This window comes from Coptis chinensis, chromosome 2 (genome assembly GCF_015680905.1).
Source record: "Coptis chinensis isolate HL-2020 chromosome 2, ASM1568090v1, whole genome shotgun sequence".
Classification (NCBI taxonomy): domain Eukaryota; kingdom Viridiplantae; phylum Streptophyta; class Magnoliopsida; order Ranunculales; family Ranunculaceae; genus Coptis; species Coptis chinensis.
Genome location: NC_141457.1, coordinates 87,882,863 through 87,954,951, shown reverse-complemented (window position 1 = coordinate 87,954,951; position 72,089 = coordinate 87,882,863). Strand labels below are relative to the sequence as shown.

Sequence of the window (72,089 nt, the reverse complement as noted above, 5' to 3'; positions counted from 1 at the left end):
TGCGGAAAAGATAGGTGAAATGAGAGTTCTAGATTGAGATGAATAGATGCACAAGAGAAAAACATTTCAAAAAATTATAAAACAAAGAAACTAGCATCTTAATATATTATTTCCTAAGAGAGGCCAAAACAGATATGAAACCGTCCATAACAAAAATATAATCAGACCTTCATACAATAGCTACAAAAGCTTCATAGAAAATCCAAAATAAATCAAAAGGGTCTAGAGATACCTGAAGAGGAAGAAGGAAGAGGAGATTAGTTTGTAGAGAAATGGGCTCGAGAAGTATTAGGAGGGCAAACAAATTGAAACGGTCGAGAAGTAAATGTAAACTTTTGAAGCAAGTGTAATGTGCCGTGATTTCTTCTCTTCTGATAGGCGTTGAAAATCAAATGGTTTAGTGGGCTCTTAATTGACGTGACTTACAAAAAAAAACCCCTTTCCAATTTACTTTGTTTTAATTTTATATATTAAATGCTATTTATGAGCTATTTTGTGATCTCTGGATTTGCATGGACATAAAACAAATTAATTAGAACACAAAAACGTCCCATGTATGTATGCAATGAACACAATTTTTTTTTTGTAGTCCCAATACTTAGGGTTTAGGATTTTTAGCCTACTAAATTTTATTAATTCAAATATTACTTACTTAGGCATCCAATGTATAACCAATGTATGCATTGAACACAAATTCTTTTTAATTAATTGAAATATTGATTATATTAGGCATCCAATGTATGCATTGAATTTGTATTTAAAAACCCTCTCTATACAAATCCCTACGCACATCTAACTCAGATCCCCATGAAATCCCCATCACTCTTTGTCTTGCCATTTTGTTTTATTATAATAGACTAGAATTTAACCCGTGGTGATGCCATTGGATTGTCATTAGAGGTAAATTTAGCGAAATAAATGCATGTCTAAATTTATCATTTTACACTAATTTTTTTGCAAGAAACAATTGCTTACACAAAGACCTTAGCAACTCATGCGCAACATTGTTAGCTTTCTACATTTTGTATGTTGCTCCTATTTTATGCATGCTCAATTTTTTAACTAATCTCAAATTTTGTTTTGAACAAAGTATAGACTTAACATGGGGGCTCTCATTTAGAGCGCATTGCTTCCCAAATATATGAAGCAATTACTCCATTATCAATCACGTATTTCCATACAAAGCAAAATTATAACAGAAAAAAGGCAAAGAATACAAAAAATTTGACATATATTTAACAACAAAAGAATAAATTAAATTATAAAAGAAACTCCTATTTTGAGAAGGGGTCTATATAACATTCGCTGGTTACTCCAGTGGTTGAACTTTGTATGAGAAGCAACATACTCTCATAACTCCAAGCGACTACCTAAGTCATTACATTATCCCTGAGTTTTGAAGGCGACCAAATTCTTTTAGCTATTGTAGAGTTTTGAGGCCATGCCATTATTTTTAACAGTGTGTACGTTTTTAAGGTTCTTAGATGTGCTTTTTAGTCGGAAAGGAGACAACTATTGGAAGAAAATGGATGAATAGAACTCAAGATCTACTCCATTGAATGAGGAGTACACTCATCTTTTTGAAGAACAACACCATCTATATATTATTTTCTGGAGATGAACTAACTAATAGACCCTTGCTGCTTGGGAAGAAAGAACCTTTTGCTTTATAGAGAAAGGGAGAGAAGACGGAGAAGCCACGAAGAGATTAACAAAAGTCAATCTCCTTTTAACTACGTTTTCGAGTGATTAGTAATAGTTTAAGAAAAAATAAAACTCATAAAATATAAATTGACTTTAATACCCATAATTACGACTAGATTATCTCACCGTTAGATTTCTCAAAATTACTTTCTCTTGGACCGTTTAATATAAATGCATAAAAAACCAAGCTGCTTTATTATATAGTCTAGAATTACCCGTGGTGATGCCACTCAATTGTTATTATGGGTGAATTTATTAAATTAAATGTATGTTTAAACACACCATGCATTTTACACCAATTTGGCATGGAAACAAATAGAGCTTAGGGTTAACGAATATTACCCCCCCAATACACAAAAAAAATAAATACGGTCAACCCAAGTTGACTTTTTTTTTTGTGTACTTAGGGGGTAGACCCTAATTTCCCCATCTAGTAAGGGGGAAATTCTAATTGGCTCATCCAGTTTTTGGGGGGTTAATACTAGTTAACCTTATAGCTTAATTCTAATTATTTGTTTAATTTTTTCCAAAAAAATTCACCTCCTTCAATCATGTTCTACAAACTTTTAAGTGTTATATACAAATTAATACAAATGTGGCCAATTCCCAAACAATCTCTTGTAGTATTCATCGTTAATCATCCAATGTAGAGATCCATTAAAGATTACAGGAGCTCTATTAAAAAGTGGAGGATGAGTGTGACAACCCCGGGAATCAGTGTTAGTACGGAGGATTTGAAGAATCCACTTTCTTCATATATAAAAAATAATTCTATACTGCTTAGAGTTTGGGTGGAAGAAAAACCAACATATGCACAATAGTGTGATAGTTGATAAGAGTCCAAAACTGTAGTTTCAGCCCCTTAATAGTATTATATTTAGGCCAATTATGTTTATAATAGATAAGAGTTAGTAATGTTTATGTGTTTTTGTGTATTTTAGGTTTTGGAATCAATTATGTGAAGAAATACGTCACTTTTGCAAGAGAAAGGAGTCAAATTGCTTGCTAGAGAAATTATATGATTAAAGCCCAAGTTTCAAAGAGAAAAAACCTTTTTAAAGCCTAGTCAAAGCTGAAAAGTCAAAGTCAGCGCGGATAGAAAAAAAGCAGAAAAGTCAACAGAACTTCCGCAGGCCGTATCTTTGGACTCAGACCTTGGAATTGGGCCTATTATATGTCAAAACAACCGGCTCGTATTTTAGCCTTCTAATGGTCCAAGCCTTGACCCAATCAGAGTAGTAAAAGTAGACAAAAAAGATGTTGCAGTAAATTTACGCAGAGAAACCCTTTTTAGACGTAAGTAATTAGGTTTTAGGTTTGATTTAGTGGCCCAAAACACAACTCCAAAGCCCATGCACAAAATTGTAAACCTAACCCTCTCTTATATAAAGAGGGTTAAAGCTAAACAAAACTTAGCTACTCTCCTCTTTAGGGTTCTGTCTCTCTCTCTCTCTCTCTCTCCATCCCATTAGTTAGAATAATTTAGCTCTCTCTCCCCTTTCTTTAGTTTAATATAGTTTAAGTAATTAGGGTTTATAATTGTAGCCTCTATAAAACCTCCAATAAAATACCATTAAGTTATTATTATTATTCAATTCAATTGCTTCTCCTTCTATTATGTCTTAGCAAACTACTGTAAAAATTTCAAATTTTTTGGAGCGTGCACGTGCCCTATTATACCTATATTGGAGCGCGCCCGCACCCTAACCTCCAGTAACCTAAGTTTGTGTTTTTCTTTAGTTTTCTTTTACAGTGTGCACGTGCCTTAGTTACCTTATATTTGAGCGCGCATGTGCCCTCTGAAGTAAGCCCAATTTACAGGTTAGTTATGGGTCATATTTTAGTGTGAAATATTTGCTGGTCCGGTATTCCACGCTTCTACAGGACACTAAGATTCATATTGAAGACGTTATTCATAAGTGTAGCAAGGAGGCATTCAGGTTCTCCTTCTTTCACTCCTCGTTTCTTCTATCAGAGGATTCTATTTCTAGTAATAATCAGACTAATTTTTGCATGCTCATTAGGAATTGCCTATTAGACTTAAAACTTACATGAGATTAAGATCTCGTACACATACACCTACCATATTAGTTTCTCGTAGACGCAGAAATAATCGCCTATCTAGAAATTTATAGTTAGTATTTTTTGTATATTAACTAACATATAATATATCTTTAAAACCAATATGGCTTATTAATATGTAGACCAACAATCATGTGGTTATTATGCAAACCTTTCACCATGTTCATACTGTGGTAATCCTTACCATTGGGCTTCTCAGTGCTCATCATACCAAGAGTTTGGGCCTACTATAGGATATAATAATAATTATGAGCCTCAATTTTCAAATTTTTATAGTAACTTATACAATCAAGAGTTTTCTAGCCATCCAAATAATACATGGAGTCAACCAGTGTCGTATACTTCTAGTTCCATGATGAGTGTGTACAACGAACCAAACACTTTTCTGTACACAATTTGTTCAAATCCAGACCACACCGCCCATTCATGTCCCATATTTATTCACCCTCAACCTAACCCATCACAGTTCGAAATCAACCAGAGTCACTCAAACGCCATATCCCAAGAAGAACTCATATCATATACATTCGCCAATAACTATGACTATCAAGCACCATACCAACCAGAACCACACAACCAAGCTTCCCCTCCGCTAACAACATTTGATGAAATAATGGCCCAAAATGAAATAATACTTCAGAACCTAAAGATGCTAAGCTCACTTACACCAGACATTTCCACCATACCATAAATTACCCACCCATCTAGTTCGCCACCCTTCCTAGACTGAATTTCCCAAACTATGCTTCTGAACCTAGCCCAAATGATTTCCATGATCGCTTCACCTAACACCAAACTTTTAATCTTGCCAGAGATCGACACACAAGTAGAACAACCTATTCCCACAACCAAACCATTCGACCTAGTTGAGACCTACCCTAAATTTCATAAATCATTACCTACCCATGACCCTCCCATTAACCATTGTATTGACTCTACACATTACCTAGATGAAGAAATTCTTGAAAACGACTCTTTAGGTTTTGTTTTAGAACCTTATATTGTTTTAGAGGACGAGAGTGAGGAAATAGATATTAACAATTATGATCTAAGACATGAACAAGTTAATGTGTAAGAATTAAAGGAAATAACTTCTTTAGCGCAATGTGAATCTCAATTTAGTTTGGCAAATGAGGAAATAATAGATGAATTTCTTAAGGATGAAACCAATGACCATAACCTTGTGGATTCAGCCAAGCAAGATGTAGAATTCTTAAGAGCGTGTAAGGATCCACCAACTGATGAACCACCAACCAACCACCATCCACCTGAGTTAGAACCTCCTAAAATCCAACCATCTACCACAACTACGCCATCCATTCACCCACTATTTCAGAGAAACCTCGAATTTGCACTTGAGCCAATTGCCTCAGAGACCCTCTATAATTTTTTTAACCCTCACGGTGAAGAGTTTTTGCCTAGCACACAATCCCATGAGTACACCATTCCTGTAGTTGAGAGCCAAGCTTTGACCGAGTGTAGTGAAAAACCTAGTTTGTCTTATTTTCCCTCATCTGAGCCTCATGAAAGACATTAGGATCCATACTTCATTCCTTTCTCACCTAAAGTATCACTAATTCATCTTTTGGGTTATTTTAACTCTTTAAAACAACTACAACATGATGGTTTGCATATATTCTTTGATTGGTTGTATAAGTTTTCATTCATTCTTCTACATGATTGCTTCCAATTATATAACTTCATTCTGTTTGGGGGTGCATTTAGTATTATGTTTTTATGGCTAGACCCCCAACTCTTTTGACTATTAGTTTATAGTTGATCACGCATCATCCATTTTTTTGCCACCTCAGAGTCTTGCTTGTTTGGGGGTGTGCACAGTCTAAGAGAATCTGACTTAAAATGGACATTAAGTCTAAGGGAATCTGGCTTTAAAAGACCCATATAATTTTTTTTATAAAATACCACCTTAATGGAGTATAGGCCACAAAAATTTTCAAACTTAAAAAGAGTTTTCAAATTTTGTTGGCATATTTTGGTATTTCATTTCAAATCTTTTTTCCACCCTTTGCTTGTTGTGTTTACTCCAGTAGAATTTGTGTTAGTTAGTACGTAATAGTTTAATTGTGCTTCATGTTATCATATTATCTTTATAATATTAATGTTACAGGTAATGCCAATTTTTACCACATTTCTATGGTAAATTCTTTCATTATCACTTTACACTTTGAGGACAAAGCATTCGATTGTTTGGGGGTAGGATAGAAATATTTGCAAAAATTAGGCACTTTTAGGATGTAAATTACGCACTTTTCTTTATAAAATGTTAAAAATCATAAAAATTACTTAGTTATATAATTTAATTGTACTATTGAATTGTTTCATGAACCCCCTTCTCCTAAATTGTTTGGGGTGGTATAGAAATACGTTGTAAATGTTTAAGCACATATTAGGTTGTATATTACATATTATCTGTCTTATAAAAATTAGAAAATGGTATTGTTCCCTTCTCCATGATGATATTAGTATAGAAATCTCACGTAGTACTTGAATTAGGATTTAATTTTTGAAACTTAGATTAATTTTTTTTGCATGCAAGTAGGGATATATTATAAATAAATAAAAGAATATTACATCAAAAGAGTTAGAGTTACATATCTGGCTCTTAAAGCCAATCCTTAATGATAGGACTATCAAAAGACTGGGCCCAAGTCAGGCCTTGAAGTTCGCCAAAAGCAGTCTCCTGTGCATAGTCTTGATTGCGCCCTTGTTTGCTTAAGAGGCTTCTCCAACTTGTGTTTCTCTCCAATCCTTAGCTAAAACGGTAGTAAGTCCTATAAGGGATCTCTAAGCTTTTGATAAAACATGGTCTGGTAGAGCTCCACTGTAACGCCCGTATTTTTAAAATACGTTTTTATTTATTTATTAATTAATTAAATAATTTATTTAAAAAAAAAATTGGTTGGATTGGACTCGGGACATGTGGGCCTGGTTTTCGGGCCCGAGTCTGTTTTGGGCTTGGGTTTCGGACCCAAGTATATAAACACATTGTTCTGGAAAATAGGGTTCAGAGAAAAATAAAATATTAAAAATGGAGGCAGAGCTAGAAACGCGTTGGCTAGAGCGTTGGAGCGCGACGGCTCGGACTACGAGGGATTCGCCGAAAGTATTCCATACTGGTGAGTAGCTATTTTGCTATTTCACCGGATTATAGTTTTCCGTGTACCGGCGTATACTGTTAAAAGTTTCTGTTTATGTTTTCGGTTCATTTTTACATTATTATTGTTCGTACTGTGGTTGTTAAAAATATATTGGATTTGAACTGTTGCGCTTATTGGGCTATTTGATGTTGAACTGTCGAAGCTTCGACAGAGCATCAATGGCAGCCCCTGTCCGTATGCGTGTTACTAGGATACTGTGGGGGGCTAAGTGATTTCTATGGGTGGCTAGTCTGTGGTTAGCATAGAGCTGTTGGAAGCTCCCAAGAGGCGGTAATGGCGCTGAACGCCGTTACTGTGTTACTGAAGGTTTTGGTTTTTGGGTTTTATTTTTGTGTTTGAACTGCGTTTTGGTATTGTGAGTGGGGGTTTGAACTGTCGGTGGCAGTGGGGAGTTTGGGCGTTGATTGAAACTTCAAGGACGCGAGAATGGCGGTGGCCGAACCGGTGGTTGGGCTGTTTTGTTTTTGGTTTAATTGGGTGTGTTGTTTTGCTTTGTTGGGTTGAGGTTAAGTTGTTATGTCGGATTTAAATGTTGGAGAGTTGGGTGGGCTGTCGATTGGAAGCTTGAAACAAGCTTTAATGGTGGCCGAATTTTATCTAGATCTAGTTTGGAGGTAGGAGATGGAGTTAGCAAATCGAGGTGGAGCTTTCATTAAAGTTATAGGGTTTGTGATTTGGGTTAAAACCGCCTAGTTAAAAATGGGTGGTGTGTGGAGGAGTGGTGGCCGGATTTTTGGTGGCTGGAGGAAGAAGATGCACTGTAGCTGTGGTTGGGCCTTGGGCCGAATCCACTTGCTATATGGGCCGACCTTGTTTTGTTTGCTTAGGCCGAGTTCAGTTTTTGGGGCCTTGGTAATTAGTTGGGCCCGATTATGTTCTACAGTGTTGGGCCAGTTCATTTCTATTTCGTTTGGGCCCTTTTCCTATTAGTTGTTAACTTGTTATGGGCCAGTTCTAATTTTTGTAATTGTGGGCCGGTTTTCTCTTATTTTGTGGACCTGTTTAGTTTAAAGTTTTGGGCCGAATCCAAATTATGTTTTGGGCCAGTGCAGTATAAGTTTTTGGGCCAGTTTATAATAATGCTTGGGGCCAGTCCATAGGACTTAATATAGATCCCAATTCGGTCAGATAGAATAAATAAGTTGGTTTTAAACTTTCGGGTTTTAAGGTTTGGGCTTGGCCAGTTGGGTCCGAACTATGACCTTGGTCATGAGCCCATGAGCCATGCACCTTTGCCCTTAGCCATGAACCATGGCTATGACCCTGAACCTGTCGAACATGGAAACAACAGTTTGACTTTGACCAGGACATGTTGACCTTTGACCATTGACGGTTGACTTTGACTTTGACTATGACATGTTGACTTTGACCGTTGACTATGAAATGTTGACTTTTCCAATTTTTCACCTATTTGATTTGTATGGACAAATATAGTAATAAAATATTGTCGATATTATATAACTTGGTTGGTCATTATCTAATTTAGATTTGACGTGAGTAGTGTGTAAAGCATATATATATTGGGCTTTGATTGTGGACTGTGGACTGTCTAATTGTGTTATGTTTTATGTTGTATATTATATGGACACATATAGTAATAAAATGCTGTGGAAGCTTGTATAAATTTGACATTGATGTTGTGTATTTTTGACACGTGACGATATTGAGATGTTAGGAGACATTATATTCCTAATACGTTATAATAAAAATGTATGCGATACGTTGAAGCATTATGACATGATATCATATGTTGGGATATATATATTAATGTAATATCTTGGAGAAATTTATATAAACGCTCCATTATTATATATGTGAGATGCTACTATGAGGTAGCATAGTATTGGTGAATATTTGCCCACGGGAGTGTGGTGTAGTGCAATAATATATTGGCACGTGAAAGTATGAAAATGGTTATGAGATATATTGAGATATTTCTATATATTGTGGCTTAGTGCAATAAGGCAATTGACCAAGACGTGATATAGTGGATTTATTATGAGTCATTAATGTATGACACTTGAATAAATTACGAACGAAAATCCTAGAACCTAGCTACCACAACTCATGTGATTGGCCCTTCCGGTGTTTGAGCGATCTGAATGGGCCGGGCGGCCCTTTCCGGGCGTTTGATTAATCTGAATGGCTTCGGGTGGTGGCCTTCCGGCGTTTGATAAAAAGCTGAATGGCCCTCTGGCGTACCCGAATAGTGGCTCGATTATTCCGTTCGCAAAATAGAACGATGATGCATAATATTTTATGCGAATAGTGGCATTACTTACATAATTGCTTCCGTGTGAGGATTTACGGTGTCGCGGCATCCCGCCGGGAGGTGGGTTACGCACGGTGGTGGTTCATTATGTAAGGGGAGGCATGTGGATGTACATGTTCGGGTTGGGTAGCGATTGTGGTAGCCAGGGAAACTAGGTAAGACATAGATACGACGTGATTTTAGGGACACGCAAATAAAACCTTAACTAATATAATTATGGTAATATGTTGGTAAATGATATATCTCTAGATAGATGATTGTATATGTTTGGCTGGTTAGTAGTTTAGTTAGAACCTAAGGCGCCTCGTGGAGGAACTAAATGCCTTTTTATTATGCGTATGGTATGTTGTATTAGTTGTTGGAAGTTAAGGCACCTCAGTGGAGGAACTACCTGCCTAGATTATTGTACTTAAGGATGTTGTATTAGTTGTTGAAAGTTACGGCGCCTCGGTGGAGGAACTAACTGCCGTATGGTTTGTGTATATATTGGTATAAGTATATGTTGTATTTTAGAGCTACTCACACCAGTATTTTTATAATGCTGACCCGATTTGCATGTTTGCTTATCGGGTGTGTTCATTCAATGAACATAGTTGATAAGTTTTGACAGGTTTAGTGTTGAAGAAGGTTGGCTGCTGCTTGTGGTTTGCGTTAGCATTGCATTTCAAGATGTATTTTGTTTTCCCTTAAGGTGATATAGATTTTCAATCTAGACAATGTATTTGTACTTTCATTTGTAATTTTAAATAAGGAGTAATTGAAAAGAGATTGGTAACCTAATCTTATTTGTAAATTTTTGTAATGAAGAGGACATTTGTTTAATTGAAATTTTTATTGGTTTTTAATTATCCGCATATTTAAAACTGTTTATGAGTTTTTGGAAGTTGAGAGTGCGTCACACCTCGGAGATCGAAGAGTCGGGAACAAATAATGTTTTTCCGAATTCTGTCGAAATTCGGGGTGTGACATCCACCTTCCCTCGCCTTGGTTCAAAGTTGATCCCATCTTGGTGGCTGCATCAGCACCAAAGTTTGCTTGTCGATAATTATGCGACATTATCCAGCGGGTGAGTTTCTGCGTCGCTCGAAGCCATCTTGCTTTGAGTATCCAAGGAGCTTTATCCCTATGAAAGGCTATGATAGCAGCTAGAGAGTCACTTTCTATCCATAGATGTTGCCATCCATTTATCACAGCTATTTCCACTGCCATGACAAGGGCATAACATTCTGCTTTGAAGTTTGTGGTGATCCCGAGCCCATGTGCCTTGACACCCACCACCTGGTTCGTGTGGTCTCTAAAGATGACCCCAGCTCCTCCAATCCCTGGATTTCCCATTGAGGAACCGTCAGTATTTGCTTTGACTTCGCCAGCATCAGGTGGGATCCATCTGACCTCTTATATACATCTCTTCCGTGCTCTACCCTTGAGATTTAAAGAGCGCAGCACTTCTAGGTTTTCGACAGAATTGTACATGTACCCTGATGCTATCTTTCCTGAAACTTTGGCACCTTTAACCACTTTGTTCTTTATGTGGGCTCTATTCAACCTTTTGTCCTCAAAGAATATCCTATTCCTCGTCTTCCATACCTGGGCCATGAGATGAACAACAGCAGAATTCCAGAGCTCTTATCTAATAGGACTGAGCAACTTGGTGGCAGTGAAGACACCTTCCAGACTAAAGCTTGAACGAAGCTTGTGAACATCAAAGAGCCATGACCATAGCTCTTTAGTGACTGCACAGTCCCAAAGCATATGGCTAACCGATTCTTCCTCATTTTTGCAAAGCCTGCATCTGGAAACCATGTGTACGCCTCTCTTTCTTACCCTATCGTCAGTTGGCACAACATTATGGATAAGTTTCCAGGCCAAACAAGCAGTTCTAGGGTGTACATATATTTGTTCCAAACCCATATGTGCCAGCCCACCGCATGCCCTTTTTTCGAATAGAGTCAAAAGCAGCTTTGATGGTGAATTGGCCATCGGTAAAAGTGGACAAAAAGGGTGTTGCAGTAAATTCGCACAGAAAAACCCTTTTTAGACTTAAGTAATTAGGTTTTGGGCTTGATTTAGTGGCCCAAAACACATCTCCAAATCCCATGCACGAAATTGTAAACCTAACCCTCTCCTATATAAAGAGGGTTAAGGCTAAACAAAACTTGGCTACTCCCCTCTTTAGTTTAGTTATAAATTAGGGTTCTCTCTCTCTCTCTCTCTCTCTCTCTCTCTCTCTCTCTCTCTCTCTCTCTCTCTCTCTCTCCCTTCTATTAGTTAGAATAATTTAGCTCTCTCTCACCCCTTTCTTTAGTTTAATATAGTTTAAGTAATTAGGGTTTATAATTGTAGCCTCTATAAAACCTCCAATAAAATACTTTCAAGTTATTATTATTATTCAATTCAATTGCTTCTCTTTCTATTATGTCTTCTTCTCATTCTTTTATTTATGATAGTCCCAAGAATCAAAGCTAAACTCTCATTAAATGGAGTTTGAATGAAGCTTTGAGAGGACTTGATTTGTTAGTATAGATTTGTTGTTTAGGTTTTTCTTGACTTAGAGATAAAAAAAGTTTAATCTAAACTAGAGAATAGTGAGTTTGCCATGAGAATGGGAACAAGTTTTCTCTCATGCTAATTAGTTTTTGACTAGAGATAGTATAAAGTAATTAGGGATCATTAAAGGTCTAGTCTTTATATTTTAACCTTGTGTGAGAATATCTAGACTAGGGTTTTCTAAACAAATCTATGCTAGCATGTTAAGAAATTAAAAAGTGGATTTCAATCTCTCTCTATTCTTCTCCATATTTTATTCAATTGCTTTAGTTAAATTAGTATAAGTTAAATTCATAGATTTAGTTTTGTAGTATAAATTTACATCCATAAATATTGCTCTCACCATTGTTTCCTTGTGTTTGATTAGTTGAATTCATTAAGTTTAGAGAGTTCAAAGTGGAACGATTCCGTACTATATATATATATATATATTGGTTTGGCTATACTGCCACTCTAATCTCACACTTCTCCTCATCCATCCAATCTCGCCTCAAGATCTGATGATCTAATTCACAGATAAAACCGATATTTCAAAATTTTGCGTTATTTCAAAATAAAAAAAAACGAAAATCACCAAATACGCGAAATTTTGTTCTCTCTCTCTCCCGGCTTCTTCTTCTCCAAACCGTGCCAAGCTTCTGGATTAAGGTATTTTTCCACTTTTAATTCGTTTGATTTGTTGTTTAATTAGCTTGGATTCGTTTGAAATAAACCTAGTAAACTTTATTCTTGGATGTTGTTTATATTGTTGTTTAAAACGCGAAATTGGCCTCTCTCTCTCTCTCTCTCTCTCTCTCTCTCTCTCTCTCTCTCTCTCTCTCTCTCTCTCTCTCTCTCTCTCTCTCTTATAGTTTGTTTATATTGTAACGTCTCTTGGATTTGATTTGCCTTGATAACTACAAGTTTCTGTATTTGAAGAAAACATTAGACAACCGCGTGTATGAACTTTATTCAAATTGGGTAACCTTCTGTGTAGTGAATTTATTCAAATTGGGTAACCTTTATTCAAATTGGGTACATGTAATAATTTTGCAAATTTCCTTGAAGGGTTTGAATGGTATTTAATTAGCTTTAATGGTATTTTCGTTGAAGTTTGAATGGTATTTAATTAGCTTGAACTCTATCGTATTCTTCATGCCGTATTCTGTCAGAGTTTTGAACTCTGTTAGAGTTCGGTGAACTTTGTCAGAGTTTTAAATTCTGTCAGAGTTCGGTGAAGTAGCATATTCGGTGAACTCTGTTAGAGTTTTGAACTCTGTCAGAGTTCAGTGAACTAGCATATTCGGTGAACTCTGTAAGAATTAATTGGGATTTTCTTCTATTTAACTTTTGTTTGTTCATTTGTTTTTTAATGTTATTGTTTTAGGGTTCCATAGTTATTACATATTCAGGTGATTTTACATTTGCATATTTTGATATTTTTTAATTTTTTCCTTATACAGTGAAATTCGATCTATAAATGAGGTGCCCTTATTGTGGAAGTTCAGTTCTTAATAGAGTCTCGAACGCCCAAATGAATCCTGGACGATCTTTTCGTGTTTTAAAAAAAAAATGACAAACGTTTGCCTAAGGATAAGAAATGTAGGTATTTTAAGTGGGCGGATGAAGAAAATAATTGTGGAAGCTCGTCGTCGTTAAATAAAACTGAGAGTCGAGCTTCTATTTGCACAAGGATGATAACGACTGATTCGGAAATTCACTCAATCAGAATGTTAATATTTAAGTTGTTGTTGGTCTGTCTTCTCTTAGTGGTTTTGTGTATTATCAAGTGGCTGGTTAAGGTGTTATTGGCTTAAATTGCTTTGGATGTTGTGTGGCGTTGTCGATGATGAGTTATCCTAAGTTGCTTTGGATGTAGCTTCTGCTTTGAATGATGTTGCTATGGAGGTAACCATCAGTTAGACTCGAGGCTTTGGAACTGTATTTTCGGAAAATTCAGGTGTATTTGGTTAGTAGTTTGAATTTAGTATGTATAAATCTTGGAAGGATTTGGTATGTATATTTGAACTCTGTCAGAGAATTTGGCATGTGTATGTGAATTTAGTATGTGTATTTGGTTAGTAGTTTGAATTTATTATGTGTAATCTTCGTCAGAGCTTCTTTCACAGGATTACAGTTATGTGCAAAAATTTACAGTTATGTTTCGTAGAAAGGTTTTCTTGCATTGGTACATTGGCGAAGGAATGAATGAGATGGAATTTACTGAGGCTGAATGTAACATGAATGATCTTGTCTCAGAGTATCAACAATATCAAGATGCGATTGTTGAAGAAGAAGTAGATTATGAAGACGATGTAGAAGAAAACTAAACTGGGTGAACATGAAAAAATTGTGCTCAAATTCCAATTGTGCTTGATTATAAATAAGGTTGATGAGCTGAAGTTTTTCATGTATTTGTCTTGTGGCTGTACTTATTTATACTCAGGAGTGAGAAATAGAAATTTCATATATTATGAATTTCATGTATCAACTGTGCCTTTCAGTATAAAACTATAAGTGGCTTATTTAGTTATTTTCACTCTTTTGGCTTGTCTTCAGGTATTTGTGAGGCAACTCGATTTTCTGAGCAAAGTTGTGAGGCAAAAGGAATCAAAGAGTGTATAAATTGGTTCTAGCTATTGCTATCCCACCTTGAATCCTACCCTCGCTATTAATTACACTCCCTTCCACAAGAATTGGCATCCCCTAGGAATAAATTGTTCAATATGATCAGAAAACAGAGTTCTCTTAACTATTTTAACTAACAAAATGCAAATAACAATCACAGCTAAGTCAAATATTTTGCAAAATGGAAGAAACCGAAAAACTAATCGACCTTGGGGGTAGCTTATATTCTCCTGATAAAGAAGTAGCTGAAAGGGAAGTGTAATGAAATTTGCATTTTCTTATGTCGGCAAAAACAGAAAATCGAGATTTGCTACAAAGTCACCTGGGATTGCTACAAAAACAGAAAATCTCTACAAACTTTGTAGCAAGAAGACCTTAGTACACATCTCTTGAGCAAATTCCCTCCAAGATTGATGTTGAAACAGTTTCGAAGAACAATATATTCAAGTTGGGGACATCCATTGAGGATAGCTTGTAAGCCACTGTCTGTCAGTGTGCATTCAACAAGACGAAGAAAACGCAACTGAGGCAGGAATTCAGCAATAGCAAATGCCTCTTTGTCACAATTTCGGCAAGAACGACCCAACTCTTCAAAAAGTGGAAGTCTTTTGTCAGAACATTGCTCCTGCAACAAACAATCAAGCAACTTAAAATGATTTGGCAGAAATGTGGCAACTTAAAACGATTTGGCAGAAAACATTAATCTTCTTCTTAATAAGCATTGCTCCTGTCAGAACATGTCATGAGGTAATCAGAACAATCAGAACATTGCTCTTGTCAGAACATGTCATGAGGTAATAAAAAAACATTAACTAACCTTCCAACATTTGGCAGAAATGTGGCAACTTAAAATATCACTAGCAAAAAAAGAAGATATGCCCCCATTCAAAGTGTACTGGTAAACCAGTGATTAGCAAAGCACTCATGTCATAGATCAAACAAGTGACAGACCAACAGTGATTGGGTTTAAGCTCCCTAGAGTGAGAACTGGCTATGCTTCTGGGTGAGCCATCTAAATACAAAGTAAATCAATCCCATCCAATGACTAAAAAAATGCATAACAGCTTTTAGGCTCAATGTCCAAAAGAGTGCACTTAAAGAAGACTTATAGAATAATAAAATTAGGAGATGGAACGTGTCATATGTATAAAAAAAATTAAAACAAACTTAGAATTCATAATACGAGATAATATGAATAAAAAGATGAAAATATACTCAAAAACACTTAAGCAAGGAAGAACCTGATCTGAAATATAAGAAACTGGACATCACTAACAGAAGTGCTTGTTTCCTATCTAGAGCCTAGAAGGCAACATTAGATACTATCCAATGGACATAATGATGAAATAGAACACAACCCTCAACACAGATAAAATATTCGACGCGCAGATATAGAATCAAATATTCGACGCGCAGATAAAATATCATTAGAACTAGTTTTGAATAAAGCTATACTTACATTTCACAAATTACGTATTATTTTTCTCCGGACAATTTCTCGAGTCATGGTTAGCAATCTGTCCACATCTGTGACACTTTCTTCCTGAATTGTTTATGACTATCTCATTGTTTAGGGCTATCTCTCTGGAGGATTTCTATCTATCCGCTTTCTTCTTCCCCCTCCCTTTTGTTTGAGAAATGTTGGGATTCAAAATCAATAGCTGAAATAAAGACCGAATTAAAATAAATATTTATATCAAATTAAACACCGAATTAAACACTAAATTTATATCAAATTAAACATTCAAATAAAAAAAAACATGTGATGTATTAACCGAAGGTATCGAAGGCTCTGAAACTGGAGGCTCTTCATCATCTGCGTCTCCTTCGTAGGAAGTTTCATTAAACTTTGAAATTCCAATAGCCATTTCACCAATCTTTTCAATAAAATATGAATAACCCTCAAAAGTATGTGACGCATCGTAAGCCACTTGAGAAGCAACCTTGATAGAATGAGCCATTCTCAAAGGTTCATTTGAGACATTCCCGACCACAAATCCAGTACCAAACTCCGCTCTATAAGTGTTAGCCTTTTGCATCCACCGTATCAATCTAAAATGGCTTGGAATCTCTTCAATCTCATAACGCATAAAAACCTTTAAGATTTGACCACAAAGCAACCCTATAAACTGAAAGTACTTGCATTCACAGTCTCCCTCTAAGGTTCCTCTATCGAAACTCACTCTCCAAACAGACTTCTTCAGCGGGTCTCTCCATTTCACCATGTAGCTTTCGGTTCCATACCTGTCAATCTGTTCCCCATCAATTTTGTACTCCATCTTTGCCTTTTCTAGTTGCTCCTTAAATTTATTGAATATTGAGATCGTATAGACCTTCGCAACATGCATAAGGAGGAAAGCATCGTTAGGCATAATCCGTGAACTATGCTCGGTGCGGTAATTAGAATCTCTTTCTTTCCTAGCAAGCAAAGCCAAAGACTTCTCATTACCATGTACAAACTGCATAAGCGTAATCGTCGAATTGACAAACTGGTCATAATGAGCATTCATCGATTCACTTCGACCAGCCGTGTGCATACCAGCAAAAAAGGTACCACTGAGATAACAAGGAACCCATTTCTCCTGCATTGAATATATCTCTGTCAACGAAGGATTTTCAGACAACTCATACTTCTCAATGATTGTACACCATCTTCTCTCAAAATCAACAATCCTATACGAAAAAGAAATAATGTTCTTCAACTCAGTTACCAATGTCTCAAATTTGGTAAATGACATCTTCTCTTGGAATTTCTACATAATATGCCAAAGACAGTAACGATGACGAGCATTAGGGAACACTTTGGCAATGGCTGCAGTCATCGCTCTATCCTGGTCAGTGATGATTGCAGTTGGCGTACGACCACCCATGGCTGCCAGCCAGGCCTTAAATAGCCATATGAATGTATCTTCTGTCTCATCAAGCAACAATGCGCAACCAAACTGAATCGACTGATAATGATGGTTGACTCCAGTAAAAGGGGCAAAAGGCATGTAATATGCATTGGTACGATATGTGGTATCAAAAGACACAACATCCCCGAAATAGTCATACTAGCATCGAGACCTCCCATGAACCCAGAAAAAGTTCACTGCAGTCCCATTTTCATCTAAATCAATAGCGTAGTAGAACTGGGGATCCTCGGTACTCTTCTGCATAAAATATTTCAGCACGGCAGTTGCATCACCTTCTTTAGGCATCTTTCTGGTCAAACCATAATGATGGTTCTAACAATCTTTCTGTGTAAACCCAACTTCCTCTCCATGGAAGACAGATGCCACTTTCCTAATAGGTAAACTATTATCACTAAACATCTCGGTTAAGCACTTCGCTGCTTCAGGCATATGTTTGTTAGTTTTCATGCAAATTCTCTTCGATGTGGCCACCAAACCGTGACTATGGTCATTCTGAGCAACGCTGACCTCATATATATCTTCATGCATTATTTTCTTAATACGAATTCTAGCTTGGCAACCACACCGGATAGTTGATGTATTTCTTGATCGGAGTTCATCTCTTCTGGTAACCCCTTCACGTGAGCAAACCAGTAAACAACCACTAACCAAATCCACCTGATTTTGTTGCTTGGAAGTCGTTCGAACACGAGTCTCAAATCCCTCTTGTTGACCATACTCTTTGTAGTAAGTCTTTGCTTCGTCAACACTTGTAAAAGTCATTCCTATATAAGGAGCAACTAATGTTTGCGTGCCTTGAATAGGGGCTTTAGTATGCGAAGACCCAACTACGTCTTCTTCGATATTGATTGATGTCTCTGTCTCCATTTCTATAAATCGAAAACATTAAAAATATAAATAGCTTAAACAGACAAAAATCCCAATGTACATAAACAGTGTAGATAACTTAAACATCAAAACTCTGACAGAGTTACCGAATATGCTAGTTCACCGAACTCTGACAGAGTTCAAAACTCTGACAGAATACGGCATGAAGAATACGACAGAGTTCAAGCTAATTAAATACCATTCAAACTTCAACAAAAATACCATTAAAGCTAATTAAATACCATTAAAGCATGAAGAATACGGCAACGAAAATACCAATAAAGCTAATTAAATACCATTCAAACCCTTCAAGGAAATTTGCAAAATTATTACATGTACCCAATTTGAATAAAGGTTACCCAATTTGAATAAATTCACTACACAGAAGGTTACCCAATTTGAATAAAGTTCATACACGTGGTTGTCTAATGTTTTCTTCAAATACAGAAACTTGTAGTTATCAAGGCAAATCAAATCCAAGAGACGTTACAATATAAACAAACTATAAGAGAGAGAGAGAGAGAGAGAGAAGCCAATTTCGCGTTTTAAACAACAATATAAACAACATCCAAGAATAAAGTTTACTAGGTTTATTTCAAACGAATCCAAGTTAATTAAACAACAAATCAAACGAATTAAAAGTGGAAAAATACCTTAATCCAGAAGCTTGGTACGATTTGGAGAAGAAGAAGCCGAGAGAGAAAGAGAACAAAATTTCGCGTATTTGGTGATTTTCGTTTTTTTTTTTAATTTTGAAATAACGCGAAATTTTGAAATATCAGTTTTATCAGTGAATTAGATCATCAGATCTTGAGGCGAGATCGAACGGCTGAGGAGAAGTGTGAGATTAGAGTGGCAGTATAAGAGTGGTAGTATAGCCAAACCGTGTATATATATATATATATATATATATATATATATATATATATATATATATGTGTGTGTGTGTGTGTGAGAGAGAGAGAGAGAGAGAGAGAGAGAGAGTACGAAATAAATAATTGATAACGTAAGAATAACCTAGAGAAATCTAGCTAGTTGTGTTTTTACAAGTTATCAATAGTGGAAGAAAAATTCACATGTAAATTCTTGTCAAGTAACGGGATTCCAAATTCACATGTAAATTCACCTCCTTCAATCGTGTTCTGCAAACTTTTAAGTGTTATATACAAATTAATGCAAATGCAGCCAATTCCCAAACAATCTCTTGTAGTATTCATCGTTAATCATCCAATGTAGAGCTGCATTAAATATTACAGGAGCTCTATTAAGAAGTGGAGGATGAGTGTGACAACCTCGGGAATCAATCTTAGTACGGAGGATTTGAAGAATCCACTTTCTTCATATATAAAAATAATTCTATACTACATAGAGTTTGGGTGGAAGAAAAACCCACATACACTGTAAAATTCACATGTAAATTCTTGTCAAGTAACAGGATTCCAAATACATACACTTGCAAACTATGTAATTTACAAATTAATCTGAAAAATCACTATGTAAAATCAATACAAATTAATCTTGCCTGTTGATGGTGGAGAGAACTTGGAGAGGTGGAGAGAACCAATAGATTGGTGGGCGAAAAAGAAGGGGTTTTTTTTTTTTTTGGGTTGAAAATCGTGAACTTTCTGGCGAGAGAGTTTACAATGGGTGTAGAGTTTCAGACTTTTTGATATTGGAAAATCTTATTTAGTTTGATTTTTACTGATATTTAATTTTTTAGGGGTTTCTATTTCAATATTGAAAACCTTTGATACACAACTGTTAGATCATCTCAAAACTGCTTTCTCCTAGACCGCTTGGTATAACAGCATAAAAAACCAAGCTGCTTTATTATATAGATTATATAACAATGTAATTGCTATTGTTAAATCTTTTATATTCTCCACTATTCCATTATTGACAACGATTCGATTCTATATGGTGTGACGTACATGAGACCTTCCTAGAATTGAGAATCTTGACCAAGTGTACGTTAGGTTCACTTAGCTAGTCACATGACCATTTTTTTTTTGTAATAGGGAGATCTACAATCCTTTGTGATCATGTAACACAATTCTTTAAGTTTACTTTTATATAAAAAAATTAAAAGACAGCGATTCTATTCTCATCATCTCATCTCATTGCATACTTTATCGCTAGAGACTAGTGGTAATCTTGGGCTACAATTGGTTTGAAGATTCTTTTTCTCTATAAGAAATTCCATTCTAGGAATAATCTACTTGACTTGAATTGATTATGGGGATATCAATTTGGCATGGGAAAAGACTTGCAAGCGACCGGAGGAAGGAGGACAGGGTCTCAGGAAGCTAAAGGATATCAATTTGGCAATGTTTATGAAGTTTGTATGGGCTCTTTTAAATGACGATTCGGATTGGGAAAATTTTATGAAGGCTAAGTACACCAATAGAGTCAGAGGTTAATCGGAGTACAAAACTTCCATAGTTTGGATAGGAATCAAATGTGCAAGAAATGGGACCGCATCAAGGATGGGTCATAGGGAAGGGAAACTCCATAAACATTTGGAAGGACAATTGGTCCTTGACAAAATCAACATGTAGCCACTTCAAGGCAGAAAGAAAAGTGGTCATCAGACTCAAAGACAAACTAGAAAGCTGCATACAAGGTAACCAATGGATTTTTAACAACTCGATGTTACAAATCCTGGAAAGAGTAGGCATTGACATCGACAAACTATAGCAGCCAAGGTCATCAATAGAAGACGGGCGAGTATGGATTTCATCCCCTATGGGAACTTCACAGTGGCTGGGCCTTACGAGGATACCATAACCAAATCACAAAAGCAGGGATGGGCAAAATTTCAATGGAGCTCCCTTGCTTCACCGAAATTTAAAGGAACAGGATGGAAGATTTTTCATGGTGCAATGCATACTGATGATAGAATGAAAGAAAAAATGAAGATTAAGCTCGCCTCAAGATGCGGAGTATGCAAGAGCAATGAAGAGACACAAACCCACTTGTTGTTTCATTGTACGATAGCAGTGAGAGCTTGGACATACCTTACCAATCTTTTTAGCCTGACGAGGATTCCTCAGGAAACAAATGATATTCTACAACAAAGTAAGCACTTCAGTTCACTAGTGCTGGACATGTGGAAAGCAACAAGCATCACTTGCTTAGTCAGCATATGGAAAAACAGAAACCAGGTAATCTATGAAGAGAAGACACCAAATTTCAAATTCATTTGCCAGGAAATCAGAAGAGAAATGGTAAGAGCCCATAGTAAATCGAAGGGGCACATGAATAACAACATACAAGATATGATGCTCCTGCAGAGACTACGACTAAAGCACAAGCTATGGGGTTTGCATAAGGTAATCGAATGCTATTGGTTACTGCCACCAGAGAATATCCTGAAAGTGAACACAGATGGTTGCTCAATTGGGAACCCAGGAAGATCAGGGTGGGGTAACACATTTAGAGACAAAATGGGTAAAGTTCTGGGTGTTGCAGTTGGAGGGCTAGGAATCACAACAAATAACATGGCAGAGGCAGTTGCGATCTTGGAAGGAATCAAGAAGGCATTGGAGCTAGGATGGACATCCATCTAGGTAGAGACAGACTCGAAGGCTATGGTGCCGACTCAAGCTTTTTAGCAGAACAAGGTTCACTGGTCAATGAAGGACACTTGGGAGCAGCTAAAGAGAGAGGCTACATGGATAAAGATCACTCACACTTGGCGAGAAGTTAACTTTGCTGCAGATTGCATGTCAAAGTATGGTGCAACACTGCCTGCTGGTATCCATAGGTGGTGGGATGTGAGGCCAGAGTTTTTGAGAGTAGAAAATCCAGATCTCATTTATTTTAGATTTGTAACTTAGAAAGAAAGATGTCACTTGGTGAGGATCAAATGTACTTGTACAGGTAGAACTTTTGTAACTTCATATTTTATTAATTAATCAATTACCTTTAAGCAAAAAAAATATGGGGATCATTAACTTTAAATTAGTATTTGATAGAGATAGGAGCGGATCTTGGATTATCATTAGCCTTAGATAGTTAGATCTACTAATTGTTACTACAATTTTATTTATTTATTATTATTTTTATTTGTAGTGGAAATTTTATTGATAATGTGTTTTACAAATAATTATTAAGACAAACGTGCAACAAACTGCGCCGCATGTACTTTCTGAAAAAAGTTTTTGGGGACTTGAGGGTTTGAACCTTGTAACCTTACAAGCGGAACCCAGGCACGACAATATATTGCAAATTTTTTTTTTTTTTTTTTTGGGTATATAGTATATATCTACCACTACAGTCTACAAACTACCATTTTACTTTTTATTTTTTATTTCCGATAAACAACTTGTTGTATTAATCAAAAGATGGATCACTTATAAGCTAAAAGCAAGAAAAAAAGGATGATAACAATACATATAATACACAACAATGGACATCCAAAATTTCTTGAAACAAACTCCACCATAACCAACCACCTAACAACTCCACATTGGAAACCCCATCTTCTTCTCCTCTAAACCAGCTACACCCTTGCTCAACCAAACACCATATTGGATCTCCCAAAGCAAAGACTCGAGAGCCTTCAAATCGCACAACATTACACTCCATGACATAAGCAGTAGATTAGCAATTACATGATTGAATGCCCCACCAAAAGCCCAACAAAAGATCGGTGGCTTGACCAAGATACCCAAACTAGCAATCCGGAGAGGGGGTAGATATAGGGAGAGAGCCTTGATCCTAGACAAAGAAGGAATATAGCCAAACCAAAAAAACAGACATAAGGGGCTGAACCCATAGCTTGCAACTGATTGAGTGTTGTTAGAACAAAAGGAGCCAGCTTGAAACAACAACCACCAGAAAAATACAACAAGCAACCTAGATCTGACTTATTCAAGACCCTCAAAGACGAATTGATCTGCAAATTGGAGAAGAAGGCTTCACCAAAGGAGAAAACCACAATCCCCATAACTAGATCCTATAAAGAGCAAGATCGACCTATGGGTTAGAGGAACCCTTAAAAGAACATTTTTTTTCTTCTTTTTTCTTCTTCATCATAGGTGTGATGAGAAGAAAGAGAAGCTAATAGGGAGGTTGAGAGGGGAGGAGAGAGATTTGGCAAGAAATGGATCTGTAAAAAATGAGTCTTTGGTCTAGATGTGGAGAAAATGAGAGACTTTGTTCCGGAAGGAAAGGTAATGGGTTTGGACTGGGGGAGAGAAGGCAATGAGAAGTGTAGAGTGTATACAACTATACCCCCACAGGAGCAGGTTTGCAACTAAAAACACTATTTTACTGCCGTCCACCCACTAGCGACACACATACAAATTATTTGATCTAGATCGATTAAGCATAGTAATCCACAAACAGAGCATGTATGATGAATTCATATTTAATTATGGAACAATTCAAATCAAAATGTTAATGGCGAATGAAGTTGATAATGTTGTGAAAATGATGCGGAAGCGAGTGTACAGAAACAAGATTAACCACAAAGGTGTGACCTTTAATCAAGACAGGTTCTAACAATACCCAAGCACAACCCAATAACTCTATCAACTAGCAAAGCATAAACATGTAAAGAGATAAAGTAAAGAACACACACCACAACACAAGGATTTAAGGTGGTTAGGCAATATGCCTACATCCACACGGCGAGATCGATGGTTCCATTAGGTGAACAAGAAGATTACGAGAGGATTTGCTTTGATTGTACACAACAATCAACTCTCAATCACTCACAAAGAATGCTCCCTCAAATCTCACTCTTTTCTTCTTATCATTAGCTTAGTTTTTGGTCAAAATCCTAACTTCTTTTATATAGTAATCCGAAATTTTGGTGTAAGCAAACAAAATTCCAAATAATCTCGGTTTATCTTTGCAAAACCGAAACTTTACATGTGCAAGGGCATGGGGGCATGCGCCCCTTGTGAAGAATCAACTTCCAGTACTTATGTGCGCCCTTCCTGGAGAAACTCTGCTATGAAAGACTAAGGGGCATGCGCCCCTTCACCAAGGCAAAACCAAAGGCGGGCGCCCCTTGCGTAATCTCAACAGTTTTACCCAATCCACAACATTCTCCACTTCGATGAGGTTTTAATACATAAAACCAAGCCGAACACAAGCATACTATTCACCAAAAATCACTAGTCTTCAAACCATATCTCGAATTCGTCGTCAACTACCCTGAAGGACCTTGCCCACAAAGAGCCATACCCACAAAGAGTCATGCCCACATAGTGACATGCCTACGAAAGGCATCAATCAACAATGCAAGAAGTGGAGTACCTCCAACCAATATTGGAACTCAACTCCATAGAGAACCTTCTACAACCCAAAACCCTCTTGCCCTTAGGCAAAGAAACAAATTCCTATATACCTAGGTACAAAATTTGTCATGAGCCTCCACCATTTCCTGCATATCCACCAATCAATCTTTCCAATGACCATCTCTAATAACTTCTTTGAAGTCGTTTGGCTCATCACCTTCAATATTCAGTGTGTCTGCAACCGAGTCCAGTCGACCATAATGTTTCACTGGCTTATCATGCCCATACTTTGTAACTTATTCCATACTTCTTTTTGGCTTTGATCTAACCAAAACTTGTTGCTCAGGTTGTTGTAGCTCTACTTCTTATTGAATAGTTCTTTCAATAAGAACCTCGCTCTCTATAGCATCCTCTGAGGCTTCCATCTAAACTACTTGAGATTCTATAGAATCACCACTATCTCCAGCTAGGCTTCTCCGACCTGCTAAAATGTTGCACCAAAGTCTCATCAAAGGTAATTAACCTCACTGTTGACTAGGAACTTGTGGTTCTCAAGACACCACAATCCATATCTCTTTTCTCTCTTTGCATAGCCCAAGAATATAGTTTTCTTAGCTTCAGAATCAAGCTTACTATCATTCATGTGGTAATAAGCACTAGATCCAAACACGCGCAAAGTATCATAATCAGCTGCTTTCCCTGTCCGCACCTCATAAGGTGTCTTGCAATCTATCGCCGGAACTGATGATCTATTGTACAAGTAACACTCCATGGCCACTACATCTGCCCAGAATTCTTAGCCAAGATTGGTATTGGAAAACAAATACCTGGCTTTCTCAAGCAATGTATGATTCATTCTTTTTGCTAACCCATTCTGTTGCGGCATGCCCCTCACTGTCCAGTGTTTAGCAATACCTTGTTGCACACAAAACTCATTGAAATGACCATAGGTATACTCAGTACCATTATTAGACCTCAAAGTCCTCACACTTTTTTCTGGGTGATTCTCAACCATTATTTATTTCTACTTTTTAAATGTCTCAAAAACTTCATCCTTGGACTTCAAGATATATACCCACACATACCGTGTATAATTAATCATCGATGATCGAAAGAGACATAATACTGATTACCTCCCTTAGAATCCACTTTGGAGGGTCCCCACACATCCAGATACACATAATCTAGGATGCCTCTCATCTTGTGTTTGCTTGTACCAAACTTGACTCTGGACTGCTTGCCATAGACACAATGCTCACAAAATTCCATACTTGGTTTCTCCAAGTCTTTTCAATTAACCTAAACGCGCCTGGCTTCGGACAATCCCTTTTGACTCATTTGCCCAAGGCACATATACCACAATTTTGTGCACTCAGAATTATCACCACATGTACCCACTGCTAGATCACATGTCACTATACTACTCACTGTACTACCGAACAAATTATACGAGTTTCCATACCTTTGACCCTTCATAATGACTAAAGAACCACTACATATCTTTAGGACTCCACCATTTCCCACAAACTTGTGGCCTTCGTAATCCAAAGTATCAAGAGAAATGAGGTTCTTGTTTAATTCAGGAACATGCCTCACATTGGTTAAAATTCTCACAACACCATTATGCATCTTGACTCATATAGTTCCAATCCCTACCGTCTTACAAGCAACGTCATTACCCCATCAAAACGGAACCTCCACTCAAGTTCTCATAGGTAGCTAGCAAGCCACTTCCTATTTGGACACATGTGGTAGGAACACCCAGAATCAAGAATCCACCTATCGGTCATGTGGTCGTCTTGTGTAGACACCAAAAAACTTACATCATCCCCATCGAAACTGGAAGCAAGCCTTGTTTCACCAACATCCTCATTCTACAATTTTATACTCATCTTGTTACTCTTTTTTGGGCTAGGGCAATCATGTAGATAATGCCCATTTTCCTTGCAATTGTAGCACCGTACATGTTTTAAAGGTTTCTTAGAACTACACTTCCACTTGCTTATGGAAGTCTTCTCATTTGACCACACTCTTGTTGTCCATTCTTGTCAAACTTCTCTTCTTCAAATTTCACACTAGACATTTTGGAAACCATTTCTACAAGTCACACAAAGTAACTCATAAGAAAATTCACATGAGGATTTTATCAAACACTTTGTCTTCACAAATTTGAGCAATTTAGGATTTAACCCAAAACTCAAACTCGATCAATGCTCCGTAGGTCTCAACCGTATCCGAAGGTCTAATACCAATTTTTGTGAAAACGATGTAGAAGCAAGTGTACACAAACAAGATCAACGACAAAAGTGTGACATTTAATCAAGACAAGTGTTCTAACAATACCCAAGCACAACCCAATAACTCTATCAACTAACAAAGCATAAACAAGTAAAGATATGAAATAAAGAACACACACGAAAACACAAGGATTTAAGGTGATTCGACAATATGCATACATCCACACAGCGAGATCGATGGTTCTACTACATGAACAAGAATATTACAGGAGGATTTGTTTTGATTGTAAGCAACAATCAACTCTCAATCACTCACAAAGAATGAATCACTCACAAAGAATGCTCTATCAAATCTCACTTTTTTCTTCTCATCATTAGCTTAGTTTTAGATCAAAACCCTAACTTCTTTTATATAGTAATCCGAAATTTATGTGTAAAACAAAATTCCGAATCATCTCGGTTTATCTTCGAAAAAGCGAAACTTTACTTGTGCAAAGGCATGGGGGCGTGTGCCCCTTCACCAAGGCATATTATAGGGTGTGCGCGCCTTGTGAGCCCTTCCTAGAGAAACTCTGTTGTGAAAGACTAGACCAAGGTAAAACCAAGGGCGTGCGCCCCTTCACCAAGGCATATTATAGGGTGTGCGCCCCTTGTGTAATCTCAACAGTTTTACCCAATTCACAACAGATAAGCTACTCATCTTACACGGGAGAATGAAGCTGATCAATGAACCTACTCAACCATTGAAGGAACCAAGATTTAAATTTAAATAAACAAAAGTATCAAGAATATAATACAAGATTGAAACTTATTCAAGCCAAACTAGTGCGCGTATACAATAAGAAGAATCATAGTTTATTCTATTTGTGTATGGATTAACACTTCCTTGATAATTTTATCCAAATTCACATAAGAAGATCCAGCAGGTTTTGCTGAATCTTCGGCACTCTTCTTCCACACCATAGCTTGTTTCTTCATTCCCTTACCCTTTTCACCCTCCATCAACTCTCTCACAAGTCCCTCGACATCATCCCTTTTAACATTATAATCTATCTCCATACCAATACCAAAATTAACACAAGCATTCCTGCTGTTTGTTTGTTGATCACCAAAGAAAGGCCAACTGAGAACTGGAACACCACCACATATTGCATCCATAGTCGAATTCCAGCCACTATGCGTTAAGAACCCGCCAGTTGAAGAGTGCCTAAGGACTTGTTCTTGCGGACACCAACCTGATACCAAACCCCTCTCTGCAGTCTCCTCCGTAAACTGTGGTGGCAAAATTGCTGCTTCGCCGATGACAAGATCCGGTCTAATGACCCACAAGAAAGGGTGTTTGCTATTAGCTAGTCCCCAAGCAAATTCATTGAGTTGTTGCGAAGTCATAACTGTGATACTACCGAAATTAACATAAACAACAGAGTTCAGTTCTTGAGTATTAAGCCATGGAATGCAATCTTCATTTTCTTTCCACAGATTGGATCCCACCGATCTCAATTGGGTGTTCTGTGGTAGTTGCTCAAGAAGCAACTGAAGAGGGCCCATTGTATAAATAGGAGGTAGTAGACATCTCATTGCTTCTAAAACACTGTTCTCTAAGGCATCAAATGTGTTGAAAATGATTGCGGAAGCCTTAGAGGCGCTTTGCACTTGTTCATCGAAATAATTGTGCAGGGCTTGATCATCATCCCAAAAGAAGCTCGGAAGATCTTTGAGTCGGATATCCCTTACACCAGGGATCGAGTCGATAGGTTTGTTGAGATACCCATTTGTTAAATCACTCTTATCTATTAAGTCAGGGAAAAGGAAATATCAGTAAAGATTCGCTTTGAGTTCAAATAATACTAGACAAAAACGAAAAAATTATCAAGGTTTTGATATATATTTACCTTTTACTGGGACAAGTCCTTTTTCAGCTAGGTGTTGACAATGAAGATAAAGCATCAAAGGACAAGCACTCACTGGGCATAACAGAACATTTGGGATACCATGCTCTTTAGCTGCTTCCAGTGGGAAGCTCATGAATATATCGGATATGATGCATGTAACTGGAGGGTTATCTGCTGATGCTTTGTTAAGCTTGGTAATGAGGTTGAGAAATGGGCCTAGAAAGTTCTTCGTCGTGGAGACACAAAGGGCTAATATGTCTTGACTGACATTGATATCAGATACAGCTAGACCATCTGGGATGGTTTCGAATTGGAAGTCTGGCAAGCCTTTGAGTGAATCAGGTCCTCTAGCTTTCAGTATCCTTTGATGGTTGTATTCCGTGTTTACAAAGGTGATGTGAAAGTCTTTGCAGTGTAGAAGTTTTGCAAATTTAAGCATGGCAATAATATGACTTTGGAATGGTAGTGGTATGCAAATCGCATGAGGTTTCTTATTGGCTGCTAAAGAAGACTTCATTTCCATTTTTTTCACAGAATGCAGAGGGAGGCGTCAGAGGAACTCTTTCTGTCTTCCACACTTGTAGAGACTGGAGGTAACCTTCTCTTCTTTCCGTTGACAAAATAGTAAATAATCAATTCTTTAAAACCGAACCACTATATCAAAAATGTAAAATACAAAGCACTCATTTTCTTTTTCTTATTCAATGGAAAGTCTTCATCTTTATGAACTTAGAAAAAAAAAAATCAATCTTGGACTAGATTTCAAAGACTCGTGATAGAGGCGTTTATGGATACAAATTGCTAGCTTAGAAAAAAAAAAAATCCTTTTGGACTGGATTTCAAAGTTATTACTCATGATAGAGGCGTTTATGTATATAAAAACATAAAAAAATGATGTGGGTTTTTTGTATAAGCAAATACATTTTAGATCTGAAATCACACCAGTTCATGGTGTTAAACATATAAAATTGTGATTTACAACTGATCGATGCATGCACGCCAAATATTTAAACTTGATGTCCAAACTATTGCAAAAATATTTAATAACAATAATAATAACAAAACATCTATCATACAGGTTCTACCAAAACTTGATGACTGTGTACATTTTTTATGTCATGAACATGATCCCTAATACCTTAAAACCATCCATAAGATGTTAGGGGATCATGTTCATGACATAAAGAAGCTTGTAGATGCGTATCTACTAAGATATAGGGGACTGCTGCAAGGCCAAAGTTACTCTTAAAAATACTGCAAACGAATATAGATATGAAAACAGGCATCTCAGAAACATCTACAACATCATTTTCCAGCTACTACTTTTACAGCCCAACCTAAGCTAATTGTAATAGATGGCGAGTGGGAGGGAGGTGGATTTAATTTTTACTGTAACATGTTTATTAAAATATTTTTCCTTGTACTGTTACCTTATGATAAGCACTTATATTTGAAGAACGAGTTGAACATGCTCGAACAAAGGAAAATATCGTAGATCCACCAGGATAATATTTATGCCTATAGTTAGAATCCAAGAATCCAAAAGGATGGTACGACTGATATTTATTCAAACCAAACTACAGTAGTAAGTATCCAGTATAGAAGAAAAACAGTACTTTAGTCCAGTGCCTTGACTTCCTTAATAATTTAATCCATAATACATAGGAAGATCCACCAGGTTTTGTTGAATCTTCATCACTCTTTTTCCAATCCATAAAGTACATGCCCTTTTTACTTCAATCCCTAACGGTGGTAGCAAAATTGCTGCATCCCCATTCCCCAATGAGGCAATGATCACATGGGTCTAAATGACCCGCAAGAAAGGGTGCTCACTACTACTTATTGTGCATGCTTGAAACCGTCTGGATCAATTCTCACCTGTATTCAGAGACATTCCTCACAAACACACATAGAATATATGCTTGAATGTGATTAGGCACAAGTGATTCCTGAACAGAGTAACATTGATAGAAATATAGAATAAGAGAACTTTTAAGTTGGATGCAGTAAGTGATCAAGGCATACTAGTACTACATCAGTGACGCGGAATATCCAAAGAATATAAATGGCAAACGAAGTTGATGAGTAGTAATCTTACAGCGAGAAAATAAAGTTAATCAGCAACCGAACTCAACCCTCAAAGAAACCAAGATTTGAATTTATGTTCTTTAAAACTAAACTACCAAGAATCCACAATTCACATTTATTCCAATGAGAGTAGTAAGTATTCAATAAGCACACAGAGACGGATCCAGGATTATAAGACGGGTGCGAGATTTTGGGGAATGCGGTAGTGGAAGTTTGCAAAAAAAATTGTGTGTGTGTGGAGTACGAGTCTTTATAGTTTGGAGATTTTTCTAGGCAATTAGTTATTTGGTAGTGGAGTTTTTCTAATCTCAGGGGGTGCAACCACCCCCACACGCGCCCCCTCTAGATCCATCTATGTAAGCATAGTGTGTGGATAATCAACTGCGGAAACAACGTTATCCACTCACAATAGATCAACCCTATACAATGATTGATCCTTCTTACAAGACAAAACTTCAACACCCTCCAAGTACTATCCCAACACTTCTCAATATCAAATAACAAACACATAAAGTAAAGAGATTAATGTAAAATAGAACAAACCACAAGACACGGATATAACGTGGTTCGGCAATTTGCCTACGTCCACACAGCGAGTTCCAAGCTTTACTAGATACATAAAGTAACAGGTTACAAGAGCTCTCAATTCACTCACAAAGAATGAACACTTACTCTCAATCTTTCTCTTTGTTCTAGTATTGGTTAGTTTAGGTTTTCCAATTAGAAAAGCATATGTTTTTATACTGGACTGAAAAAGATCGGTTTCTGCTGAAATACGGTGGAGCACGGGCACGCCCTTGGCCAGGAACAGTCGAGAGTGCGTGCCTGACATACTGTTCACCAAAGGGAGAAAAACTCCTTTTTCTCTACATTCTCCACCTCGATGAGGTTTTAACACATAAAACCAAGCCGAACATATTCAGTTAGAAGCACTAGTTTTCAAAACAACATACCGAAACTCGCCCTCAACCGCCCCCGAAGGGCCATGCCCACAAAGGGTCATACCCATAAAGAATCTTGCCCACGAAGAGCCACCCACAAAGAGTCATGCCCACAAAGGGCTATCTTCACAGAGAGTCATGCTCACAAAGAGCAATTACGCCCATGAATGGCCATGCCTACAAAAGGCATCAATCAACAATGCATGATGAGCCTCCACCATTTGTGGAGTACCTCCAACCAATGTTGGAACTCAACTCCATAGTGAACCTTCTACAACCCAAAGCTGTCTTGCCCTTAGGCAATGAAACAAATTCCCATGTACAAAACTTGTCACGAGCCTCCACCATTTCATGCATATCCACCGACCAATCTTTGCAATGACCATCTCTAACAACTTCTTTGAAGTCGTTTGGTTCATCACCCTCGATATTTAGTGCGTAGGCAATCGAGTCCGGTCAACCATAATGCTTCACTGGCTTATCATGCTCATACTTCGTAACTTGTTCCACACTTCTCTTTGGCTTTGATTTAGCCAAAGCTTGCTGCTCAAGTTGTTGTAGCTCTACTTCTTGTTGAGTAGTTCTTTCATTAAGAACCTCACTCTCTATAGCATCCTCTAACGCTTCCATCTCAATCACTTAAGATTCTATAGAATCACCACTATTTCCAGCCTTCTCCGGCCTACTAAAATGTAGCACCGAAGTCTCATCAAAGGTAACATCACTGCTGACCAGGAACTTGTAGTTCTCAAGACACCACAATCCGTATCCCTTTTCTTCCTTTGCATAGCCCAAGAATATAGCTTTCTTAGCTTTAGAATCAAGCTTACTATCCTTCATATGGTAGTAAGCTTCATATGATAGTAAGCACTAGATCTAAACACACGCAAAGTATCATAATCAGCTGGTTTCCCTGTCCACACCTCATAAGGTGTCTTGCAGTCTATCGCCAGAACTGGTGATCTATTATACAAGTAACACGCCATGGCCACTGCATATGCCCAGAACTCTTTGCCAAGATTGGCATTGGAAAGCAAACACCAAGCTTTCTCAAGCAACGTGCGATTCATTCTTTTTGCTAACTCATTCTGCTGCGGTGTGCCCCTCACTGTTTAGTGTCTAGCAATACCCTGTTACGCACAGAACTCCTTGAAAGGACCATAGGTATACTTAAACTATTATCAGACCTCAAAGTTTTCACTTTTCTTTCTGTGTGTTTCTTAACCATTGCTTTCCACCTTTTAAATGTTTCGAAAACTTCATCCTTGGACTTCAAGATATATACCCACACATAGCGTGTATAATCATCGATGAAAGAGACATAATACCGGTTACCTCCCTTAGAAGCTAGCCACTCTAGACGGTCCCCATACATCCGAATGCACATAATCCAATATGCCTCACGTCTTGTGCTTGCTTATACCAAACTTGACTCTGCACTGCTTGCCATAGACACAATGCTCGCAGAATTCCATACTTGGTTTCTCTAAGTCTTTCAATAGCCCTCGCTTGCACAACTCAGACAATCCCTTTTGGCTTATATGCCCAAGGCCCATATGCCACAATTTTGTGCACTTACAATCATCACCACATGTACCCACTGCTGCATTGCCTATCACTGTACTACCCAACAAAGTATATAAGTTTCCATGTCTTTGACCTTTCATAATGACTAAAAGCGCCACTAAGGATCTTTAGGACTCCACCATTTCCCACAAACTTGTGGCTTTTGGAATTCAAGGTACCAAGAGAAATGAGGTTCTTCTTTAATTCAGGAACATACCTCACATCGGTTAAAGTCCTCACCACACCATCATGCATCTTGACCTGTATAGTTCCAATTCCTACCGTCTTACAAGCAACGTCATTACTCATCAAAACGAAACCTCCACTCAAGTTCTCATAGGTAGCAAACCACTTCCTATTTGGACACATGTGGTAGGAACACCTGGAATCAAAAATCCACTTTTCGGTCATGTGGCCGTCTTGTGTAGACACCAAAAGACTTACATCATCCCCATCGAAGCCGGAAGCAAGACTTGCTTCACTAACATCCTCATTCTCAAACTTACCACTCATCTTGTTACTCTTTTTCGGGCAAGGGCAATCACATAGATAATTTCCCTTTTCCTTGCAATTGTAGCACCGTACATGGTTTAAAGGCTTCTTAGAACTACCTTTCCACTTGCTTGTGGAAGTCATCTCATTCGACATCACCCTCGCCGTCTTTTCTTGTGCCTCTTTATCAAACTTCTTTCCTTCAAACTTTGTATTTGACATCTTGGGAGCCATTTTTCGAGTCACACATAATAACTCAAAAAATTATTTCACTTGGGAATTTTATCGAACACCTTGTCTACTCAAATTTCGAGCACTATGGTTCTTCACCAAAACTCAAAATCCTAGGTCGTATACCTAAAGTCCGATACCAATTGTTGTGGATAATCAACTGCGGAAACAACGTTATCCACTCACAATAGATTAACCCTACACAAGGATTGATCCTTCTTACAAAACAAGACTTCAACACCCTCCAAGTACTATCCCAACACTTCTCAATATCAAATAACAAGCATATAAAGTAAATAGACTAATGTAAAAGAGAACAAACCACAAGACACGGATATAACGTGGTTCGGCAATTTGCCTACATCCACACGACAAGTTCCAAGCTTTACTAGATGCACAAAGTAACAGGTTACAAAAGCTCTCAATTCACTCACAAAGAATAAACACTTACTCTCAATCTTTTTCTCTGTTCTAGTTTTGGTTAGGTTAGGTTTTCCAATTAGAAAAACTTATGTTTTTATACTCGACCGAAAAAGATCGGCTTCTGCTAAAATATGGTGGAGCGCGGGCGCGCCCTTGGCCAGGCAAAGTTGAGCGCGCGCACCTGACATACTGTTCCCCAAAGAGAGAAAAACTCCTTTTTCTCTACACATTGGTATACAATAAAAAATATAGTAAACAAAACACACCTTTTTTTATTCATTGAAAGCATTCAACTTAACAAAGTTTGGTTGCGTCAATCATAACTCATTATAGAGATGAATCCCTAAACAAACCCATTGGAAGCTTTAAATCCCTCGTTGCAATCTCCCCAAAATATACATTTGATATATAGTTTCTTGATTGTTTAGGGACATAGTGATTATATTTACATGCTAGAAAGTGGACCCGTGCATATGCACTGGCTCTTTTAAAAACTTTCTAAACAATTATAATTATACATATATAAATTTTCTAACAATTCATGATTCCTGTTTTCGTCGCTAATCCGTTTTAATCTCCTAACAAATTGTTTTAATCAAGTCTTAAAAATCCGTTTTAATTTCTTAACAAATTATTTTAAATAAGTTTTAAAAACCCGTTTTTTAATTAGGGGAGGGATCTCGTTTTAATTTAGAAGTGTGAATTCTGTTTTAATTAGAAGTGCCATATTTTTCTTTTTCAATATATGATGAATTCCCATTATAATAGGAGAATGATTCCCGTTTTAATTAGAAATGCTAGAATTCCTCTTTTCAATAGGAGAGAAATTCCTGTTTTAATAGGAGTTGATGACGAGAAAATTAAAGAGAGCTAGAAAAATACCCCTTGTGATAGCTTTAATATTAACTAGAAAGTAGACTCATGCAAACGCACCGGTTCTTTTAAAAACTTACCCAACAATCATAACTAGACATATATAAATTTTCTAACAAATTCTGATTCCTATTTTCGTCAAATTTCCTAACAATTTTTTTAATCAAGTCTTAAAAATCCATTTTAATTTATCAACAAATTGTTTTAATTAAGTTTTAAAAATCCATTTTTTAATTGGTGGAGAGATCATGTTTTAATTTGATTCTCGTTTTTAATGGAAGAATGATTCCATTTTAATTAAAAGTTCTATATTTTTTCTTTTTCAATAGGAGAGGAATTTCCATTATAATAGGAAAAGGATTTCCGTTTTAATTAGAAGTGCTAAAATCTTTCTATTCAATAGGTGAGGAATTCCCATTTTAATAGGAGTTGTTGATGTGAAATTTTAAAAGAGCTAGAAAAATACCCCTTGTGAGAGCTTTAATATTAATATATTGATATTATTTGAAACTTATGATAATCATATGCAGTAAACTACTAATTCATGTAATCGCACAACTTATCTAATATATACATATATTATATACAGTAGTTGTTAAATCAAATCAGTTGATAGTGTCTATGTATAAGACTTTTATAATAGCCAAAAATATGATTTACAAGGCAATATTTCGTGTTTAAGAGTTGCTTTTGAGTAGCATGATTCATGCTCCAATTATTGAAACTGTTACTAAGATATAAAAGCATATTCTAGCTGATATTGTGGTTTGTTTGAATTTTAGTTATGCATACCATTATAATTGGCGTGGAAAAAGTTGGTGTGCTAAGCAATAGTCAAGTGAGCGGAGCGAACGATTTGGGCAGAAAGGGGGTATGTAGACAAAAACTAAGTTGGTTGGTTTCTATCTGTCTGTCCTGATCTCTTCTGTTCTTTCTCTTCGTCCCTCTCCCTCTCCACGCACTCTAAATCTCCACTCCTCCCTCTCCTCTCTGCTCACGCCCCCACTGCTTAGCAGTATACTAGTGTATTTTTAGGGGGCAAATATTTAAGGGAGGGAAGTTTTATGACCCACGACTGGGATTCATCTAAGGGTGAGCTGAGTAGTGGCTAGGATTGCCTCAAATGCAGTGTTGGTGAGATTAGAAAATTGGAGAAAGAAAAAAAACCCTTAGAAAATCATCATCATAAGTTTGCCTTCTCTAAAGTCCAAACAACTTCTACATTTTGATCTTATGTATTCTCTCTCACTTAAAGCCAACACCATCAAGAACTCTCACTTTTCTATTTTTTCCATCTGCCCCAATGTAGACCTTTAGCGACTCTTCAATTCAACTCAATCTAGATGAAAATTCTGACAATTTACTTGACTCTATCAACATATTATTTAGGCATGGTTAATCTTTTTAAGAACTTCGTTGCTTCTGTGTCCATTGCATTCATGGATTCAGTTAAACTATTTGGTATTTGGCACAATAATGTTAATAAGGTTAGCAGAAGAAAAAATAAATAAAAATGATCAAACACAAAATGCAAACGATTTGTTTCTTCTCAAGTGAAAATGAACTGGCAAGATTTTCTAATTTTTATTCGACTACTTGATTATGTACAATTCATTAAGTTATGTGAGATTAATCCTCTCTTAAAGTGTTGTTTAAATGCGTAAGCGTCTGCTATTGGATAGTCGACGTACTTTGACTTCCAATTTTCGTGTTTGACACCCTTCATAGTTTTCTTTGTTTCTTTTATGACAGGTTCTTCTTCTTAAATGGAGTTAATTTGGTATGGCATGGAGATGCTATGATTAAAATTACAGGTTAATCCTTCCATTCAACTTTGAGTATACGGTCTATTTCTTCAACCTTGGCGTACAAGTATTCGGTTTTTTATTTGATAATAGTGTTATTTGTTAATGGTTCTTATTCATGTACTACTTCTCATGTGATTGTACTTGGTGATTTGTGTTGAAGGTATGGTTTTTATCTCTTCTTTTTCCCCTTAGTCTTTTAGGTGATATTTTTCTTTGACTATGTTATTCATGTTTCCTGCTATAGTTGTGCCATGTAAAATGTTGTTTTATTCTTAATTATCATAGGGTTCACATTTGGTTAGTTTCTTTTAGTTCTTAATTGTTTCCCACCATTCTGACATGATTTGTCATTATGAACGCCTTTTAATATATTTTTTCCCTAGGAAGCAAGGGTACACACTAAAATTTGGTGAAACGCCGTGCAGGACTTTGCATAAGAAAACACCACAAAATTGTTGTGATAGGCGGGTGACGTGCTACTTTGCATCTTTATTTTGAGAGTTGTGTTAATGATTTTATGCAAACTTTAAGCTGTATTGGGATATTATTCGTGAGATCCATCATCTAGGAAGGTAGTCCTTTATCTGGTTCTCTCCTGACTCTTCAATCTTTTAATGATTTGTCACTTTTGTCACTTTTGGAATCACAAACTTGGTTATTGTTATTGAACCGTTTAAGTACCGCATGGTTACTGTTAGCGATCTTTCTATCATTTCCATTGTCTCTTTTCCATGTAGTGCTCAAGTTGTTCGTCTAACGTTTGAAATCGATATCTCCCGAGGTAATTTCTCTTTTCCAATTGTTTCATATTATAGTTTAGATGTAATGGGTTCATGCTTTACGTTCTAGTTCCTATTCTTTTATTAACTGCTTTTAATTCATTCCTTTTAGTACCCGGCCATTTTTTAGTGGAGATTAGTGTTCGTGATATCACAATGTTTTTTTTTCAAATGGTGTTATATTTGTAATTGCCATAGTTCTTCCATGCGCTTGAATGAATTATTTTTTGTGTACCATTGTAGGTTGTATTATGCTTTTTCCTTTTATACACGTGTTTAGGGTGTCATTTATTTCAGCCATTTTTTAGCCATAAATTTAAAGAGTGTATGCCTAAGGCTTATATGTCTCTTGCATGCAATCTAAAAGGGGTGGTTTTAGGATTTATTTCAAAGGCTCATATACTACTAGATACATTTGAGATATTACACAACACACTCTCCTTAATCTCTTCTCTCACATCTTCAATAAGTGTCTCATAATACTGAAAAACTCTTCGTTTTACCACTTAATATAGAAAACATCCCTCTCCAATTCCTCAATTTCTCTCTTGGGCACTTTGCCCAAGTTAATTCTTATCTCCTTATCCGGATTTCCAACATTAGGATGTTCTTAGCCAGGGTTTTCAAGGGATCACCCTCATCAAGGTTTTCTTATTAGTTCCCCTCCTAGTCCCTCTAGCTTAGAACATCTCATTTGATTGATTGTGAATGGAGCATGCCAACATAGCTTTAACTTTCATTTTGGAATCCAATGTGATATGGTTTGAACATGGATTTGTTTACTTATTAAAGTCTTACACCACATGTCCCTCACCCCCTTGCATTTATTTCCATGGGCGTTTTCAATAATATCTGCTCTTTGTTTGTGTAACTCAGTTTTAGGACTCTATTAGTTACCTAGAATCTGTATTTGTTGTTTTTGTTTTATATAAAATGGTAAGGGGTTCAATATTTCTTTTTTCTTAGAATAGGTAATGAATTGAAATTAGTATGCATTTTGGATTGATTCACAGATAATGGATTCCACGAGGAACAAACTTATAAAATCCCTTATTACCCTTGAAAGGTCTAGTTCTTCATCTTTTGATGTTATTTGATCAAGTTGCGAATTTACACTATGTTACACTTCCAAATTTTCGACCGATTTCCTAATGTTGGATCTTTGAAGAAAGCTGCATCATGAAACCGACCTTTGGTATCTAAGCTATACTATACCGAATTGAATACTATACTGAAAACTTAAATTGAATACTATACTGAAAACTAAAAAAGAATTGATTTTTTTTCTTGTATTCTTATTTTGGGGGTTACCTCTTCTAGCATATCACTAAACTTAGATTTGAACATGATGCTCCGATACCATATTAGTGGTGATGCTAGAAGAGTTGTGACATTGTTGTAATAGGGAAACCAAGAAGAAGATTGGAGAAGAGTGGAGTGGGAGAATAGGGTTAGAGAGAGTTTTTTTTTTCTCTCTACACCTTAGTTCATATATATACTTGACTTACTTGGGTGTCAAGCTACTCAAAACAGCAACTAATTACTAATTACGTATCCTCACTTATAGAAACGTGGGATACTTTACATACTTCAACAAATTGGATATCATATCCACTTAATACCAACTAAAGGCCACAATTGGATTAGAAAATAAAAGTACATACATAAAAGTTACAAAGCGGGAAATAATGACACAGGGGTCGTTTGTTTTTCTGAGCCTCTGAATGTTGAATGTTGAATGCTAAATGGCCCATCCTCTGAATGCTAAATGATGATTGCAGAACTCTGAAAAACATATTTGTTTTTCTGTCAGAATGACCTGGCTCTGAATGCTAAATATAAATCATTTGGATAATTTCACCCTTGTTATTTATTTTGAACACAAACTTGAATATTTATAAAAACAAAAGATCTGGAAATTTTTTGGCTGAATTTCCTTTGTTTATTCAACATTTTGAACAACTGAATGACGCCTAAAACATTACATATAGTAATATAGGATAAAAAGAAGACGAAATGGACAAACATAATAGTTTTACAACCATAAGTTCATCCATACAATATTACATTTAAGAGGAGGGTTATCCTCAAGTAGTGACGAACTGACGGTTCCAAATTAATGTTATATACCCTTGATATATTGATGTTATAAACTTCACTCCACATAATTTTTAACATGATTCACCTTGGGTGCATGAACTTTTGATCATGCCAATACACATTTCACAAGGCTCAATCAAGAGTCAAAAGTAATTCTTACTGAACAACAATGTAAATACAAAGCTTGACTGAGCTTGCATGCATTGAGACATTCCATTCTTTCTGATGAATACTATAGTGGTGCACTGGTGCAAAACATAACCCAACCAAAGAGCAGTAAAGTCTAATGCATTCCTATAATAAACACTCCCCAAATAAACACCTAACGATGAAATAAAATCAACCATTCCATTAATCCTCCTAACTAAACCCCAATTTGTTTCCATCTAAATGTTTGCCCAGTTGGAAATGTTAAAGGTAAGTAAAGTTCTGTTTAAAATATATTGAGGGGTTGCCAAGTAATTCTTTCTTGATGGGTTTGTGAGCTGGGTGTTTTCGGAATGAGAGGTCTTGTTTTGGTTTGTTTGAATGAAGAAGTTATGGAAATGGGTTTTGGGTTTAATTTTTGAGATGTGGGGGTCTTTGGATTGTTGAAGGAAGTGGTTTTGAGGAGATTGATGGAGTTTTGTTGTTTGTGTTCTTTGTTTCTTCATGACTGGTAATCCAATGGAGAGAAGGGAGAGGCGGTTGATTAGGGGTAAAAGAGGAAACAAGTTGTCATGGGAAAATATCGTCACCCCAATATTTCAGCTTAAATATTGCGATATATCGATAATTGGGTTTACAGTTTGGATATTGCGGGTTTAAGGCAGGAAAAGGAAGAAGAAGAAGGAATGGACACGCGGCAGTTAGTGATTGGTTTAAGGTTATTCTCAAAGTACTATATAAAGACTAGAAGGAGAAGAAAAGAGGCATTCCAAAATCATTACACAAAAATCTGAAAAGCTAGAACAAGAGAGAGAGAGAGAGAGAGAGAGAGAGAATATTGTAACCGATATTGTTGTTCAATAACAAAACTCATTTTTAGTTCGATTCGATCTTTACTTTTCATCTTTAGCAATCCATTCTTGATAATCTTAGCTAGTTTCTCTTGATCACTACATTGGCGTCGTCTAGGTTCAAAGACAAAGATCGATTGTTTTGTCTTTCGTTTCTTTTTTCTTTGATCGAATCCGTTGATTGAAATCTTGGTGATAAAGAGTAAATGTGTGGTAAGGTCACTGAAGGGTTAAAGAAAGTAATCAAGATGCCTCCAAAGCATACTATAACAAGTAAAGCAATGATGGTAAATGAGGGAAACACTTTTCATGCTGTGTCTAAGAATGAGGAGTGAAGAACTCGGAGATCAACAAGTAGAATGATAGAAGAAGTAAAGGAAATTAAATACAAGAAAAAGAGGTGTCGTTGAAGGTTTTGTTGAGAAGAATGGAAGAGTTGGAAAATCAGAATAAAATTTTAATGGAAGAAAATAAGGTTGTAAGAGAAGTATATGAGAAACGTGCGGAAGAAGCAATGTATGAGAAAGATGGAGAGGCATCGAGTTTTGGCACTCCAATAGTAAGAAAAAGCCATATCGAAGAAGTGAGAAGAAGCTATCATGAAGAAGTACAATCAAAAGCAAGATCGACACCGAAGGTGGTGCAGGAGGAAGAGATAGAAGCACCGATCACGAAGGAAATGGTGCAGGAGATGTTACAGAAGCAGTTTGGAGACCGGTTGCTAGAGAAAGTCTACACCAAAGCGAAAAGTCGAAAGCGATGTGAGTAGAAATCCATTGAAAAAAGAGATAGAAAGGGCCTCGTTACCCCCAAAATTCAGTCAGTTCGAGGGGACCACTGATCCCATGGATCATCTTTTTAGCTATCGACATCAGTTCTCAATTTATCAGGGTACCGAGTACTGGGATACGGTATTATGTCGATCGTTTTCTTCAAGTTTAACAGGAAAAGTATTGAAATGGTTTTATACTATGCCTGAGGGATCCATTTCATGTTTTCGCGAAATTGAAGAAAGGTTACTCACCAATTACGGTCACCAGAAGGTGAAACCAAAGCAAGTGTCGGCCTTATTTCAATTAAAGCAAGCAAAGAAGGAGTCGATGAAGGATTTTTTGACAAGGTTCAAGGCTGAAACGCAGTCGGTGGAAAGATTAGATGAATCAGAAATGACAGCTGTCATAGCTTTCCAAGCAAGGGTAATGCCAGGATCTTTTATGCATAAATATTTGTTGAGGAAAGAGGTTAAAACATTGCAGGAATTGTATGATAAGGTTGATAGAGATATCTTAGTAGAGGAGGGGTTGAGAACCACCACTGCGCAAGCAGTATTACAAGTCACCGATGTAGGGAAAAAAGATAAGGATAGTAATGATCGCCATGAAGGTCGAGATTCCTCGAGGTCAGATAACAAAAGACTTCAGGAGCATTATGTGAATCGAGGTAATCAGCCACAACAGCGAAGAAAGTATGACAGAACCTTGAAAGAGGAACTCGTTCCTAGTAATTTCATAGCTCTCAATTCCACGCCGGAAGATATCTTGTGGAGGATAGCAAAGGAAGATTTTGTGGTTTGGCCGAAATACACTCATAGAGAAATGAAGGGAAGGCCTTATTGTCAATTTCATAAAATCGAGAACCATGAGACTAATAGGTGTCTCCAGTTATTAAAAGAGATAGACAGGCTCATGAAAGATGGGAGGTTGGGAGAGTTTCGTGCTGATGTTAGACCTACAGAAATGGCAACCATACGGGAGAAGCCATTGGGGGTAATAAACATGATTTACAAGGGGGAAATTCCTTAGAAAAAGATCTTTCGAGATAAGATAAGGAAGATCTCGACGGTCAAAGAAGTGCTCGAGGTTAATGTCGAGCCAGTGCCAGTGAGTCAGCAGCTGATATCGTCTAGCATTCCTGGGGCAATTATGTTCGTACCAGAGGACTTGTCCAAGGTAATGTTACCACATGATAATGCTTTGCTAATCACTTTGTGTATTTCGGGCTATGATGTACAGAAGATATTAGTGGACTGTGGTAGTTCAGTTAATATTTTATTTTGGAAAGCATTTAAAGGAATTGGTCTCGATGAGTCACATTTAAAACCACCAAAGTTCAATTTATATGGTTTTAATGGAACTTCTACCAAACCTGCTGGAGAGATAAAATTGCCAGTTCGAGCTGGGCCTCAAACGGTGATGACGAATTCGTGGTCATAAAGCACCAATCTGATCACAATGCCATATTGGGAAGGAAATGGATACATAAAATGCGTGATGTGCCTAGTACATTTTATCAAGTTCTTAGATTCCCAACTGTATATGGATTGCACGAGATTAGGGGCGATCAGTCCGAATTAGAAAAGTGTAATTTCGTCACAGTAAAGGGAATGATGAAGGGGAAAAGCCAAGACACTAGGGGCGTCTTGGTAAACTCTACTTAGCAGTTACAACAAGCTTTACCTGCCGATACCAACATACAGATACCGGAGCAAGTAAAGTTCACTCAAGAGATGAAGAAACATGAAGAACCACCCTGGGAAAGAAAAACCATAGAGGCGGTGGAGAAGATTAATATCGGTGAAGGAGAACGTGAGCGTCATACGTTCGTTGGTACAGAAATGGCTGTAAGTATAAGAAAGGAGTTGGTAGTATTTTTGAAAGAGAATCAAGATGTTTTTGTATGGTCGATGTCGGATCTCACCGGTATCGATCCAGATATATGTTCGCACAAACTGAATATGGAAGAAAACGCAACTCCAATACATCAAAAGCATAGAAAGGTGAGGCCAATGTATGAAGAAACAGTGCAAGTGGAAATACAAAAAAATGTTAGATAATGGCATCATCAGAGAAGTTGAGCATTCAGAATGGGTAGCAAACATAGTGGCTGTACCCAAGAAAGATGGTAGAGTTCAAATTTGTGTCGACTTTACCGATGTGAATAAAAAGTGCCCAAAGGATCATTATCCCATGCCTAGAATTGATGAATTGGTCGATTTAACTGCTGGTTTTGAGTTGATCAGTTTTTGCGATGGTTATTCAGGATACTTTTAGATTCTAATGGCCGTGTTAGACCAGTTAAAAACGGCGTTCGTGGTTAATGGAGGAATATACTGCTTCATCAGAATGCCATTTGGATTGAAGAATGCGGGGCCACTTATCAAAGGCTAGTGGAGAAGATTTTCAAGAAACGCATCAAAAGTATTGTCGAGGTCTATATCAATGATATGGTCATCAAGTCTATGAAAGGTGGAGATCACATAAAGGACATCGACACTGTATTCAGAATATTGAGAGAGTTTAATATGAAGCTTAATCCCGAAAAATGTACTTTCGGGGTCAGTTTTGGCAAGTTTTTGGGGTACATAGATACGAAGCGAGGTATTGATGCTAATCCTGAGCAAATACGAGCGCTTCAACAAATGCCATCACCTACAACTCAAAAGCAAATACAAAGGTTGATGGGGAGAATAGCGGCACTCAATAGATTCATTTCCAGAACTTCTGACCGCTGTAAGCCACTTTTTAAGTTGCTTAAAAAGAATGTCAAATTCTGTTGGAATGAGGAATGTGAAGAAGCATTTTCTAAATTAAAGAAATATCTACAAGAAATGCCAACTCTGACAAAGCTAGATGAGGGAGAAAGTTTGCTTCTTTATTTGGCTGTATCAAATTTTGTTATAAGTTCTGTCCTCGTGAAGGTAGAAAATGGATTGGAAAGACCAGTGTATTTTCAAAGTAAAACAATGCTCGAGGCTGAGACTAGATATTCAATGCTAGAAAAGTATGCCTTGACACTATTATTCTCATCTCAGAGATTAAAGCCATATTTTCAAGCACATTCGGTGATCGTGATGATGAATCTCCCATTAAAGCAAACTCTGGCAAAAACTGCTAAGTCAGGAAGGATGTCTAAATGGTCTATACTAATAAATGAATTTGGAGTCAAGTATCGAAACCGCATATCAGAAAAGAGTCAGGTACTAGCCGATTTCCTGGCTGATTTTCCATCTGAGGATGGCAGTTGGGGCATTGGAAGAAGAGGAATTCGCAATGTTGCAAGAGCCTGAAGATGTTATCGATGCAGACGATCTATGGGCGGGAACAAATGGTTAGAGACTATTTGTCGATGGATCATCTGGAGGAAAAGGGTGTGGCATCGGAGTGGTGTTGGTTACTCTTGAAAATCAAAGGCTCGAGAATGCAATAACATTGGGTTTCCATGTGTCCAATAATGAGGGTGAATATGAAGCCTTAATAGTTGGTCTCGAAATGGCTAAATCTTTCAATATAAAAGAGTTATCGATCTTTAGTGACTCGATGCTCGTGGTCAGTCAGATCAATGGGGGATACTCAGCAAAATGTGAAAATATAGTCTATTATTTAAATTTTATAAAATCCAAATTGAAGAATTTTAGTAAAATAAGACTTAAGTATCTCAATAGAAATGAGAATAGGCATACGGATGCCTTGGCGTATGTTGCAGCGATGCTAGAAAACACAAAGGGTCGTACTCTGCATATCGGAGTTCAACAGAAGCCAAGCATCAACATTAACGACTTGGCAGTCATGGAAGTTGATACATTGTGGGCACCATGGATGGAAGCATATATCTTATATTTAGCTGATGGGAAAGTAGTGGAGGACAAAAATGAGGCCAGAAGAATTAAGTCTGCCACCCAAAGATATGTATTGGTTGAGAATGAATTGTATCAAAAGAATCCTGGAGGTCCACATTTGAAATGCATATCGTATGAGGAAGCGCATCTAATCATTGCCGAGCTTCACGAAGGCGAATGTGGAAACCACTCAGATGGTAGATCGTTGGCCAATAAAATCACGAGACAGGGATATTTTTGGCCTCAAATGTGAAGGGACTGTCTTCGATATGTGAAAAAGTGTGTACAGTGCCAAGTTCATGGGAAAGTCATACATGTCCCAGCTGAAGAGTTACATTGTGTCTCAAACCCATGGCCTTTTGCTCTATGGGGTATGAATATTGTCGGTCCGCTTACACCAGGGAGAGGAAAAAAAAAGTTCATATTGGCAATCACAGATTATTTTACAAAGTGGGTAGAAGCCATAGCTCTGCAGCATATCAAAGAATAGAATGTCATAAATTTCCTTTTTGAACGAGTCATATGTTGATATGGATTGCCTTATGCTATTATATCAGATAATGGCCCGCAGTTTGAAGGAGGAAAGGTGAAAGTTTTCTTGGAATCTTACAAGGTTAAGCACTTCACATCTACGCCTTACTATGCTCAGGGCAACGGACAAGCCAAGGCAACAAATAAGACCATTATGGATAATATCAAGAAAAAGTTAGAAGACAAGAAAGGTTTTTGGGTGGATGAACTAAACAGCATTCTATGGGCTTATAGAACGACACCTCGAACAGCCACAGGTGAATCACCTTTTACTTTGGCCTATGGCATGGAGGCAGTAACTCCATCAGAAATGGTGGTGTCGACATCTAGAACCAAAATATTATTGAATGATCAAAATAACGAAGTAATGGCTTCAGAAGTCCTCAATCTCGAGGAAGCAAGGGATCAAGCAAGGGTGATGCTCGACACCTACCATTGGCAGCTTAGAAAAACTTTTAATAAGAAAGTAAGAGAAAGGCATTTTCAGGAAGGTGATTTGGTCTTGAAAGCGCTCAAGCTACTAAAGAAAAAGGGGCTGGCAAACTAGCAGCAAGCTGGGATGGGCCTTACATCATTCACAAGGTCAGGATCAATAGAGCTTACTACTTAAAAATGGTTGAAGGTGTAATATTACCAAAGCCTCAAAATATAAGCAATTTGAAAGCATTTTATCAATAAAGAGTGTTTCAAGTATCATGGTGTAATTTTCGTTATCAAGGTTATACATTCAATAAAGATATTGTCATTCTCGAAATCAATATTTATCCATGTATAACAGATCTTTGTATCTCTAGAATTATATGATTGATAATAGGTCAAGCAAAAGCCTGGTGATCTGTAGATCTTCATCTCGATACCAGATCAAGTAAAATCCTGGTGATCTGTAGATCCTCATCTCGATCCTAGGTCAATAAAATCTTGTTCTTGGCAGAAATATGAGTTCAGGTCAATAAAATCCAGTTCTTGGCAGAAATGTCAAGTTCAGGTAAAAAAATCCTGGTGATCTGTAGATCCTCATCTCGGTACTAGGTCAATAAAATCCAGTTCTTGGCAGAAATGCGAGTTCAGGTCAATAAAATCCAGTTCTTGGCAGAAATGTCAAGTTCAAGTCAAAAAATCCATGTGATCTGTAGATCCCTATCTCGATACTAGGTTAATAAAATCCTGTTCTTGGTAGAAATGCGAGTTCAGGTCAATAAAATCCAGTTCTTGGCAGAAATGTCAAGTTCGGGTCAAAAAATCCTGGTGATCTGTAGATCCTCATCTCGATACCAGGTCAATAAAATCCTGTTCTTGGCAGAAATACGAGTTCAGGTCAATAAAATCTAGTTCTTGGCAAAAATGTCAAGTTCGGGTAAAAAATCCGGGTGATCTATAGATCCTAATGAAGAATGAGCATTTGCCACGGTCATTGGCCATGGCTAAAGACCTTTTGCCAAGGTTATAAGCCGTTGCACGACCGTTGGCAATGTGCCTGTGGCTAATCTTTGGCCACGGCTAAAGACCGTGGGTAAAGCTTCATTTTATGCCACGGTTATAAACAGTTACATGGGCCGTGGTGAATTTTTCCACTTGCCACAGCACTAAACCGTGGCTAATGCTCACACGACCCCGTCCCCCTGCATTTTGTAGAATGGATCTATAATTTAGCCACAGGTCTAGGCCGTGGCAAATGTCTTTTATTGGACTGTATCTAATGTTTAGCCACAGTTTATGGCCGTGGCAAATGTATTGAATTGGATAAAAAAATTGATTCCGCACCATACAATTCATACAATTTCGTCACACCCCGCAGGTCATACAAAATTCTATCATTTCAATCAAACCCACAAGAATCTTTTGCGGGGTTTCACCAAGGGTCGAGCCAGGGCTACTTTTAACAATTTTATTGACATCATACTTTATACAAATGAAAGCACATACTAGCACAATCAACATGCTTTTGGGATCTCAGTATTCACAGGTTTCCCAAGAAGCCCTTCCTTGACAAGGCCCCATATGACAAGAAGTATCCCAAACACGCTCATCATTACTCAGGTTTGATAGACCCACAAGAGCTCCGAAACAATGCATACTTACTTTAAGGCTTTTCCTAAAACGTAGAAGCAATTGAAGATTCGGTTGCATATTGTGAAAAATCTAATTAGTACCATTGGAATAAATCACAAAGCATCAAGCATAGAAAATAGAAAGAAGGCAAAACTGAAACATGAAGATTTACGGAATATAACCGAGGATTGAGAAACGAGCGTAACAAGGCATAAGAAAGATACGCTTTTATCGAGTCAATGAAATGAAAATTCTTCGTAAAAGAATGACTAGCCCCTTCCAATAAACTCTGCAAAAAAATATATTTTTTAATCATATACCAACCTTATCATGCATTCATAAAGAATCAAACACTTCCACAAGAAAGAGAACCAGTGTGGTAGCTAAATCCGTAGGACATATGCTTGAAGATCCTAGGCCTTGTGCAGATCCTAAAGCAAAATCTATAAAGCTTATATCCTTGGTCTTTGAAACTCTGCTGCTTTCAATGCATTCTTTTAATGATACATACCACAAAGAAGAAGCAACTTCACTCACGACATCAAACAACAGAAGACACTTGACTTTTTGTTCTTTGCAAAATGATCATGTGATAATTGTTTGGCCAACAAATGAGTGGTGTAAACAAACATATAATATATTTTTTTTCACATCCTTTCTCCCGAATAAGGTCTAAAGCACAACGTAATGGTGAAAAAATTTCTTAAGAAAATTTACCCTCCTGTTAGAAGAGGAATCGAAGCTTCCCACATAAAAAATCAACCAAAGAGGCAATGATATGCGCAGGATAATAGTGAAGGCCATAGAAGGCCATAGGACTAACCTGTAAAAGCTCAAGAGATAAAAGCCTAGTCTTGGTCGTAACTTCATCATTCTCTTCCTTCATGCCCATCTGTGAATTTTAGAGTACTTGTTATTCCACATAATGAAGGCTTTGAATGCCATAGAAAAACCAAAATAATGAGCATAGAATAATGAAAATGATGAGTGAAGTAGTAAGAAATTTTAAAAATACACCCTTGGGTAGTACAGAACAGATGGTTTGTGGAAAGCCAACCTTACAAAGGGTGCGAAATAGTAGTAAAGCATCCGTTGCCCAATACTCATGCTATCGAGGTCAATTCCTCACGAAAAGTAAAAAGACTTGCTTTTTAGAAACACCTCAATAAGGAGAGCCCACCCATGAAAAATAAGTAATAATAGACCGTAACAAACTTAGGCAATAGCACCTCTTGCATCTTTGTGGTATCTTTTTTCCATCCTCAAGATGCGCGGCTTTGTCAAGAACGACTTCTAATCCCTGAATGGTACACAGGTAATGTAGCTTTTACCATCATCCAATAACCACAAAAACTGCATAAATAAGCTTGGAAAAAATAACACGGACAATCTAAAACTAAAGAGAATATGGAAGCACCTTAATATCGGCACCACCACCCGATTCGAAGTTCTTCAATAGAAGCAATAGTGGTATCTTTATCCGGTTAATGGAAAGTGCATCCCCAAAATGATTCCTTTCCCATTATGGTCGTCCAACGAAATTTCATCGTTTGAGTTTGAGCCACCACCGCCCGATTGAAAGCTTCACGTATCGCGCATGTCTACCGGATGGTGGAGGAGAATCCGATTACTCTGTAAAGACAAGGAGATATTAGGAAGTAAATGGATTGGATTTGATAAGTTATCTTGCCTATATTCCGATAACACTTTCGTCCATACTTGTATCCGGCTCCGTCAAATTGCAATCAACCACATTAATTTGGCTGAATTCAACCCAACAGAGTAAGGCTCTATATGGGCACATGACTTCAATATAACTTTATCACACGGGACCCACGGTTTTCCTTTACTTACATAACACGGGGAGACTCTATATCTTGTCGACTCCAAGTAGAGTGTATCTTCAGTATTGTTATTGATTACATACTAACTGTTACCATGAGTTGACCTAATTCCATAAATAGAATTACAAACTACCCCTGTTCATTATTTACTAGAAAAAAGTTATCAAGTGATACAGACCCCTTCTCTGTAAAGGCGGGTGCTTTTTCCCACATGCAGGACAGATCGGCTAATTGCAAACTTTTATGTGAACATATGATGGGGAGCTTCCAGAATGACCAAATACAACTTCTTCATATGGACCCTGTTGTTGGGTAGAACTCTTACTATGGATACGAAACGGAAGAGGCAAAAATCTGGCCTAATATATGCATCATATGTGGAAAATATGTGGGAAGTATACGACATATTTTCCGTGATTGTAATTTCACCAATGCTTAATGAAGTTTTTAAAATGAAACACACAATCACAATGACTGTGTTAATAGTTAGAATGTACAAGACAAGAGTTTAATTTTCCAAAATTAACAAAAAATGAAAGCAACTTCTCGTTCAACCCCTCGAATATACCTCTGAACTTGTGTGATGCTACAGCAGTAAGAAGCACCTTCAAGACTTGTAAAATTAAAATCGCAAATACAAATTCAGTCAACAAAAGTAAGAAGCATGTACAAGCTAGAAATGTTGTGAAAATTGGGGAAATCTCCAACGTACCTATCGGACGAAGAATTATCAACACAACCACAAACCATGTTGGAATGTCCGTAAATAGTGAAGCATTTTTAGCACCATCCATCCGGGATCACCTTCTAAATGATCATAAGCAATGAGTTTACGTGAGATCTGATCATTCAAAGAATCGCATCATATTAAGGTATCCAAAAGATTTCTTGAAAGAAAGAATGACACAAAGTCCAAGTTCTGATTGAAAGAGATGAAAAATGTACATGAAGACAATCAAGGGCAGGCTCGGGGAGTTTTAAATTCTTGGTTTCAAATGCAAGTCTAAGTGGGTGTAAGACAAGCTCCACGATCCCCTTGTAATGTGTGTCCAAAGACTAGCTAAAGCAGTTGTAATAGCTCCAAAGACTTTCCACTTGGTTTAGCAAACATCGATCCTTGGGTAGTATCACGGGATTGAGTGTGACCCATCCGTATTTGGGGCCGGGGGTTCATCGGAAGAACTAAGTGAAGCAGAAATTGCGAAGACAAATTACCGGTTAATTTAAATATAAAAGAGAAGGTTTAAAAAAATATATTGGTAAGAATGTATGTACGGCATTTCGGTGAAGATCTTTGCTTGATTCGTGGTCGGTTGAAGTGGTTTCCTTTGGTAATGCTGCGCAAAACATGCAAAAATATGATATGATATGATGTAATAAAGAAAGAAGGAATATTAAATAAGTTGTCATAAATAATAAATGAATACCAACCTAAATAGGTGTGGATGGCCTTTTGAAGATCGGCATACTTTTTAGGGGAGCACTCCTTCAACATGGATTCAAGGGCGCGGGTTGCGGAATTAAAAACATAAAGGAACTTCCATAAACGAAATTAGAAACATAAAGGAACTTCATAACCCAAATTTGTCTGAACTAGATACTTACTTCATTAACTTTTCGGATCTTTTCAGTTTCCTCAGACTGTTTTTTCTCCTCCCATCCTCCTTGGACCTCCTACCTAACATGAAACCGCTATATCTGAGATAGTGCGAGGGAATTTTGGAGAGGAGGGGAGTCCATTTCTTCATTTTATAAGAGGCTTGTATACGACTCTGAGTGACATATTTGGTGAAACACGTGGAGTAAACCCAAAAGGAACCGAGATTGAGAAGGCCATCCTTTGTCTATATAAAGATGGTTGAGAACAACATGTTGAGGCTTTGTAGATGGTTCAGGATCGATTACGTGTACCGAAAGTAACATGAGGTGTAATGGGAGTGGAACAGCCAGCCCCGCTCTTTTCAAGAAAGTCCTCGTCCCACGGGAATGTGTGACCATAGCTAGAGTCCGGTGAGGGAGGAGGCTCAAATTCAGCAATGCCTTCAAATTTCGGGCACATAATCGACAACCCGGTGACAAGCAACTTTATAGAAAAATAGTTGATGCTAGAGTCTTCAAAAAGAACAAAAAGACATGTAAAGCATTAATTAGGAGAAACATAAAAAGAACAAAAAAAAAACTACTTTTTACAAATGGCGGAGAAAAACCCATTATATATGCCAACAAGGAAAAACAAGTAATGATACCAACCTCCAAGGCTTATCTTAACCCTCAAACTTTTGCCCTAAAATAGCATTTTCTAGATTTAAAAGTTTAGTACAGACAGCAAAAAGAGCAAAGTTTAGTACATAGAGCAAAAGATAATGCCACAATATTTTCATTGTTAAACCCCTTTTCTCCTCATGGCTTTCTACAGGTTAGGATTTAGAGGTTAAAGTTGGTTTCCATCTTTAGTTAACCTGAAATAAAGGCTAGAGTTGTAGAGTACAAGTTTCCTATTAAAGCCGTCCCTCTAAGAATTGAAGTATCTAGCATACGCTTGTAAAATGTAGATAAACAAAAATCTATCTTCTATATACATCTCGAATGACAACTCATCATGTTCTCGTCCTAGGAATATTAACACCGAACGGATGTGTTACACTTCATGATTCAGTGCAGTAGGTATAATTTTGTTTAGAGCATTCTTGTACCTCCAAACCAAATCTTGTGTACACCCCTCTATCCAGAATTGATTCAATACATTCTCTAAATGGCACACTTTTGATGTAATTAGTATCACTAGGGACCAAGTAAAAGAGTGTGCTGCATTCTATAATGACTATCATTCTATCAAAACCATCTAGTAGGTACATTAAAGATGCATCATTAGAAAATTGATTTTCAGATCAGCAGAGAAAAAAATATAATCAAAATCGAACTACATATACTCAAATAGTCTGTCCACTATCTGACATGTTTGTTTCATCATAGATTTAAAGCTAAATTTATGGTATTAGTAGAATTATTTCCTAAACTGACTTTATACTTAAGTCCTTTTTCACAAATAATATTTACCCTTGTCTTCATAAACCCTCTCAAAAGGTTAACTTAATAGATATGCAGTAGCCATTAGCTTTCTTGTGAGGGTCAATTATGAGGTAGCACCAAAAAGTTCATTGTGAGGGCTAACTTAAGGAACGTCTGCAGCTAAGATAAAGCATGATATGCATGTATGCTTCCACCGATGCGAGGAACATTGGCAATTGAAAAAAGCTCTCAATTAAAAGCCAATATGTGCTATGAAAGTTAGTGTATCGCCTAGAAGACTGATCCCGATTTCACTAATCATGAGTTCCTAAAAAGCAGAGTTGAACGGTTCACATGCATAATCTGCATGCATGCAGTTTGCTCAATCATACAGGCCACCCATCTTGTCTTGGCAACCTAAATCAAACTGTTTATAAGGTTAAACCCTACAACAATAGCTCCTCAGGTGTTAGATGCCACCAATGGTATCTCCATTGAATATTGCTTCTAAACTCTTACCCTCCCGAGAAAAAGTGGGATGTGATTATTTGTCCAAAATAAGAATAACGCAAGCATTATCCCATGGAAACATGCACATACTTTCAATCAAAAGATTGCAGATCATGAATAATAATTTTTTTAGAAAAAACTTACATGCACATCAAGAAGATTATCAACAAGGCCCGTATCATCAGCTATGCAAGGAAGATCAGGTATGTATCTGTGCTCGCCGTCCACAAGGAAACTGTCTCGATATATACCGGATGGAAGCACCCGGGAGAATGGAGTGGTCCTTTCGACCTCTGCGGTATCCTCCCTACGTAAAACCGATTATAGTAAGAAAAAGGTTTACGGTCTAGTTTGGATATTGAGGATAAAGAGTACCTTGATGTCCAATTGTCCCAAGATCCTTGGACAGCAACAATGTTACCACCAAAGGTCCATGTGATCAAGGTAGGAATCCCTTGTTCTTGTGGTGCGTCTAGAGAATTGTGTGGGTCATTCATCCGGATGTGATTGAAAGTGGGTGGGGCATCACCTCCTCTTTGTAGGGGAGCCACTTTGGAAGCCGAGGAGCGAACATGAGAGGAGATCGGAAGGTCGGGCTCGAAGGAGGTAAGTTGGAAGCACCCAACATTGAATCGGAAGGCGGGGGAAGGCCGTCGACTTCATAATCATCCGTATCGATGGATCCGCGATTAGGATCTTCCTCGTTATCTCCTTCTTCTCTCCCATTCATATTCCCCATCAAATCTCTTCTTCTTTCGCCGCTAATATCTTACCAGTGGCAAACAACGCTCCACATCCTTGCTTACACTTTTTATACCAGATTTAGACACTGCCAAAAAAAGGGGACCCAAATGTTAGTCATGACAAGATATTTGACAAGATAATAACAAGAATGGCTCTTAACAAAGTATAGGGTCTAAACTGATTTTTGCCAATTTTCTCTGTAAAGGGATTTTTTGCAATACAAGCCGTTCTTCCTCTTCTTGAACAACCCTTCTAGTTGCTTCAGAAGTTTGACCTTCATCCTTAGGGCCAGAAAAATAGCTGCTCTTCCTAAACATGATAAATAAAATAACAAAACTTGCACAGATTACACAATTGTTACCATTTTAGATACCCAAAATGTCAAACAGAGTATAATATAACATAAAGAGCAATGTAAAAGATATATACCCTTAAATTAACTCCAGCGGCGTGAGTTACATCATTTAGTTGTTTGATGCTTTGATCGAAAAGTGCCCCGGATACCTTTTGCTTCTTACTATGTAATACCAAATAAAGCAGTTCATATGATTAAAAAAAATTAAAATTAAAAAATATATATTAAAAGAGAATGCAATGAGTACCTTGGTGGGTTGATGTAGTCCCAAGCGCATCAAATGACTTCTTTTGGCCAATGGTAATCTTCTTGGGTGGTGTCTTCAAAATAGAGTATATCATTAGTTAGATATTAGTATTTGTGCATTTGATAGAGTTAAACTGCAAAAAGGAAATCATATATGAGCACACAAGTCTCTTGGATTGGAATCATGCACTGTGATCAATGACATGGCTAGAAGCGGATGCTCTTGGGGACATTAGGAGTGATAGATGGACCTACCATTACCGAAGGGATACTTGATGATATTGGTTGCCCTTGTACCTCTTGGTAGCTCTTCCCCGCAGCCACGAGAAAAAATAAACAGAATTAAATACAAAGAGAAACATATTATACACCACTTCTCCCTCCTCCTTTTTACGGGCTTGGGACCCGGCAATGCAAATGCAAGCGTAAAGTTTACTTGCATTGGCGGAGTTAAAATGGGTTAGCAAAACAGAGAAAGCAAACATTCAATACATTGATATTAGCAAAATAAGACAAGTATTACATTGAATAAAAAAATATGATACCGGTTTGGTAGTAGCTTGGACATGAACATAGAAACAGCGTTTCAAAATAGCAAAAGAGATAACATAGTCAAACATGCCCATAGGCATGTATCATAAAAAAAAAGATAGTAAACTTATTCAAGACCGCTGATGTAGATGACAGAAACTCAACACATGACTTGGGCCATATAACATTTCTGGGCAACTCTCTCCTAGATTCTTACACCGCGCATCATGAGGGGCATGGTAGAGCAAACATCTTGTGCATGTACTTCATCAATGTAAACTAAGTAAGATCTCTCTCCCAAGCACCTTTCATGGAACTTGTAGGTGGGGTCAACTTCTTTAACACATCCGGTTCGCGACAATGTCAAGAGGCCAACCACCAAGTAAGTTAACTTCTTTGCCAATCTTTGAGGTTTCCGGCTGAAAAACAAAGGTGTTGGATATAAAAAGATCAAACAACTTACAAAGGCTTAAGTAAAGCATTAAAAGAGACAATCGTGATACCGAGGTTGCATTCTTCGAGCGAGGTATACTCTTGGAAGTTCAAAAGAGTTGGTCGTGGATGGTTCTTGTTGCCTCAATATCGTTGACCTAATCTCTTCTAATTGCATAGCAAAATTCATTTGGTTTGTTCGAGTCTCCTTCCATAGCTTGGAGTTTTCTTCTGCCAAGTGATAGTTTTGATCCAAAATAGGCTCCATGCTCTTCATTCTTTGTTTTGTTGACCCCTGGACCCATAGCCCGACATATTTTGCTATCTTTGCCAACCACATGTATCCAAACACATTTCATTTTACCTACAATATAGCACAAACATTTAATGCACTCTTGACATCCTAATTTGCATACCCTTTGTCACGACATCGCCGGTGATTGTCATTGGAGACCCTGAATTTGCGGACATGTCCTCATTAATCCTCTCATATTCAACACAACGGAGTGAAACCATAATCTGATCTTACCAAGTAAAAGTATTACACTAAAGCTCAAGACTGCAATCAAAACTTGATACAACTTAAATAACTTACTACCAACAATCCCTCCCACGGGAAAATGACACTTACCTCCCCCACTCAACCGGTTACGTGCATGGAGCTTTCCTCTTGTGTATCCGGATATAAGATTCAGGCCTAGCAACCATATGGGTGGCTTGTTCTATTCCTTAGCAATCTCTTTGTCGAATAATTTGGGTGGGTGTCCTCCCAATATGGCGGGAGCTGCATTTGTTTTGACCGGTTTATAATGTTCCTTTCACTAGCAGCCTATATACAAAACAATATATAAGAGAATATACATATAAGATTCACAACTAATAAACTAATGATTAGATAACCTGGAATTTTTCAGTGTTGCAGATATCAACAAAAACCCGCCAATCTTCAAGATTGACACCTTCTGGAGCTGGTCCTTGTTTAACAATAGTAGGAGATTTGCCCTTGACTAAGTTTTTATACAAGGTGCTCTTATGACGCCTCCATGCCTCACCCAAGACTTTTTTAGTGTATGTCGTATTGATGCTAGGACGTCCCACAAACCCGAAGCTGGTTTCCAATGTTTCAAAGATGCCTACTAAGCATTATGTTTTGGTAGCGGTTGGAAAAGTATCATAGCATATCCGAACATCCGCGCCGCATTACAAGTACACCACATTGAGGAGGAAAACCTACTTACCTCTGCTAAAAGGGTGACATGGTTGTTCAAGATGGTCCAATGTTAACCAAACATTTTTCTTTCAGTATTTGGTGTATCCGACATTCCTTTTGCCTTACCTCTAGTCTCCTTAGGAGCATTGGATGATTACGGAGTAGATGGAGTCCTATCTGTAAAGTACATAGTAAACTTGTCAATTAGTATACATTAAAGTTCGGATGCAATTCTGTAATAACTAAAGAAAATATTAAGATCAAAGAAAAAATGAATTACAATTTAAGAACCATCTGATAATCTAATTCCACATGCATTCATATCACGGTACCCCAAGATAACACACATAACTAGACAAAATTCAAAATTCTTACCATAATTAGTCCGCTCCATGTCGTCCTCCTCGAGTCACTTAGGACAAGTTCAAGTTATTTTGAGATGGAGTTCCCCCATGAAGGTTGCTGTACATATTGTAACAAGTTCCAAAAACTCTTAATATTCAAAACATGCATTTTTCAAGTATCTAAAACATGATGTATCAAAACACAGATATTGCATAACATTTAATCTATCAAAACAAATCAGAAAACATGATATCCATTTATAATTGTGTAACCTGAAAAATCAAACACAGGTAATCAAAATTCAAACATAGATTCAAAATTCAAAAATAGTTAATGCAGATAAGCATTTAGTTCAAGTGAATTAATTCATTTTTTGTCTTTTCTTCCTCCTAGTGTCTTCAACAACCACAAACATATCGTCTGGATCGTTAAAAATCAGATCATCTGTGGATGGTTCAAGGTTACTAGGCTCCACATAAGAAGGATTAACTTCAATTCGGTCATCAGATAGAAGACATGTTTCATCTTGATCACAATACACCTTTCTTGGGACTTCCAAAACCATATGCCAGTCGGGATCCTTTGGATCTTTAGAGTAGAAAACCTGAGAAGCTTTATCTGCAAGAATGAATGGTTCGTCACTCATTTTATCCGAACTAATTTGATTTGACAAATTTACCAACTTAAGGTTCGCTTCCACATCTAGCTTCACACCATGTCTAAGTTTAACCCATTCACACTTGAACAAAAGCGGTGGTACCCATCTCGATACTTTAAGCTGAATGATATTCGTAAGAACACCGTAATATACGCAACATCTTCTCTTGGGTTCTTATCCTTCGCGCTAGCCCGGAATGTAGTTGGACACTCTGTGCAAACACCACTATTTTGGTTCCTCTTATTCTCCTGATAGTCTTTTGTAATGAAGAGGAAACCATTGACACAATACTTCTTATACGCCATGGCACAGCTCACTGGTCCCGCCACTATATTTTTGAAAGAATCTTCCTCCATGTCTTCAAACTCAGGTTGTCTTCTCAACCAAGGAATGAACTCATCGTCCATGGACACCCTATATTGGCCTGCCTTCCTCCCTGCACACTGCCTACGGGCTTCCAAATCTGCAGTGTACTCTCTGAATAGGATATTACGTTTATAAATATATGTATTAGTTAAAGCAATAGTCTGTTTAAGTATATAGAAGTTATAATTTAAACTTTTAAAATTTAGAAATACATACGTGTACCCAATCATATCTTGGATGGCTTTTCAGTACCCAATTGCGTGCTTGCTCATATTCAACACCTACCAAATGATAAGTATGACCCAGACCAACTGGGCCAACTTTATCAGCCCCATCAAATTCGCTATCAAACACATCTGATGGTATTACTTCTTCACGACTAGACTTTCGCTCAAGCTTCTGGAGAAGACTATTCCCTCCTTTGTAACCAGTGCAATAGTTCATGGTTTCCTCTTTCAAGTATCGCTCCGCGATACAACCTTCAGGACGTGCCTTGTTTGTAACATAATCCTTGTAGACCTTCATCATCCTTCACAAAATTAAGAATTTTATAACAGAATAACTTAACAGAAACCAACCATGAAGCTAAGTAAACAATCTTATTAGTTAGAATTACCTCTCAAACAAATACATCCAACGATAGAATACTGGTCCACACATACGAGCCTCATACGCTAAGTGAATAGGTAGATGCATCATTATTACAAATATCGATGGAGGACAAATTTTTTCAAGCTCACATAAAGTCCTGACCATACCCCTCTCAAGTGCATGTAAAGTGTCAACATCAAGTCTCCTAGAACATAACGCACGAAAAAATGTGCAAATACTCAAGATCACATGTCGGACTTCCTTCCTATCTCGATATGCATGTTGGATTAGCATTGGAAGCAAATGTTGCATCAAAATGTGATAATCATGAGACTTCATTCCACTCAAATCCTTCGCACCGCCTTAGACAATATTCTTCCAGTTACCACTAAACCCAACAGGTACTTTGAGATCTCTTAAGCACGCAAGGAACAACTTTTTCTCCTCCGCTCGAAGCCAAAACACCCCAGGCTTCATAACCTTCTTGCCATTTTGATCACTCAACCAATTCTTCCTTTTAATCCCAAGAAGTTGCAAATCTTTGCGTGCATTGGCGTTATCTTTTGTTTTCCTTTTGTGTTCAACATCATAGCAATCGGGGAGTTCACAAACATTTTTTTCAATGTGCATAACGCCCAAGTTGTGACGGATAAGAAGCTCTCGCCCAATATGGAAGCCTAAATAATATCGATTTGTTTGAAAAAGCATGTCCCATCCCCGTTGTCCTCTTTTTGTTTTCTACCGCCCTTCCTTTTTTTTTCCTTTTTCCATTCCCCCTTTCCTTCTCTTTGCCCTTACCCCATTGCATTTTCAGATTCTGTGTCATTTGTTCAACTTGTAGTCCGGTCAATCTCAAAGGCTGTTCTCTAAGCTCTTCAGTCTTGTTAATGGTGCTTGGTCTAGTGTCCATCCTACTAGCATCCGAGGAGGGCAAGAATCGTCTACTATCCATGTAAGCAAATTTCTGGCCATGTTGGAGTCTCAATGAGGAGGTATTTGGGCCACAAACGGGACAAGCATATTTGCCATGGGTTCTACAACCAGATATGTTACCTAACGCAGGAAAGTCATGGATAGTCCATAACAAAACTGCACACATATTGAACATCTTGCCTATGTTTGCGTCCTTCACAGTCACCCCGGTATTCCACAAAGATTGTAATTCACGAACTAGAGGCTGTAAATATATGTCAATATCCTTTCCTGGCTGTCGTGGCCCTTCGATGAGTAAAGAGAGCATGGTAAATTTGGGTTTCATGCAAAGCCACGGAGGAAGGTTATAGGCAACACACATTACAGGCCAAGAGCTGTATAATGTGCCACAAGTTCCAAAAGGATTGAAACCATCTGTCGCTAGTCCTAATCGAACATTACGAGCTTCAGCTAAAAAGTTCTTATACTTCCGATCAATTAATTTCCAATTAGATGAGTCAACTGGATGCCCCATCTCTCCACCTTTCAATCAATTTTCCGAGTGCCAACACATCTCCTTTGCCACCCATGGTACACTATACAACCTCTTTAACCTCTCCGTAATTGAAAAGTATCGAAGTATCTTTGCTGGAATCCTAATATGTTTCTTCCTTTGTTCGATATCAGCATATTTGTACCTCGACGCTCCACACGTAGTACAAGTATCCCTCCAAAATAGCATGCAATCATTCGGGCAAGCATCAATTTTCTCATATTTTAGGCTCAACTCTTTTATTAATTTTTCTGCCCTATAAGTATTCTCCAGAGTCTTGTTGTCACGTGGAAAAGCCACACGAAGTAATTCGAGGAGTCCCGTAAAACTCTTGTCTGTCCACCCATGTCTAACCTTTAACCGAAACAACTTGACGACAAATTTCAAAACTGTAAAGTCCTCACAATCAGGATATAAGGGACGCAAAACCTCACGAAAATTATCGAACTCAATTGTGTTAGGCTCTTCCTCAACTATAGGATCTTCCTCAACTATTCCTCGAGCACCATCTGTTGAACATTGTTCAATAACAGCATCCAAGTTATCACCGTCAAGTTCTTCTACGACAGTACTAAACATTCTCCTCAAAAATGGGGAAGTCCCCTCCCACCTCAAAATTAGTGGAATTTGACCTTCCACCCCTTTCAAATGCCACACTTGGTGGTTGACTTGTTTCTCCATGCATTCTCCAAAATGTATACTGTTTGTAGAAGCCTTTTTGGTAACAATGCAATGTGACTACCTCATGGGTTAGTGCTTTCGACCCTATTTCTCAGGTTATCACATGGACATGGGATCACATCCTTGTGGTGACAGTTATCCCTTGCAAATTGTACAAATTGATTAACACCATGAATAAAATGATCGTACTCTTTTGGTAGATCAATCCAACTTTTATCTATCACCCCAAACCCCTCCATACTGTAGTTCTTGCAATATGAATAAATAAAAAATAGTTAGAATTGAAAATACAATGGCAGGTAAACCATACACATAATAGACCACCACATAAGTAAATACTTGAACTCCCATTTGGGAGAGACTAAAATAGCACAAGTACTACATCCAACAATCAATCTAACCTAGTTGCACCCATAAATTCAAATAAATTGGAAACACACAAAAAAATGGATCGATTGAGGCATGCATACGAAAAAACAAACTACATTCTCACTTAAAAAAATAAATTGAAACTAGATAAAGAACAGTAACAACAAAGATGATATCATATGCAACCAAGTAGGATGTTATCTAGAAGAAATATAATTATACAGCCTTACACATTAGCAACAGATTTGAGTTAACCCGATGCGGTGTATTCAATATCTTAACTTGTATTCAATATAACACAAAGTTATACCTAAAAAACTCAAACGGCCAACACAAACCCATTTTAACTTAGAATCAGGACTAACATATAACAATAACACAACCCCATTTGGTGATAGAATCAGTACTAACATTATCTATAACCAAGAGAAGTAAAACAAAACAAATTTCAACTTTTCTAGAAAAAACCCATTTCAAGTTAACACCAAACCAGAGATGGGAGAAAAACTCACCTTGATGTAAATGAAAAAAAACAATAATCCGGACCTGTTCACAACAAATATCATAAACCATGAGTGATATTATTTCATTTAAACTAAATTTTAACAAAACAAACCTTACAAACACTACATTTTCATCGAAATTGATAAACACTAACTCTTAGAAAACAAGAATTGTGAGAGGGGATAGAGAGACATGAGGGGAAAGACGAAGAGCAATTACCTAGTGATTAAAGATGAAGTTTTTCTGGAAAAGATAGCGAATTAGAGATGTTTGAAGTGAGATTAGCAAAAAAAGAAGAAAAAAACAGAGAAAGGGTTACCTGAGAGAGAGGGGGGGTGGCGTGTCTGCGTCACTGCCGTGAGAGAGGAGAGGGAAGAAAATCGAGAAAACTGTATTTGTTTTTGTATTATCGAAAAAAAGAAACCTTTCGATAAACGTAGACGTAGAGTATTTGTGGCGGTTTACATTCGGGACCTAATTTTTGGGCCGGTTCATTATAGAAACATGACCGTGGCCAAAAAACCAATTAAACTCAAACCGCACAGAACTTTGGCCACACCTGTCAAAAGTTTTAGCCACGGCTAAAGCCCGTGGTTATTATGCAACAGCTTATGACCGTGGCTAAAGCTAATCTGTACCTGTGGCCAAAAGTCATTTTTCTTGTAGTTAAAACAAGGGTGAGAATGTTAGTTGACCAATAGTACAATGTGTTTTAAGCTGTAAAATTTGTACAAGGGGGAGAATGTTAGTTGACCAAGAGTACAATGTGTTTTAAGCTGTTAAATTTGTACAAGGGGGAGACTGTTAGTTGACCAAGAGTACAAGGGTTAAAACAGCAGTTTATCCTATAATATATTATTTACTAAGCACGTATCGAGGTCACGGGATGATAATATCGGGGTTCGAGGTGAAGAACTGTGTCTCAAACGCATATGTTCTTAACGTTGAAGCCAAGACTGTTTCGAGAGAGTGCGTATAAAGTTAACACAAGTTTTTCTCTTAGCCATACTGTCAAAAATTATAATTCACTGTCTAATTAGTATAGAGATAAACAGGTAATATTTGAATACTCAAAGCCTAAACCCTAAGTATAATAATCTGGAAAAAGAAGATGGCGAAATCATTCAAAATATTTTTAGAAAACGTTACAGTGGGAATAAGGAATAGCATGTTAAGTTTTTCTTTTCACTAACGTGATATTGTGCAGAAAGATTTGCTGATAGCAACAGCGAATACGACCAAGATGGAGCTTTTCAGAAGATATTAATGGTGGTGGGGTTTAGGGTGTTTTTTCTCTCAAGTTGTTTTTGCAAATAAGTGAAGAGAGAGAAAGTGAAATAAGGCTTTTATAATTTCGATATAACTGGGTTGTTTACAGCTGTAACCGCTTGATTTTTTGAATTTTGAAATTGGTGAAGTTGTTCTGGTTCTCGAAACATTCAAATTTTTCGTGGTTGAAATTTGAAAGTTTCAAGAGGGGGCGATGTCGTGGGCAAATATCATCACCCTAATATTTTAGCTCAAATATTGCGATATATCGATAATTGGGTTTACAGTTTGGATATTGCAGATTTAAGGCGGGAAAAGGAAGAAGAAGAAGGAATGGACACGCAGCAGTTAGTGATTGGTTTAAGGTTATTCTCAAAGTACTATATAAAGACTAGAAGGAAAAGAAAAGAGGCATTCCAAAATCATTACACAAAAATATGTAAAGCTAGAACAAGAGAGAGAGAGAGAGAGAGAATATTGTAACCGATATTGTTATTCAATAACAAAACTCATTTTTAGTTCGATTCGATCTTTACTTTTCATCTTTAGCAATTCATTCTTGATAATCTTAGCTAGTTTCTCTTGATCACTACACAAGTGTTTCACGTTTCTGATTTCACATTTAGGAGCTGTGAGACCGCGGAACATTGAAGACGATTTTTGCGCTGAATGCTTAATACAATTGGGAAAACAAACAACTTTTGAGAACGCTAAGCACCTCTAACGCTGAAAAACCAAAAAACAACCACACAATTTTTTATTTTTTATTTTTTTAACTCCATCTAACTACCACAGTAACAACTAACAATAATGCAAGACGAACAATACTCTAAACCAGTTCCTTCTGGATTAGCACTTCATTGATCATGTTATCCAAGTTCACATAGGAAGATCCACTAGGTTCTGTCGAATCTTCAGCTCTCTTCTTCCACTCCATTGCCTTTTTCTTCATTACCTTACCTTTTTCACCTTCCATCAACTCTCTCACAAGTCCCTCTACATCGTCTCTTTTAACATTATTGTCTATCTCCATACCAATACCCCAATGAACACAGGCTTCCCTGCAGTTGGTTTGTTGGTCGCCGAAGAAAGGCCAACTGATAACTGGAACACCACCAGATATAGTATCCATTGTAGAATTCCAGCCACTATGTGTTAAGAACCCGCCAGTGGAAGAGTGACTCAGGACTTGTTCTTGTGGACACGAACTTGATATCATACCCCAGTCTGCAGTCTCTTGTGTGAACTCTGGTCGAAAAATTGCTGCTTTGCCGATGACAAGATCAAATCTAATGACCCACAAGAAAGGTTGTTTGCTATTAGCCAGTCCCCAAGCGAACTCAATAAGTTGTTCAGTAGTCATGACGGTGTGACTACCAAAATTAACATAAACAATCGAGTTGAGTTCTTGAATATCAAGCCATTGAATGCATTGTTGATCTTCTACCCATAGATTGGATCCAATCGATCTCAGTTGGGTGTTCTGTGGTAGTTGATCAATGAGCAACTGTAGAGGACCCATTGTGTAAATAGGAGGGCAGTAGAGTTCTCATTGTATTAGAAGTTATTCTTCACTTCATAGTGGAGAGCGCGACTTGCGCTCTGCCAAACCAAAAATAGAGTGCGACCCGCGCCTGAGCCTTGATGAGAAGAACGGTGATCTGGTAGCGACTGCCTTCGTCAAACTTAACCCGACGCGACCCGTGCCTCGCGTATTGTTTAGAAACCCACACCGACTGTGTTAGTTTAGTTTCTATTTTAGATTCTTGTAATCTCTATATAAACATCTTGTAATTTTCTTAGATATGAATCAAGTAAATATTCTCTCAAATCAATCTATCTCTCTCTAATTTATCATGGTATCAGCCTAATATTGATCCAAACCCTAATCCTAAACTCTATCAGCTTCTGCCTCCTCTCAATTCTCAATGGCCGACGCCTCCACTCCCAATAATGACTCTACTCCAGATTCTGATGATCCTTTCTATCTCCACCACTCAGATAGCCCCATGGCTATTCTCGTATCTCCTCTGTTATCAGGGGACAACTATCCAACTTGGTTATGGTCTATCTCTAGAGCCCTTCGAGAAAAGAATAGGTTTGGTTTTGTTGATGGCTCTGTAACTCCTCCCAGCATTCCCAAAGAAAAATCCAAGTGGTCGCGATATGATGACCTTGTTGCTTCATGGATTCTCAATTCTGTTACTCCAGATATCCGTGGCAGCATCCTCTATGCCGACTCTGCATCCGAAATCTGGAAAGATCTAGGTGATCGTTTTTCACAAACTAATGCACCTAAGGTTTTTCAACTGAAGGATTCTGTCACTCTTCTCAAGCAAGACAATCATCCGGTATCTGTTTATTTCACTTTGCTTAAATCTTTCTGGGATGAATTAAGTTCTTTATCTACTATGCCTGCTTGTACTTGTGCAGTGGTCATGCATCTATTTTTGCCAAAGAGGTTGAAGACGATCGTTCTATGAAATTCATGCAAGGCCTAGATGCTCGTTTTCAATCCATCCGCAGTCAAATTCTCTTGATGGATCCTTTTCCTCGTATGTCTAAGATTTATTCTTTAATCCGATAAGAGGAGAAGCAACAAGAGATTCATGCACTCTCTCTTCCTTCTGCTCCAGACGCTGCAGCCCTGAGTACTCATTTTTAGAAGACCAACTAGGCTTCTTCTTCGAAATCAGGTCCGTCTAAACCTCCATAGCAACCTAGTGGTTCGCCACAGCCTCGAGCGCGCGCGCCCTCATATACAGGGCCACCAGAGCGCTCACACGCTCGTCCATTCTGTAACCATTGTAACCGAGTTGGACATCATATTGGTACATGTTACAAACTGCACGGTTATCCACCCAAGCCTGCTCAGGCTACTACAGACTCCAATTCTCCTGTTTTCTCCATAGAACAATACAACCAACTTCTCAGTTTGCTTGATTCAGATAGTACCTCTTCACAAGCAAACCTGACAGGTATATATCTCTCTTGTTTTTTTAAATCCATATGGATCATTGTCTCTAGTGCTACCAATCATGTATGTTCATCATTACATCTGTTTTCTAATTATCATACTTGTTTAACACATTCTACTCTTAAACTTTCGGTTGGCACAGACCATTTAATTACTCATGTTGGTAGTGTTATTCTCTCTCCCCTTTTGCGTCTTGACAACGTTCTGTTTGTTCCCACCTTTCATTTTAACTTGCTTTCCATTAGTGAACTAGTTAAATCTCAGCCTATCTCTGTCACGTTCACTAATGATTCTTGCCTTTTTCAGGACCAGTTAACGAAGAAGAAGATTGGATTGGGACAGCTTAATGGGGGACTCTACCATCTCCAACTAGCTTTCGTTTTCTCATCCCACAACTCCACCACAAATAATTTATGGCATTATCTCCTAGGACATCTATCTTCCACGCCTTTGCAGATTTTAGCTAAGCAGTTTCCTTTCATCTCTAGTTCCAATAATGCTACTTGCACTGTATGTCCGCAAGCTAAGCAAACACGTTTATCTTTTTCTCATAGTTCAATAAAAACTATTAGACATTTTCAAATGATTCATTGTGACATTTGGGGTCCTTTTCATTTACCATCATATTCCAATGCTCATTTTTTCTTAACTATTGTCGATGATTTTAGTCGTACTACATGGATTTATCTTATGATTGTCAAATCCGAAACTGCCATGCATTTACAATCTTTTTTTGCCATGGTTCATACTCAATTTCATTCTACAATACATTCACTCATATCCGGCCATAACAACATTGATGACCATTTTCATGAAATCCAAGTCCTTCGCTCCAACAATGGCTCTGAATTTATATCCCATAACATGCAACAATTTTTTTCAAAACATGGGGTAATCCACCAACGTAGTTGTGTTGCTACTCCCCAACAAAACGCTGTTGTTGAAAGAAAACATCGCCACTTACTCAACATTGCACGTGCATTACGTTTTCAAGCTCATCTCCCATTATCCTTCTGGGGTGAATGCATTCTCACCGCAGGCTATCTCATTAACAAAATCCCTAGCACCTTGTTAAATGACAAATCACCTCATGAGCTTTTATTTACAACACCTCCCACTCTTGCCCATCTTTGTGTTTTTGGTTGTTTATGTTTTGCTCACACCACTTCCATTAAAAATAAGTTTGATCACTGCGGGAAACCTGGCATCTTCATTGGTTATCCTTATGCTCAAAAAGGCTATCGCATTTATGATTTATCTTCCAAGAAAATTTATACTTCCCATGATGTGATTTTCCATGAGATTGTATTCCCTTATCAACATTTATCTTTTCCCCCATCACATCTGGTTGTTTCTCCCTTACCCATCCCAAACAATGAAACCTTCGACATTCAATCATCTCATGTCATTCCAATGGACGAAGCGCGTCCGCACCCTGCTCCAGCCCAAATCGAGCGCGACCCGCGCTCTCTTCATCCTGACAATCTTCCTACTCCTATAGCTCCGTCACCCGCACTTTTGGAAGATCCTAAACTATCACACTTCCATCCTCCTACCTCACCTCGATCTACTAGAGTGCGACAACACCCCACCACTCCTCATCAAAGATTATCACTGTCCTACTCTCACCAAGGCACCTACAGTCCCTCGTTCGGCCAACCTCCTCTAATCGGACTCTAAGGTAACACGGTCTTCCACTCCATACCCTATGGCTTTTTATGTTTCTGACACTAACTTTTCTACTTGTCATAAAGTTTTTTGGTCTAAAGTGTCTTCTTCAGTTGTTCCTACATCCTTTTCTCAAGCTGTCAAAATTCCAGAATGGAGAGCTGCTATGGCTGCTGAAATTGCAGCTTTGGAACAAAATAACACATGAACTCTTGTTCCGTCATCCTCTCATCATAAGTCTATTGGTTGTAAATGGGTTTTCAAGATTAAATATCATTGAGATGGTTCTATTGAACGTTACAAAGCTCGTCTTGCTGCCAAGGGTCAGACTGAAGGCCAAGACTATCATGACACTTTTGCACTCATTGCTGCTATCAGACATTGGACTCTTCATCAGTTGAATGTCCACAATGCCTTTCTCCAAGGCGATTTGGATGAAACTGTTTATATGACATTACCTCCTAGATTCGCCAAACAGGGGGAGAATAGGATATGTCGCCTCAATAAGTCCTTATAAGGACTCAAGCAGGCTTCTAGACAATGGTTTGCCAAACTATCTACCACTCTTATCACTCCCGGCTTCACTCAGTCTAAGTCTGACTATTCTTTATTCACTAATATTTGTGGTTCTGATTCAACATTTGTGCTTGTATATGTGGATCACATTCTGATCACAAGCAACAATCCATCTCTCATTCAGAACTTGAAGAAATTTTTAGAAGCAAAGTTTTATATCAAGGACTTGGGACGTCTAAAATATTTCTTGGGTATCGAGGTTGCTCGTTCCAAAGAAAGATTATTTCTTACACAGCACAAGTGTCTTTTGGATATTCTGTCTGATTGTAGTACCACTGGTGGTCGTATTTCTGAGTTCCCTATGGAACAAAACATCAACCTTCATACCGATGATGGCACATTACTTTAGGATCCTACTATCTATCGTCGTTTGATTGAGCGTCTCTTATATCTCACAGTTACACGTCCATTATCTCAGCCGTTTCATGCAGTCCCCACGGACTCCACATCTAGATGCTGCTCATCGTATACTCCGCTATCCTAAAGGTTCGATCAACAAAAGGGATTCTCTTATCCACTCATAGTTTTTTACACATCTCTGGTTTCTGTGACTTTGATTGGGCTGGCTGCCCTGTCACTCGTCGTTCTACTAGTGGTTATTGCACTTTTCTTGGTTCTAGCCCTATATCCTGGAAAACAAAGAAACAGAGCACTGTATCCCGTTCTTCTGCTAAAGCCGAATATCGTTCCATGGCTACTCTGGTGTGTGAACTTCAATGGTTGAAGTATCTTCTTTATGACTTAGGCATTTCTCATCCTTCTCCGATGAACATGTTCTGTGACAATCAAACCGCCCTTCATCTTTATCAAAATCCAGTTTTTCATGAACGAACGAAGCACATCGAATTGGACTGTCATTTCTTACGCGACAAGATACAGGCCAAGTTACTATCTCCTACATTCGTTCCATCCTCAGATCAGGTGGCTGACGCCTTCACTAAACCTCTCGGCAAGGACACCTTTTTGAGATTAATTCGCAAGTTGAGAGTTCTTGATATTCACTCTCCAACTTGAGGGGGAGTATTAGAAGTTATTCTTCACTTCATAGTGGAGAGCGCGACCTGCTCTCTGCCAAAGCACAAATAGAGCGCGACCGGCGCCAGAGCCTTTACGAGAGAACAGTATATACAGCGCGACCTGCGCTCGTCCAAGGCTTAACCCGAGCGCAACCCGCGCCTCGCATATTATTTAGAAACCCACACCGACTGTGTTAGTTTAGTTTCTATTTTAGATTCTTGTAATCTTCTTAGATATGAATCGAGTAAATATTCTCTCAAATCAATCTCTCTCTCTCTAATTTATCACATTGCTTCCAAAACACTGCTTTCCAGGTCCTCAAATGTGTTGATAATGATTGCAGAAGCCTTGGAGGCTCTTTCAATTTGCGCTTGCATGAAGTTGTGCAAGACATAGTTGCCGTCCAAAAAGAAGCTCGGAAGATCTTTAAGTCGGATATCCCTTACTCCCGGGATCAAGTTGACCGGCATGTTTAAATACTCATTTGTTAAATCACTCTTATCTACAAAATTCAGGAATAATAAGGGAATATTAGTGTTGAGTTTAAACAATAACGACGAAATATATGAATAAGAATCAGGGAAATGACGTATACAGCTTATATACCTTTCAATGGAAGGATTCCGCTTTCTAGATGTTGACAGTGGAGGTAGATCATCAAAACACAGGCACTCATTGTGCATAACAAAGCTATTGGGATACCAAATTCTTCAGCAGCTTCCACTGGGAAGCTCATGAAAACATCTGATACAATGCAAGTAACTGGAGGATTTTCTAAAAATGTTGATGCTTCGTTGAGCTTCGTGATGACATTCCGAAATGGGCCTAGGAAGTTGCTGGCCATGGAGTCAACAAGGGCTAGTGTGTATGTCTTGACTGGCATTGATGTCAGATGCTGGTAGACCATCTGGAATCGATCTTGAGAATCCGTTGATGGTTGAATTCGGTGTTAACAAAAGTGATGTGAAAGCCTTTTAAATGGAGTAGATTTGCTAATTTAAGCATTGCAATAATATGACTCTGAAATGGTGCGGGTATGATAACAGCATGAGGCTTCTTGGCTGCTGAAGTGGAATTCATTTCCAATTTTTTCGCAGAATGCATGCTGAGAGCAGGTATCAAAGAAACTTGCTTTATAATTGACACCTCTGAAGGAAATCTTTGGTTTTTTAATTGTCCCTGTGATATCTTCTCTTCTTGTTTTTTACCCAAATTCTTTAATAAATAAAAACACCATAAAACAATTCTATAAAAGTTAAACCACTTGTCCACTTTATCCAAAACTAATGTGGTAAACAAAACAAGTCTCGACAGAGTTTGAATGTGACTCTCCTAACTCTTTAGGCTGAATCCAATGGTCTGCCACTCTCTATTTTTATCCTTCAAAATAACAGTATTATAGGGATAGATAGTAGGTTTGGGTGAGCAATGGTTTGAATAATCCTACGCCACTTGAACTGGCGCGATTTGAAACCCACTTATTTTCACGCCACTTCCACCAACGCAGAATGAAAACCAAAAAAAAAAAAACACATCCTACGCCACTTCAAATGGCGCGGTCTGAAATTGTATTTTGCATTCCATTCCACTTCAAGTGGCGCCATTTGGGTTTTTACAAACCACACCATTTCAACTCGCGTGAAGTGCACTCTCTATTCCTCAACAATACTCTCTATATATGGAGAGTTATATAGAGATAGGGGAAAAAACCACCGCCACTCCCTCCGCTTTTGAGGGAATGGGGAGTCATTGCACCTAAGCCTTACAGAGGTGTTTTCGTAAAAATAACCATGAAAGCTCAGGTTTCTTGATTGTTAGAGCATTCCCAATGTAGGTCAATATAGGGGTTTGTGAAAATAGTCATCTCTATTTTGTGGAAAACCAGTGCCCAATGCAAAGGTGAATAACTGGTGACTATTTTCCCAAGTTGAAACCAAGGTGAAACCTTCAACCAAGATAGTGGCTAACTTGTGAACTTCGGACGGGATGTTGGATTCCGTCTCGTGTGTTTTAAAAAAAAAATCGTTTTTTTTTCGGACGGAATGCTTCATTCCATCTAGCGTGTTTTTTCGATTTTTTTTTTAACTTCAGATAAAATGCCAGACGGAATCCAACATCTCATCCGAGATTTTTTTTTCACTTTTGCATTGCACGGTTTCACCTTGCTTTTCACCAAAATGGTGATAAGAAGGGAAAAAACTGCCTTGGTGAAGATGATAAGAGCAGGCCATTGGGAATGCTATTAGGACATAATAAGTAATATCTGCTATAAACTACTATTTGATCATGACTTCCCAAATACTTTTTAGCTGTTGAATCAAACCAGTTGGTGGTGTCTGGCACACTCTGGCAATTTCTTGTCTAGAGCATGGGCTCATTATGGAATCTTGACGGTCATTAGTTCATACAGAATATACAGTTGAAAGAAGCACCAGATCAGATTCTATCTATCACCTGGAGTCTGGACTGTCTGATTTTCAATAAACTTTTCAGTTCAAAATATTTATTTTACCTTTACAATTGGCATGATAAATCTTGCACTAGGTCAAGTTTGATGCCTTACAGAAGCTTCTCTGTATCGACACAATTACCCAGTAAAACGCCGGGCAAACAATATTTATGTTAAAAAAGTTCATATTGGAAAGATCTACAAGAACCCAGTTCTCAATTTTAAA

General features: G+C 37.7%; 1 protein-coding gene, 1 long non-coding RNA gene and 2 pseudogenes across 3 annotated transcripts; 1 reads left to right on the top strand and 3 right to left on the bottom strand.

Moving 5' to 3' along the window:
- Positions 1-27,404: 27,404 nt before the first annotated feature.
- On the bottom strand, positions 27,405-29,260 carry LOC147518653 (7-deoxyloganetin glucosyltransferase-like). The gene is made up of 2 exons (XM_086590451.1): positions 28,554-29,260; positions 27,405-28,451 (listed from the first exon to the last, which is right to left on the bottom strand). The coding sequence occupies exons 1-2, from the start codon at positions 29,074-29,076 to the stop codon at positions 27,517-27,519; spliced, it is 1,458 nt and encodes a 485-aa protein (XP_086446577.1). The 5' UTR covers positions 29,077-29,260; the 3' UTR covers positions 27,405-27,516.
- On the top strand, positions 29,079-63,697 carry LOC147518651 (uncharacterized). Of its 2 annotated transcripts, none has more exons than XR_015211853.1 (5): positions 29,079-29,146; positions 36,920-36,981; positions 37,401-37,547; positions 37,713-37,756; positions 63,478-63,697. It is a non-coding gene; the product is annotated as an uncharacterized LOC147518651 (long non-coding RNA). The 2 variants fall into 2 exon arrangements; XR_015211852.1 differs by having other exon boundaries at positions 63,464-63,697.
- On the bottom strand, positions 53,219-54,149 carry LOC147518652 (SNF1-related protein kinase regulatory subunit beta-1 pseudogene; annotated as a pseudogene).
- A 308-nt stretch (positions 63,698-64,005) lies between the features above and the next one.
- LOC147518650 ((R)-mandelonitrile beta-glucosyltransferase-like) lies at positions 64,006-70,494 on the bottom strand (annotated as a pseudogene).
- Positions 70,495-72,089: the final 1,595 nt, after the last annotated feature.

Excerpts from the sequence above, each read along its gene's own strand:
- LOC147518653 (XM_086590451.1), bottom strand. The coding sequence starts at position 29,076 with ATGGAAATGAAGTCTTCTTTAGCAGCCAATAAGAAACCTCATGCGATT. Across the intron at positions 28,452-28,553 it reads AGGACTTGTCCCAGTAAAAG|ATAAGAGTGATTTAACAAAT; the intron begins GTAAATATATAT and ends CTGACTTAATAG.